The sequence below is a fragment of the Myodes glareolus genome, chromosome 17 (assembly GCF_982192425.1).
Source record: "Myodes glareolus chromosome 17, mMyoGla1.1, whole genome shotgun sequence".
In the NCBI taxonomy this organism is placed as follows: Eukaryota; Metazoa; Chordata; class Mammalia; order Rodentia; family Cricetidae; genus Myodes; species Myodes glareolus.
This window is the reverse complement of record NC_142042.1, coordinates 25,770,370-25,842,458: the sequence shown is the minus strand read 5'-3', so window position 1 is coordinate 25,842,458 and position 72,089 is coordinate 25,770,370.

Sequence of the window (72,089 nt, the reverse complement as noted above, 5' to 3'; positions counted from 1 at the left end):
TGCAAACTCTTTGCACAGGCTACCTATAAGATGTATCACTATTTTTACTACAAAATTCAGAGAAGACTGAGAGACCTGGAATGCCTGAAAGAGAGAGAGTATCCAAATATGAATGACAAACTTGTATCATTTGAAGGGTGACTTGAGCACTTCCTCACAGAAGGAACCAAAGTATTTGTGATTTGTGAGGAAATCCTGACAGAGTAAACAACACTGAAAAAAAATCTGAGAAATTTTTTGGCACTGGACAGTTAGCAGTGTAAGCCACCAATCACTGTGCGAGGGAAAGAAGACAAGATGTAACTTGCAGACCTCTTGCCTGTTGGTCTAGCCAGACATGCTCTAATGTGATGCAGAGGAATTTAAGGGCAGCACAGAGCATACACTAAATTGATACAGAGGGTCATGAAATCTAACACAACTAGAATTTGGGTTATAGTTTCAGAAAGGAGCTACAGAAGTCCAAAACGATGCCTGTCCAAAGTTCTACAGAGGTCTTCGAATGCTTCGGTAAACAAAAAGACACTCAACTATATGGTTAAATTCTGGGCGAAGGACAATGAGATACTGTAAGCAAACCATTTCTAAGGAGTTTTACCAGGCTGAGAGATATTCAAACTATTGTCACCTGTAGTGGCAACTCTCCATTGTTCACTATCTCTAGGAGTTTAAGGCCAACTCTTCATTGATCACACAAAACCTTCAGTGGGAACACTAGAAGAAGGTTGATGAGATGGGGCAGTGATTAATAGCAGTGGGTTTGGAATCATGAGGACTGGAATTCAGAGCCCACTGTGCACATAACAAACTGGACTGATGTGGAAAGTCCTTCTGTATATGTGTTGCTTTTATTGGTTAATGAATAAAGAATCTGCTTGGGCCTACATCAGGGCAGAATAGAATTAAGCGGGAAAACTAAACTAAATGATGGGAGAAAGTAGGTAGAGTCCAAGAGATGCCAGGTAGCCACCAGAGGAGAAAGACACACCAGGGAGCCCAACCAAATCCTGCTGGTAGACTATGGCCTTGGGGGTGGTACGCAGATTGGTGGAGATGGGTTAGTTTAAGATATAAGAGCTAGATAGCAATACACCAAAGTAAATGGCCCAGTAGTGTTTTAATTAATAATTCTGTGTGATTATTTTGGGTCTGGCCAGCCAGGAATGAAAGAGCAGTCTCTGCCAACAGAATGGCACCAATGTGATCAACTACATCCACATAAAACCTGAGAAAGTTTAGGAAGTAATTCTAGACTCTAAAGAACAGAGTAGAATTAAATGCAGCTTCTTGGTAGCCACATTGTTTTTCTCATATAAGCTCTGTTTTCTGGCAGTGAGCAGGGGTGCTGTGATTCCTTTAAGAGAGGTTTTCCGATTCAGCATTAGCAGCAAAAATAAAAACTAAAAAATAATGGAAAAATAAAAATTTCATGGCTTCTTAAAGAAACAATGGCTTACTGGTTTGTAGTAGTTGCAGGAAAAGTTCTGACTTTTTCAGGAGGCCAAGCACTTGAATGGGGTTTGTGGGCAGCATACTGCAAGTTAGTTGGTAGCAGCATGGGCCAACAGTTTACCAGAGTTGAGGTGGTGAGTGTGGTTCCCATCCAAGGTCCCAGAGGTGGCAGTAAGGTACCTCCATCATACTAAACGGCCAAGAGAGGCAGAATCATCCAGTGCTGCTGGAACCAAGCTGCTTACCATTTTAAAAGGGGTCCTCATCAAAAAATTATAGATACACAATAAAGACAGATTGAGAGAGAAACAAACCTCTAAGTGGGTCACAATGTGTTTAAAAATATGTATGTAGGTTTGGGAGAGAACAGAAAGGTCTCTGTGAACTACAAAATTACTTTGCCCAACAAAAAGCAGGAAGTAGTTAGGAGAGAACTACACCCAAATGCCCAAATACTGTTTATAAATGTTTATTTAAATTTAAAGGGGATATGCCATAGAGATGAATACTTTGCATTGGTACAAATCTTGGTTTATTGATACAAATTTAAGGCCAATTTTGTTAGATGTATATTTCTGCTCTTGGTTAAGGTATTGTGTTTGTGCAGCTCATTTAAAAATGTAATGTATACTTAAGAAACATAGGTTAATAGATAGTTCATAATAGTCAAGCTTATAGTCGTGTTAGGTTTTTGAGATGTACAGAGATATATTTCAGATTGAGAGTTATTCTTCAAACCTATCAAAGACTGACAAAATATGGCATTTAAAATGTGTAAGAACTTAGAACTTTTCGTGAAAATGAAACACATCTGCTCCTGGCAGCACCAATCTACTTCAAGAGGATGATGGGCATCAAAAAGACTCCTTATGGAGTTGTCTAGCCATTTGGGCAAGAAACTGCTCTTGTATGGACTGCCTGATGGTATGCTATATGAACTGGACATGCAGAACCCACAGAAAAATAACTGCCTAAGTTACCTAAAGAAGGTGAGACAGTCCTTCAAAATTCCTGCTTCATGAGAGAACTGCCAGACATTTTTCAGGACACAGAAGTAAGCATCTGATGAACTTTGCCAGTACAAGGCATAAGAGATCTTCAGATTTCCTACTTCATGGAAAAGTTTGCCAGATACTATGGGCCTGTAGGCTGAAGATAGATGCTGCAATGATACAGAACTTTGTGTGACTATTCAGAAAGCGAGATGTCTCTACCAATTCTAGAGTTTTGGAAGTAGTTTACAATGCACTTCACGTTAACTTAGGTTATATTATATCTTTCTGGGGTCTTTGATCGAGTTGAAGAATAGTTATAATTATAATTTTCCTTAGTTATAATAAAAGATAAAGCAGATATAAATATTGTAACTGTAATTCTTGCCTAATAACTGTTTGTCATATGTAATTTTACTCTGTTAAAGTTAAAACCTACTTTTTTAATTAGACAAAAACGGGGAAATGATGTTGGAAGTCCTTCTGTATATGTGTTGCTTTTATTGGTTATTGAAAAAAGAAGCTGCTTAGACATACAGCAGGGCAGAATAGAGCTAGGTGGGAAAACTGAACTGAATACTGGAAGAAAGTCAATGGAGTCAGAGAGATGCCATGTATCCGCAGGAGGAGTAGGTTGCCTATGGGAGCCTGCCGGAAACTTGCTGTTAGGTGACAACCTTGTGATGATGCACAGATTGCTGGAAATCAGTTAGTTTAAGATATAAGGGCTTGATAAAAATATGCCTAAGTGATTGGCCAAGCAGTGTTTTAATTAATACAGTTTCTGTGTGATTATTTTGGGTCTGGCCAGCCAGGCACGAACAAGCAGTCTCTGCCTACATTGGACATCCCACAAATGTTGAAACTGCAGCTCCTCAGATATGATACCCTCTTCTGGCCTTCTGGCTTACACCTTGCACCCATGTGAGCATACACACACACACACACACACACACACACACACACACAAACATACTCACACTTTAAATATTTAAAATAAAAACACTAGGAGACCACTCCTTAGCATAAGGAATAGTGGTCACTAATCTGATGTTTAAAATCTTTAAAAATAACTTCATTTTTAAACTAAACTCTAATTTTATTATTAATACCTAATATAATTTAAATAGCTAGATATTCATCAAGCTATTTCCATATTCAATATATTCCCTTATTAAATGAAGTATAATGATACATATCAATGAATCAGAAAATAAATATTAAAATATAAAATAACTTGAAAAATAAATTTGGAGAAAATGAATATGTAGAGATGGCATGTTTCAACTGTCATAAGAGTAAATGGGGTAAAACACTATAATTAAAAAATATTGTATGTTGAAACTAGTCTGGGTTACATAGCAATGTTAATTACTTTCTCATCATAAATAAATGTGTACAATTTATTAAATTAAAATACAACAATAAAAACACATATTATAAATATAAAAGGAAAATCAACTTATATAGAAGAAAAATTATTTTGACTCTTAATGCTTTCTGTGTGTGGTCATTTGTACCCTTGCTTTTAGGCTTACAATATGTATAAGATGAAGGATATACCTCATGGAAATCATGAACATAATGAATATTTCCCCCATAAGCTCATGGATTTGAAACCTTAGTCCATGGTTGATGGCACTGTTGGAGGTTATAGAACCCTTAAGATATAGAGCATTGCTAGAGAGAATACATCATAGAGGGCAGACTTAGGGGGTTTATACCGTTATCTTATTTTATGCTTGCTTTCTCTCTGTTTCCTATGTGTAGTTGGAATATGCCCTCTCAGCCTTCAGCTCCAGCATTCTTCTGCCTTGCCTTCCCCAGCGTTATAGACTCTGACTTTAGAATAGCAATCTAAAATAAGCTCCTTCTGTAAATTGCTTCTAGCCATAGTATTTTATCACAGCAACAGAAAAGTCACAAATACATTGTGATACAGAATACAAAATCAAAACAGAGGTTGCACTACAAAATTTGTGTTTCATCCTAGATATCCACTTAGTGTGGGATTCTGTATATATGATGCTTTTATTGGTTGATGAATAAAGCTGTTTTGGCCAATGGCTTAGCAGAATATAGCCAAGTGGGAAATTTGAATAGACATATAGAGAGAGAGTAGACAGAATCAGGGAGACACCAAGTGTGGGCAGTAGGGAAACAAAGGAGCAATCTCTGTTTACATCAACTCAATCATTGGGAGGCATTTAACAATTTTAACATGTTTTGTTACAGGAGCTATAATCCTCAAGAGTTTTCAGGAGATAGCGCTTGCTTGTTCATCTTTCTTGTGTCTCTGTATTGTGACCTATGTCTATTTTGGTTTGCATATCTCCTCTGGTTTTATTTGGGAATCTTCTTATTAAGCAGCTAACTCATGAAGGTCAACCTCCAGTACCACTCAGGAAGGACAAAAGGAACTCCCAGAGCAGCAGCAACTGTGAAGGTCAGTGGGGAGGAGGAAACACAGAAGATAAGAAAGAAATGAAGAGAAGAAATACCGTACCATATGAGGAAAATGTGCATAAGTAAAATTGCTTTTAGAGCTTCAGTTAGGCAGTTCATCATGGGGAAGGGTATGGTACAGCAATGCTACTCACCTTCTAGGGGCTATAGCAGTGACAAGTGTGGACATTAGAGAAAATGTATAATTTTCAAGAGTACAGTCCTAGTGGCCTGTCCTCCAATCACAGTCTACCCTTTCATACCCAATCAGTATGAACTTATCAGTGGATTAATGGATGACATTGACACCCTCATGATGTAGTCACCTCACATTAACTGTCTCAGGGTTTCTACTGGTGTAAAGAGATGCCATGACCGTGGAAACTCTTATAAAGGAAAACATTTAATTAGGGGTGGGTTACGTTTTCAAAGGTTTAGTCTGTTATCATGGAGCAACATGGCAACATGTTGGCAGACATGGTACTAGAGAGGTAGTCAAGTGCCCTACATCTTGACTTGCAGGCAATAGGAAGTGTTCTGAGACACTGGCAGTGTCTTGAGCATATATGAGATCTCAAAGTCGGCCTCCAAGGTGACATACTTACTCCAACAAGGCCACACCTACTCCAAGGAGGCCACACCTCCTAATAGTACCACTCCCTTTGGGAACATTTTGCTTCAAACCACCACACTGTCCACAGGGAGCATTTTATGACAAGAGTCCATCAGTTTAGTTCACAACTCAGGAAATACATCTAATCCACATCCATGCTTATGTGAGAAATTCTAATGAAATCACTCATAAGAAACATATAAGGATAGGAGATGACATTGTTAGAAAGAAAAGAGATTTGGCAGGAGTGGAAATGGGATAAGCAAAGATAATGGGGGGGGAGACTGAATCTCCTCAACATATATTACATACATATACAGTGATGAGAAAATATAAACTGACAATAGTAGAAACATTTATTATATAATTATCCATATTATAATTATAGATTATTCTTTTTAAGAACTATGTATTAAAAAGAGCAAAGTGAAAGAGAAAAGATTGTTTGAATTAGAAAAAAATTCAGTCATGGAACTTTGTTCACAATTTTCATCTTTCCTGCATTTTGCAGTGTTCTCATTTTCTGCTTGTGAGCTCTCCTCTGTCTGCTTCACAACCTTTCTCTGACAGTGGAAAAAGCTGTCAGTATTAATAATAAAACAGTAAGCGAGCCTGAAAAGGAAATGTAATCCAAAGACGTGAAAAATTAGTGTGCAGCTGTCAGTGAGGATTACAACCTAGAAGCACACAACTGGGCAGACAAAGGAGAAAGCCAACCAGAAGGCAGCAACCAAGGAGAAAACAGAAGCGAAGCTATCACAGGTGACATGTGCGATGAAGGCTTAAGACATGTGTCCTCATGCTTGCAGTGACCTTAGGAAAACTGGTTCCATTCTTGTTTAACATTAAAGAATAGTCTGATATGTCAGAGGGAGATATTACATGTGCTCCATGCTAACACAACAAAGCAAAACCCATTATTATTATTATTATTTTGGAAGAATACCTGTAATACATCCTTGTGGACTGATGGGTCATAGACTCACAGCGTAGAAGCATTTAATGAAGAGGAAAACATTGGAAAGTTGAGCTACACCACCAACCCCCTTTTCATTGTTTGCTTCAGAGTTACTGACATAATTAATTAGACAAGAATAAAATGCAAAGGAACTCCTACTGGCATGAGGCAATACACACATTATGTATGTCAGGATGTTACTTTGTTAGCGTTCTGCAATGCCCTGTTTTCAATTTCCTCTGTTCTTTTATATAACACAGTTTTGGTCATGCCTCTGGATACAGGGTAAACTAAGCAAAGTTTAAAGCCTTGTCTTGGTAATGACTCTTCTTGTAAAATATGCCATAAAGCCATGTAATTGGTTCCTTCAGGAGCTTAAATAAAAGGGCACTAACAAGTTTACTTGTGGGAAAATGTTTGACAATAGACTAGAAGTTGTGAAATTATACCATACCTGCCTGGTCTTAATTCAATTATTAACCCTTTTATCACTAAGTGCATGTATTTAGCTTTCCAGTTCTTTGTTGCTCTATAGTCCCAACATCCTACAAAAGGAGATATGTTTGTTTGATTTTATTTTTTTAACTTTTAGAAATTTTTTAACAGTCTTTTGGCATAATAGGGTTCAAATGGAGTGCTTTGCCACTAAGCTATGCCTGACACCTAAGACTCTTAAATTCTTAACTTCTGATTTTAAATATGGTTACAATTCAGGATGGATTTTAATCCTTTGCTTACATTTTAAACACTCTGTGAAAACTTACTGAAATATAAATTTTTAAAAAATATTTATTTATTTATTATGTATACAATATTCTGTCTGTGTGTATGTCTGCAGGCCAGAAGAGGGCACCAGACCACATTACAGATGGTTGTGAGCCACCATGTGGTTGCTGGGAATTGAACTCAGGACCTTTGGAAAAGCAGGCAATGCTCTTAACTACTGAGCCATCTCTCCAGCCCCATTAAAACATAAATTTTAAAAGATTTCTATAATGAATAAATAAAATTAATATATTGTACCATTAATCAGCTTTGAAAGGGAGGGAAATCCTGCTGAGTGTCACAACATGGATGGACCTTGAGGCATCATGATACATGATTTTTTTTTCTTTAATTAATTAATTTATTTATTTAAAATTTCCACATCCGCCCATCCTCCCATTTCCCTCCCACTCCCCTCACTCCCCCTCCTCCTCACTCTCCAGTCCTAAGAGAAGTCAGGGTGCCCTGCCTTGTGGGAAGTCCAAGCCCCTCCCCCTCCATCCTAGGAAGGTGTGCATCCAAACAGACTAGGCTCCCAAAAAGCCAGTCCATGCAGTAGAATCAAAATCCAGTGTCATTATCATTGGCTTCTCAGTCCGCCCTCATTGTCAGCCACATTCAGAGAGTTCGGTTTGATCACATGCTCGTTCAGACCCAGTCCAGCTGGCCTTGGTGAGCTCCCACTAGAAAACAAATACAATGTGCTTATCTTATATACCAAGAGTATTTCAATTCAGAGGCAGAATTAGAATGGTGCTTAGATTTGCGTGCCTCTGCCTCCCAAGTGCTGGGATTAAAGGTATGGGCTACCACCGCCCAGTTCATCTTATTTTTGATAGTATATGACATTTTCCTGAATATGTATTATTTAGGAACAGTTGTTATCTTTTATAATGCCAAGTCTCCATAAACATAAGCATGATGCAATTATTCTTTTTATCAAGGCTTACTTTAATCATTTTAGTAGCAATCTATAGCAACCTGCATAAAAATTTTTACATATTCTTCATTTGATTTATTTCTCTGATGTTAATGCTTTTTATTATGATGCGAAGCCTACTCATACAATCCATCATTAACTATTGATTTCTATCTAGTATACAAATACAGTTTGCATATAGTTTGTGTATTATTAATTCTATTGTTATATCACATTTTTATTTGAATATTTCAACATAGATACTTAATTTAGTGAGATGGGTTTGAGGGCTTTTATAATTTTTTAATTATAGTATAATTATATCATTACTCCACTTCTTTTTCCTTTCTCTGATTTTCTAATGTACCCACCCTTATTCTCTCTCAAATTCATGATCTCTTTTTTGTTTTACACACACACACACACACACACACACACACACACACACACACACTGCTAAATATATAAGTACTATGTGCTCAGTCTATATGACATGTATAAATATGTATAAATATGATTTGATGGTTCACTACTTATTATCAGATAACCATTTTGATGGCGATGTTGGGGGGGGCGGGCTTTTTCCCTGAGGAACACTATTGTACTCTCAACAATCTTGGTTGCCTAAAGTTCTTTTTAGAGATAAGGCCTTCAGGTATCACCACCTCCATCTATGTTAGCACGCCTGTCATTCTTGTTCAGCTTTTGTTTGGGCAGACACATAGATAGGACTTCATGGCTGTAACATCTCTGACATTTCTAAGAGACAGAGTCTCTCAGCAAACTCCCTGATTCTGTGGCTCTTTCCATCTTGCTGGAGCCATCCTTTTCAGCAATGAGTCCGTTTATTTCATGCTTAGGAGCAGTGCTCCTAGAATGCCTTGTTCTGAATGGCCAGCAGCTTTGCCATTCGTAGCATGTTCTCCTTCAAAGACTTTACTCATGAGATCTTCATTACCACTAGATTTTAGTTTGCTTCTCTAAAGTCTTTTGAAACAAGGAAATGAAAAAAAATAATACATAATAGCCAACTACTGACCCTTAATCAAGTACCACTCCTTACTTCTGCCTTTAAAAAAAAAAATCTCTTGTGATGCCTTAATCTGGGCTCCAGGGCTACACATTTTTTGCTGCCTTCCGGTTCCCGAGAGGCCAGTCCACACTCTGTGCACAGCACACTGCTTCTCCACATGACTCCTGAGCTTACTGCTCTGAGAATGGCCACCCAATACTTCCTTCTTTGGCTTCTCAAGACTGAACCTGACAGAGGGGCCCGGGAGCAGGGAAAGACCATGTAATGCTTTGATGTCCTTTTTTATGCACAAGTGACAGTGATCAGAATCTGTTCCTACAGAGTGACAGCTCCACCTGTAGTCTCGCCAGATGAATCATGGAGGTCTTTAGTATTGGAACAGTCATCTCCTGTTTATTTTCTGTTCTGCAGTTTCTATTTCTTCCTTGAGATCAACAGGAAAAAACTGCTGTTTTCTTGGGAGACTATTTTGGGTCTCCTTCCTTGACATCATATCAGTAACTCTTTAAAATATAAAAATATGATTGATAAAATGAATAAGCAAGTAAATATGAAAACATGTAGCAGGCTTTGAGTCCCTGACTAACTCCCAAATCAGCCTTATCTTAAGCTTGTCCTACTAGCTCTTATAACTTAATTTAACCTGTTTCTCTTCATCTACATTTTGCCATGGGGCTTTTACCTTTTTTAATCTTATAGGACCTACTCCATGACTGGCTGGCTGGCTTCTGCCTGACTGGCTCCAAGGTGTCTTCCTCTCTTTCTCCTTCGTTCTCGTCTCTCCTTCACTCTCAAGCCTAGATAATTCCTCCTACTTATGCTCTCTACCTGCCAGCCCAACCTATCACCTCTACTGTCTAGCTATTGGCTGTTCAGCTTTTTACTAGACCAATCAGATGCCTTGGGCAGACAGGCAACACATCTTCACATAGTTAAACGAATGCAGCATAAATAAATGCAATTTTCATCCTTAAATAGTTAAAGTAATATTCCATAACAAAAACACAAGTTTAAAAAAATAAATGGTAAAAGTGTCAGAACAGATCAGTAGCTGCCATTTATTTTTCCCCAGAAGGAAGCTCTGTCGATTGTTCCAGTTTATTTAATACAAAAGAATAACAAACATTAAAATAACAAAGAAAGTAGAAATTAAAACTGCCTGAAGCCATTCAGCACAAAACAAACCACATATCGAGAAGTTATCAGATTAGCATTGCATCACATTACGGCACACTAATTGATATTCAGGCCAGCTCTGATACAGTTATGTTCCATATGTCTAAGTAGCTCCAGAAAACATTTAAATGGCACCAAATAATCTTTCCTGAAAAAAAAATTCAAAATAAATGTGTAACATATTTTTTAAGACTCTTCAAAAAATAACTACATTTTCCAATGTAGCCCATTGGAAAACAACTGAATTTTAGCACTTAATCGATACACTCTAGCTCTAACAATATCTGACGTGAATCATTTCAGTCCTCGCACATCTAAAACAGAAAATGTCTATGTCTGCCATATGGAACATTTGGGTTTTTAATGAATCACTTAGTCTTTCTCAAAGATTCTAGAAGGTAACCCCTCTTGCCTTTGAGTACCTAAGGAAATCATCAGATTTTCTGTTCTGTTAAAAATGTACAACTAGCCAGCAGTGGTGGCACACATCTTTAATCCCAGGGAGGCAGTGGCAGGCAGAACTCTGTGAATTTGAGGCCAGCCTGGTCTACAAGAATTAGTTCCAGGACAGGCTCCAAAGCTACAGTGGAACCTTGTCTCAAAAAACAAAACAAAACAAGAAAGGCATAACTAAAGTGAGAAACTCCCATCTCCCTTTGCTCTTCACCCCACCTGTTGCCAACTGAAGTATCTGGGAAGCCTGGGAAGGCTGCTCTCTCTATATATATGCCTTTGTCTGTTGCCTCTAGCACTTCCCCAGTCTCTGAAATAAATATGAGAGAACTGGAAAGAAAAAAAAGTGATGAAGAACCCCATGATAACAATCACAAAACAAAAACACTCCACACTCAGTTAGATGAAGTTAATTCTTCCTCAGTCAGTACGTGAAGAAGGCAGTGTTGTCTTCTATGGAACCTTTATCTTCACCGTAAAGTTTCATATGAGAAGCCCTGGATTAGAATGAGGGCTTTCTAACTCAGGTGGCACAGCCGTACTTTCAGGTAGCTAGATACGGTTCTTGTTGCCAGTCTCCTCGTTGTACTACTTGGATCATCAGAGCCAAGGTAGAAGGCATACTCCCTCATCTACACTCAAATGCTTTCTATGTTGGGCCACTCTGTCTTCAGTCCTTCAAAACCTAGCCCTCCAAGTTTCTGCCAGACCATTTGCCTTTGCCTACAACATATGTTCTGAACAGGCACACAGGCCGAACTCCTGCCTAATGGGAAACCTTTTTATGACAATCATTTTTAAGGTATCCCTAAGTAAGATCATTGTGTACTTTTAACTTACACCTCTATTATCTCATTTATTCACCATTTGTGGAACAGTTTCTCAGTACCAAATATTTCACTAAGATTTGGGAACAACAGAACAGAGAAGGAACATCAAGGTCCAGATTTTTACCAAAGCATCATGCCTTGAGTATAAAAGCCATTCTATACCACTTGACAACTATGAACTGTATTTTGTTAAAGTCTTTTATAGAGTCTTTGACAAAGGGTGAATAGGTTCTTATGAACTGGTGACAGTGAATTATGTATATAGTTTGGACTAGACCATAGCCTTACCCAGGTCTGAAATAAATTAAATGAAGTATGGTAAATAGTAAACAGCATTAATACTATTTAAGTGTCTTATATATAAATGTTAAGCGTTTGAAAATTAAAAAAATTCCTAGCAGTACAAAGATGTTCCTGCAGACTATGCCTGTATAGAATACTAAAATTATATTTTTAAATTAAAATAATGAACACATACCATGCAAATGTGACTACCTACTATAGAGATGGAGTCCAGTATACACCCTAGAGAAATAATAGAACAGTCCTTGCACTACCCAAAGTGCACAGCATCATCAAGTTCTGAACTCATGCAATTCCTCTTTCTCAAACATGTGGCTCAGAGTGGTCCTCAAAGGCCATCGCTGTTTGCCAGCGCTAGAATGGATTGCTGCCCTGGGAAGAGAAAGGGAGATAGTGCCAAAGAAGGCAATGAGCAAAGAGGAAAGGAATGCACAAAAAGAAAAATGAAGTGTAGCTAGGACAACATGTTCCTGCGGAACACACAAGTGATTATCATTGCACAGAGTCTGTGTAGTTTCTGGCACAACTCTAAACAAGTCAATTAAATATAGGCAAATGCTCTCAGTATTGGAAAGTGATTGGTAAGGAGATAAAAGATGAAGTCGTATTCCAAATAAGGTAACTTTTTTGAGGGGTAGAACCTCCACCTATTGAAAATCCAATACTTTTGAAAAGCAGGTGCACTTACAGCAAGGATGTAATGATGCTTTGACAATAATGCTGAACTCCTCCAAAAGTCCTAGGAACTGACTTAGGTTCCAAGACAAAAAGAGGAAGTTCAACTTGGGTTGAACTTCTTGCTGTCCAATCCAGGCAAAATTAATCACTGAGTAATTCCTGACCTGTTAATAGATATTTCATGACCTTGAGGAAAGTTTGTCTTTGTATAATAGAGAAATAAACTCAGCTAAGTAAATACTATTATCCTGACAGAATAAACATTGGCGCTTTTGTGTTTAGGCTTTGCTTGGGTTTGAGAATCTAAGAATAAGACGTCATCGTCAAGAATCAGGTCCATTCTGGGTGTGGTAGCCATTCCATAGCACCTAACAGTGAGAGATTTCTGGTGTCTCTTAAAAGTCAAAAGACAAACAAACAAGAAAAGCTATGCAATGAAAATTAAACACTCCCAGCATGAGTAAGGATCAGGGAGGAGCTCACTACCCCCACCCTTATGCCTTAGCAGAAAAGTTATTGGCAGTTCATGACTGCTGAAAAATGGTTCATTTTCTTTTGAGAAATGGACCCTGGTAGACTACATCCCAGTGGATGACAACACACCCATGTGTATATAGGATTCACACTGACCCAGGCCTATTAAAGACAAGGAAATAATAAAGAGGGCATGAAACTGGAAGGAAGTAGTTGTAGATGGATTCGATTAATATACATTGTATGGATGGATGAAACTTTCAAGTAATAAAAATATCATTCTTTTAAAAAACTGGTTATATCTATTATGGAAACAAATATGAAAATTAAGGCATTTCTCCACCTCCCTGGGTTTAATTATAAAATATTGCAGATGTCCTTTATGACTCAGCCTTCCTAATGGTGAGGCTGAAAATAATCAGAATGTATTTCTTAATGGGGTAGCTTGCAATATTCATATGAATAACAACAAGTAAGTCCAGAGTTTGTGTCAATACATCATGTCTGTCCTTGGCATAGCCAGTCTTCCGCATCTCATTTTTTTTTCCATTTTGAAAGCCTTTTGTGAAGTCTTTCCCAAGATTTGGGTGTCCTTAACAATGACTGGACAAAGTACTAATCGCAAGTTTTATGACAAGAAAGTCACAGTTTATTGAAAAGGTACCAACAAGGAATTATCAGGGTACCACATGAGTCTACGCACTCCACAGTGAGTGACATAAAGCAGTACATCCTTGAGGATATGGAGTAGGAATCCTACAAGGAAATAAATATCATTTAGTGGTTGTTGGTTGTGGGCACTTCATACACTTACTCTCCCAAAACCCACATGGAAAATCTGACTTACAGTAATCCATTAAAATAATGACCCCATTTGTGCTAAACACTGCCAAAATTAACAAGACCCGGGCAATATAATACATCTATAAAATTCTTTTATTGTAATTGTCAATTTTACCTTCCCACAAATAACTAATGTCAGCCCTGCATACTAGATGCTAAAACACTCATTTTATAACATATGTTTACTGATTCCCTAAACACCCAAGATTCTAGTTCTTCTCCATTGGAGGTAAGAAGGAATTTGTTAAATTATTTTTTATCCCCACCCCTAAATTAATTATTTTAGCCAAAACCAAAAATTTCTCCCATAGATGTCACTAAAGGAATGATAATAAATTAAACTACAACGAAGAGAGAAAAATTAGATGAATTTCTAATAAAATTTTACAAATAAAAGCATCTTAAAGGTAAACTAATGAGGATCTTTCATAAAGAACTAATTAAAGCCATGCTTCCTGCCTGTCTGCCTTTCATCATGAACAGTGCATTGTTGGAGCAGCACAAGGCACTCTTGTCAAATGGAGAGAGGATGACCCCCAGTGCTTAGCCCTCACTAATAAATTTCCCACTTCAAAATCTTGAGTTCCTCCAACTTTGCGTAACTGAAGAATGAACACAGACAGATTAAAAATAAGATTATGAGCTAGCAGGGTATTAAGTAAATATTTGACAATAACTTTGACTATGAATAAAGAAAGCCCTAAATAGATTTAAACACTTCATTAGTCAGTGTTCTATTGCTGGAAAGAGATGTCATGATCACTGCAACTCTTATAAAGGAAAACATTTAACTAGGGACTTGCTTACAGCTGCAGCAATTCCGTCCATTACCAATATGGTGAGAAGCATGGCTGCCGGCATGCAGGCAGGAGCTGAGCAATAGCTGAGCGCTACATCCTGATCCATAAACAGAGAGAGAAAGAGATAGAGACTGTAGGCTTCACATGGGCTTTTGAACCCTCAAAACCCACCTCTAGTGACACACTTCCTTCAACAGAGCCACGCCTCCAAATCTTTTCAAATCTATGAGTCGATTGGGGGTTATTTTCATTCAAATAACAACAAATACTAAACATTTATTATCCGATGTCATAGAAATGTGGGGTAAATGGAGGTTTCAGGGCAGGTTGCTTGAGCTTTCCGACAATGGCGACAAAGTTCAGAGTTCTTGGCATCTGTCTGTAGGTCCTGTGGCTGACCCTAAATAGAATGCTCATTCACAGCCAGAAAAAGGGGCAGACTTTCCTCTCCTGTGGATATTTGTCAAAACTAAAAGAAACTGTACACCAGAAGCCGCACAGCCGTGATGGCTGCCGCTTAGAACAATTGGGTTCTCCCTTAGAGCTGAAACTGAAAGCGGACATCATAGGGGCTGCTTCAAACCGCCATAGATGCAGGTTCTCTTAGGGAGCAGAGAGATGTGAACGGTGGTTAATGAGCAGAGGTGTTGTCTCATAGAGAGTTGTAGCTGCATTACATCTCAAAGGGCTACTTTAGGAGCAGAGGTTCACATTGTTGCTGTGGAGGAGTGGCTTAGAGATTGAAAACTCAGAGTAAGCAAACGGGGAGATGTGCTTTAGTGCAAATTATCTGTAAAATGGGATTAGAGAGAACTGAAATGATAAATGTCTGGTAGATATTAAATAAAAGATAATGCACCATCTTTTAAATTGTTTTAATTTTTTTCATACAATATAGTTTGATCCTGTTTTCTCTCCTCCACCTATTCCCAGATTCCTCTTCTCCCTCATCTCCATACTTCCCTAACTTCATATTAGTTCTCTATTACTCTCAAAAAAATATATAAATAAAACACAACAAGATTGAGACTCAAAAAAAAAAACAAAAAATGAACAACAGAAAAAGAACAATAAGAAAAAATATACCCAAACAAAAAGCCCACCATAAAACAAAATAAAACATTGAGTCTATTTGGTATTAGCCAGTTATCCCTGGGCATGGGGCCTGCCCTGGAGTGTGGTTTGTAAACCCAGTTGCAATCAGGTATCATTACAGAAGAAGGAGCAAAAAGATTGTAAGAATCAAAGAAACAGGGAGTTTGCTATGAGATTTTTTTTCTCCTGGGAATGTCAGAAGCTACACCCATAAAGTCTCATCAACATGATTGCCCATGGACAACAACAATACACATGCTAGTGTGGATGGCTGAAATATCAGGAGGTCTCAACCTTACACAAAGAACTACAGGTCACTAGGGAGTACTGGGAGCAGGATAATTAGTTTCCAAAAGGGAAAGCATACCAATTAGCAAGTAGTTCTTATGTATTTGGGGTATGTGTTTGTGTGTGAGTGCGTGTGTGTGTGTACACATATCTGTACGTGCATACAATAACAATAAAAAAGAGGCTGTGTATTTGAAAAAAAGCAAGAAAGGGTGTATGGGAGAGTTCAGAAAGAGAAAAGGGAAGAAAGAAATGATGTAATTATATTATAACATCAAAGGAATAAAATAAACATTTTTTAAAAGAACCGAGGAAGGCCCATGCTATCATACACATTGGAAATGTATAAGATTGAGTACTTGGCAGTACTGTGAATGATGAGCAGATGGGTTCACCTTTACTGTTTCCTTTTACATATTAAAAAAAAATCTCTATTATACAAAAGATGAAGAAATATGCCGACGCTGCCTGAATGATGGAAACACTGCTAGAGAAACTGACAAATCTGAGCTCAAGTTACTTTCCAAAGCTATGTTCATAAAAACAGCATTGAACTGGCATAAAAACAGACACCTTAACCAATGTACTAGAGTTAAGAATCCAAAGACCTAACCACTATCATCCTGCTGAATGAACATAGCATTCAACTGTCTTCCAAATTGTGTGTCTTTCTATCCAGTAACTCAGCTCTCAGCCCCTTCAAAGATGTACCTCTGTGCAGTGGATGGCAGTTAATACAGAAACTCGCTAAGGCTCAAAGTGCCAAGAGTGTCATTGGCCATGTTCATGGGGGTCATCTGTTTCACACACATCTATTTCCCAAGGCTCAGGGATCGTGAAAGAATGGGGGACAGAAAACTTGTCCAAACCAGTGGTAAGGGAGAACTGGATTTAAATAATGTTTTCTGGGCAACTAGTGGGCATTGAACTCATAACCCAGGCACACACGTGGCCTGCCCAAGAAAAAGCCCATTGACCTTCTAACAGGTAGAAGGAAGGGTTCAAGAGTTTTCACCCTTAACGAAGGAGAAACAGCCATTCCATGGCTTCTTGAGAAAGAAAAGTCAGTTTTCTCCAAGGGTATGATCCATAGTTTGTCAACCACACTCCATTCTAATGGACCCACATGTAAGAGTAAGTGGGCAGCTCAAATTAGTCTTTTCTTTTTTGAAAGAACAACAAGTTGGGTGAAGAGGGAGCTAGGGATAGATCTTGTAGCAGTTACAGGGAGAAACGAGAGTGAAAATTACATTGTGTGAAAATCTGAAAGGTTTAATACAGTCATTTCTTTTCTAAAGAAAAATAAGTTGTGGACTGTAGCGTCCGTACTACTATGTGTACTACGGTTGTAGTGCCTGTACTATATGTACTACGGTACTATGCCTATAGCAGACCGCCTGCACTACCATACAGTTTGGAGTTGGGCAAGGGTCTCGAGATTCACACACACACACACACACACACACACACATGGGGGGGGGAGCAGAACAGGCGGATCTCTGTGAGTTCGAGGCCAGCCTGGTCTCCAAACAAGTGCCAGGACAGGCTCTAAAGCTACACAAAGAAACCCTGTCTCACAAAACCAAAAAGGAAAAAAAAGAAAAAGGAAAGAAAGAAGAGAACACGAGAACATACTTCAACTTGCAAGCACAGGAAAGGCCATCTGAACAGGCTCCTGCTCACACAAGCATCAAGAGCAACAACAGTTGACAAGCAGGACGTCAAAAATCTAAAAAGCATCTGTGGAAGACACAGCCAACACATTGGGCAAATATCTTCACCATCCTGCTCTACCGTTGCACTATGAACGTTCACAAGCTTTAGCTTCCCTGTTTCAGAGAAGACTATAAAAGATTGCTTGACTTTGTAGTTCTTTCCACTTACTAATATTTTGGAGCCTGGGATTTGCTCCAAAACATATTTTGTTGAGTTCTTTCCTTTCTCTTTGGTCCATGAAGAAAAGATCCCCAGAGTCAAATAAACAAGGGAAGTGCTGGGCTTTATATTCTTGCTCTGAGGTTAAAGAAGGATCCTGCAGTATTTCAAAATATGGGGAACTCTAATAAGCAGAAACATGCTCACCTCACCAAACCCAGAACTTGTTATTATTTAAAGGTTTCATCCCCTTTCCCCACACAATATGCATTATTATGAAAGAAGTAACTCGGCTGCATTCACTTTGAAAAGTTGCATTATGTTTTTTGATGTTTAAAAGTAACTGAAGTACGTTAAGCCAAATTACACTTGAATGGCAGTACTCTATAATTATGCCTATGCAATTAGTGTAAGAGTCTAAGCATGTAATGATTTTCCTGTTGTTTAATTACTGTTCTCAAATGTCAAATCCTGTTGTTTTTTTTTTTCACAGAGAATCAGGTTCTTTTACAATATCTTACTTAAGCCTCGTTTGTTGATGGCAATGATTTCCGCATTTAAAACTTAATTTTAGGAAACATAATAGGATCAATGAGACCAAAACAGGCTCTTTGGTAAAAATCAATCAAGTTGATAAGCAAGAGATGAATGGGGAGGAAAGGACAGGAATCATATTATCCTACACTCAGGATTAAAGACATAATATAATTAGAGAATAGGGTAACTGGGGAGATGGAAGTGGGCAAAAGCGCTCGCTGTGCATGCATGAGCATCTGAGTTTACATACCCAGCACCCATGTTAAAGAGGGAGATGTGCCCTATGCCTGCAAGCCAAGTGCCGTAATGTGCAGAGACAGTACTATTGAGTTGCTGAGGCTTGCTGGCTACCAGCAGAACTCCAGATTCAGTGTGTACCCTGACTAAAAATATAGATGGAAAGCGAGAGAGCAGGAATCCTGACATACATGTCAAATGTACCCACGCATCACAGAGAGGGGGATTATTAAAGTGGATTTATGTTATTTAACACAACAAATTCCATGAGATGGACAAATTCTTCAAAAGATGGGGTAGGTATTGTCTTTCTTCCCATCACTTGGGAGACTGAAGCAGGTGGGTCTCTGAGTTTGATGCCAAATTCCAGGAAGGAGGGAAGGGTGGATGGATGGACAGGTAGGTAGGTAGGTAGATAGATAGATAGATAGATAGATAGATAGATAGATAGATAGATAGATAGATAGATAGATGGATAGGTAGATAGGTAGATAGATGATAGATAGATAGATAGATAGATAGATAGATAGATAGATAGATAGATAGATAGATAGATAGGATAGATATGAGCAAATAAGGGAGGAATAAATGGCCCGGAATAGGGAAGGGGGGCAGATGGAATGAATAGAAGTGCTTGGGCATGGTAGTAGACATTGTGCAATTCCAATTCTTGCACTTGGGAAACAGGTAGGAGAGTTGGGAGTTCAAAGACATCCTTGTTCACATAGCAAGATCCTGCCTCAGAGAATATTTTTATTTTACCTCAGTGTGTGTGTGTGTGTGTGTGTGTGTGTGTGTGTGTGTGTGTACCTGCACATGAATGACAGAGAGGTCAGAACAGGGAATAAAATCACCAGGAACTGGAGTTACAAGTATTGTGAGTTGTAAAACCTGGGTGTTGGGAACCATATTTGGCCTGCTACAAGAGCAGTATGCATTCTCAATCACTCCAGCACCCATAAAGCATGGTGGCACATACCCTTATTTCCAGAGCTTGGACATTGGATGCATGGGGTTGGGAATTCAAGATCTTTCTTGACCACTTAGTGATTTTGAGACCAAGCTAGGCTAATTGAAACCTGTCAAACAATGTTGGTTGGAAATAGAAAAGAGAAAATTAAAATATAAGGCAAAATAAAAATCTCACTCAGCACACTACAAATAGATGAGAAATAGAAATACTTGCTTGATAAAAAACACCCATGAAAGTTCTTCAGCCAACATCACACTATTGTGAAAGACTAATGCTTGGACCCTAAGAACAATAGAAGGATATTAGTGCTCACCCTTTCTTCTTATTATACTGATATTCTAGGTACTATAAATTATATGAATAACAAAATATATTCTATCTACTACAGAATGAAATATAATCTAATGGATACAAATTGAAAAGCAATCATACACAAAATGATTGTTCAGGTGTAAAATCTGACAGAATATGAAAAGTAACTTTGGAACTAGGAAATGTGTTTGTCAGATTTAAGGAATAGAAATAAGACATAAAACTTAGCTATATATCTCTCATACAATTAATTTTTAATCATGTGTAATAGATAGATTTAAGAACTCATGAAAGACCCTTACACTGTTAACAACAAAACCTGATGGGAGAAAAATTAAAAGCATAAAACTATAAAGAAATATAGGACGGCTATTGAAGGAAAACTAGGTCATGTCAATTTTCCTTTAACTCTTACTTAATTCAATTCAATACTGTCCAAAATTCCAGTAGATGTTTTTAATAGGAATCTACAAATGAAAGGGGAAATAAATGTACAAGGCCTAGAAAAGCCAAAACAATGTTGAGAGAGAGGAGGAAGATGAGAGAATTCATGCTACTTGACATGAAGTATTACTGCGAAAGTATAATAATTAAAGCAATAAGGCACTGACATAAATGTGGGCAGAAAACAATGATTTGTAATCCATGACTGACTCTGGCAGACGATTCACAGAAAACACAGAGGAGAGAGAATAATTTTTTTTCAAGAATTTTTATTTGGGATTATTGGATATCCACAAGGAAGCCAAACCAAATCAAGACAAAACTATCTATATCTCCTGCCATATGAAATAATTAACCCTGAGAGATATAAGTATAAAACTTAATCTAGAAATCTAGAAAAAAAACACAGGAGAAAACTGTAATGACCTTGAATTAAATGAAAATTTTCCACTACAACACAGAAGAACCTTTAATACAAAAACAGTTGAAATTTTTAACTTTGAGAAAATTTAAGACTTCTGTTTATAAGAGATAGAAAAGAAAACTGAAAAAAGTCAGACTAGGGAAAATATAATTGTAAGTAGTATGTTGACTTGTATCTAGGATATATAGTTTTAAAATGCAATAAAAATCAGAAGATGGGGGCTGGAGAGATAGCTCAGCAGTTAAGAGTACAGGCTACTCTTGCAGAGGTCCTGAGTTCAATTCTCAGCAACCACATGATAGCTCACAACCATCTATAATGAGATCTGGCTCCCTTGCCTGGCCTGTAGGCAAACATCCAAACAGAATGCTGTATACATAATAAATAAATAAATCTTTTTAAAAAATCAGAAGATGTTTGAATAGACAACTTACCAAACAAGACAAAAACCAATAATAAATACACAAAAAGATACTCAAATTCATTGTTCATAAAGCCACAATGAATCAAAGCAGACACCACCAAGATAAGGAGATAAAGGAGCTTGAGTTCTCAATCCTAATGAAAGTATTTAGTAATAATTACTACGTTGAGAATCCAGCCATTTCTATCAGACATACGCCTACCCTATGATCCATAAATTTCATTGCATTATTCTCCATGAAGAATAAAAGCATCTTTACAAGACTTGTACATAACAATAGCTTTACTTGAATAGATAAAAATTAAAATGATTCTTTTAAATTAAGAAGTAGAAGGGTGTATTTTGGAGGATACAGGCAAGGAAATGCCACTCAACAGCAGGAAGTTGAAATAGAAACTGTTGCTAGAACAGAATGGATTTATCTACAAATAATCATGATGAATGAAAGAAGACAAATGAAAAAGTTTTAAGAATATACACAAGAATGATTTTACAAGTTATCTACGTATTTAGTACTAAACGTGGTAGTGATTTTTCAAGATATGCAGCTCAAATATAGGCAGGAAATAATGTGATTTTATGTAAATGAAAGCCTTAAAAGCAAAAAAAAAAAATCTCATGTGAAGCTTCAAACTTAAGTTTGGTGTTTTTTTAAAAAAAAAAAACCACTTCCTATCTTTTCTCCACATAGAGTCAGCGAGAAGTTCTGACAGAAGGAAACAGATGCTACTGAAGAGGAGTTTCTATTTCTGTCAACATGGAACAGGAGAAGTCACGGTTTTCTTCTAGGAATTTCCTCTTGTTTGCAGTTGGGAGGTATTTCTTCTCTACTGAGATGTCCTCTTTATTTAAGGCTTCTACAAAATAATATATCAATGCCTGACAACTTCACAGAGCAATGTCCTGACTTCACAGGCTGGGACAGCAAGAGAAGAAAGGGCCAGAATTACTCTCTAGGCATGCGACCAATCAATCACCTTCCTACTAGGTCTCGTTTCTTACAGATTTTGCTATCTCTTAATAGTGTCAACCTGAGACCCAACTTTAATGCACCAATCTTTAAAGAATATTCAAGATACAACAATACCAGGCCCTTAGACCTTATTCCTCCCAAGCAGGAGTAGAGACAGTTAATTAGTCCACATGCTATGCTCCTAAGTTTGCCCAAAGCTCTCACAAGAGTTCTCTTTGGCCATTGTGGATGTTCTGGAGTGTTTCAAAGCTCAGAAGTCACCTGCTAAGAGAAGATATCTCCGGCTCCATTCCCTAAATTGATTCTTAATTTTCACAGGTATTGTTCTTGAGTCTCCCTTTACTTAAGGTCAGAGAGGGAAAGAACAAGGAAGGAATCAGCATAGGAACCGAGATAGGCCCTTTGAATGTGGGTGATAGATGCATGACTGGGGCAGACTGCAGGGCCACTGTCAGTGGCACCAGGATTTGTCCCAGCTGCTTGTATTGGCTTTTCAGGAACCAATTCTCTTTGGATGGATACTGTGATCAACCTGGATATAGTATAGAGGGCCTTGGTCCTTCCTTGGAGCAATGTGCCTTGCACTCTCTGGGGAGTGGATGAGGGAGTGTTGACAGGGAGGAAGGTTCAGGGCATGGGAGGATAGGAAAGAGCGGGAACTGGAATTGATTTGTAGAAGGAAAATGTATAGCTTGTTTTCTTTTAAAAACATAAACTAAAGTGAAAAAAACAGAAGGGGAAAGGGAGAAGACATTTGCCCATAAATATTTTACTCCACAGTGGAAAATACCGCTAGATGATCACAAAAAAAAAAAAAAAACCTTTTAATGTGTCTTGGGCATACACCAGGAGTCTATTTCTCAAGACTTATAGACTCACATATGGCTATAAGAATGAATTCTACAGTGGCTCCACCCTGCTAGCACCCCCGCCAGCCATCCCAGCTTCCATCCAGAGGGCCATCGGAGGGGTGAGTTTGCTTCGGGCCCGCGGCAGGGCCCGGTGAGGAGGAACTTGGACTTTCCCCAACCCCATAGACTCCCAGGTCACCCTGCAGTGCTGGCTCCACCCTGCTAAGCTCTCCTACCTGCCATCCCAGCTTCCATCAAGGTACAAATTTCTATATTTCTCTCTTCCCACTGGGGCCATAAAATTTCCCCAGCTCAGCTGCCTTGCACACTGGGCCTGCTCTGTAGGCGCATCCCGGAAAGAGGGTGTGCCTGTGCTTCAATAACCTGCCTGAGGAAAGGTAGGCATTCTATCAGTGAACTCCCTGCTCAATAAGGGAACCTGACCCGCTACCAGAAGTTCCAATAGAGAGCATTTGAACGAAGAGATGGGCAGACGCCAAGACAAGAGCTCCTCCAACAATCTGAAAAACAACATGAAAACACCAGATCCCAACGACCCTACAACAGAAGGACTTGAACACTCTAACACAGATGAAGTGGGAAAAAATGCCATTATGAAAGCAATAGAGTCCCTTAAACAGGATATGAATAACTCCCTTAAAGAATTGGACGAGAAGTATAACAAAAAGTTTGAAGAAATGAGTATAGAAATGGATGAGAAATATAACAAAAAGTTTGAAGAAATAAGTAAATCCGTGAATGATACCCTGAGAAACCAAGAAAAAACAATCAAACAAGTAAAGGAAAAAGTCCAAGAATTGAAAACTGAAATGGAGGCAATGAAGAAAACACAAAACGAGAACCGGCTGGATATGGAAAACCTAGGTAAACGAACGGAGACTACAGAATCAAGCATAACCAATAGAATACAAGAGATAGAAGAACGAATCTCAGATTCTGAAGATACCATAGAGAAAATAAATGCTCTGATCAAAGAAAATGGCAAATCCAACAAATTCTCTTCACAAAACATTCAGGAAATCTGGGACACAATAAAAAAACCAAATCTAAGAATAATAGGGATTGAAGAAGGAGAAGAACTGCAGATCAAAGGCCCAGAAAAATATATTTAACAAAATTAGAAGAAAACTTTCCCAATCTAAAGAACGATATTCCTATGAAGGTTCAAGAAGCATACAGAACGCCGAATAGACTGGATCAAAAAAAAACCTCCTCTCGCCATATAATAATCAAAACACAAAACATCCAGATTAAAGAAAGAATATTAAAGCTGCAAAGGAAAAAGGTCAAGTGACTTATAAAGGTAAACCTATCAGGCTTACACCAGACTTCTCTATGGAAACCATGAAAGCCAGAAGATCCTGGATAGAGGTACTGCAGAAACTAAGAGACCATGGATGCAAACCCAGACTACTATATCCAGTCAAGCTATCGTTCACTATCAACGGAGAAAACAAATTATTCCAAGATAAAAATAAATTTAAACAATTCATAGCCACAAATCCAGCCCTACAGAAAGTAATAGAAGGAAAATCGCAACCCAAGGAATCCGACATTGTCTACTACACACACACACACACAAATAATAAACGGAATCAACAACCACTGGTCATTAATATCACTTAATATTAATGGACTCAACTCACCTATAAAAAGGCACAGACTTAGAGACTGGATAAGAAAACAGGATCCAACATTCTGCTGTTTACAAGACACACACCTCAACCATAGAGATAGACATCTACTCAGAGTAAAGGGTTGGGAAAAGGTTTTCCAAGCAAACGGACCTAAGAAACAAGCTGGTGTGGCCATTCTAATATCTAACAAAATTGACTTCAAACTAAAATCAATCAGAACAGATGGAGATGGACATTTCATACTCATAACAGGAACAAATAATCAGGAGAAAGTCTCAATCCTGAATATCTATGCCCCTAATATAAAAGCACCCACTTATGTAAAAGAAAAACTTTTAGAACTCAAGGCAATCATCAAACCACACACACTAATAGGAGACTTCAACACACCTCTCTCACCAATGGACAGATCAATCAAACAGAAACTCAACAGAGAAATAAGAGAATTGCTAGAGGTAATGAATCAAATGGACTTAACAGATATCTATAGAACATTCTACCCAAAAAGGAAAGAATATACCTTCTTCTCTGCAGCTCATGGAACCTTCTCGAAAATTGAACACATACTCGGTAACAAAGCAAACTTACAGAGATACAAAAAAATATTAGTAATCACCTGTGTCTTGTTGGATCACCACGGAATAAAGTTAGAATTCAATAACAATTCGAATTCCAGAAAGCCTACAAATGCATGAAAGTTGAACAGTCAACTACTGAATCATCCTTGGGTCAAGGAAGAAATAAAGAAAGAAATTAAAGTCTTCCTTGAATTTAATGAAAATAAGGACACAACATACTCAAACCTATGGGACACAATGAAAGCAGTTCTAAGAGGAAAGTTCATAGCACTAAGTGCCCAATTAAAGAAAACGGAGAAAGCATATATTGGAGACTTAACAGCACACCTAAAAGCTCTGTAAAAAAAGAAGCAGAATCTCCCAGGAGGAGTAGAAGTTTGGAAATAATCAAACTGAGAGCTGAAATCAACAAAATAGAAACACAGAAAACAATCCAAAAAATCAAGGAAACAAAAAGTTGGTTCTTGGAGAAAATCAACAAGATTGACAAACCCCTAGCCAAACTAATCAAACGGCAGAGAGAGAACACTCAAATTAATAAGATCAGAAATGAAAAGGGGGACATAACCACAGACACAGTGGAAATTCAGAGAATCATTGGATCTTACTACAAGAGTTTATATGCCACAAAGTTGGAAAATGTACAAGAAATGGATTAGTTTTTAGATAAATAACATTTACCAAAGTTAAATCAAGAGCAAGTGAACAATCTAAATAGACCTGTTAGTCGTGAAGAATTAGAAGCTGTTATAAAAAACCTCCCCACCAAAAAAAGCCCAGGTCCAGATGGTTTCAATGCAGAATTCTACCAGAACTTCCAGGAAGAGCTAATACCTATACTCCTTAATGTATTTCACAATATAGAAACAAAGAATCATTGCCAAACTCTTTTTATGAAGCTACAGTTACCCTGATACCAAAACCACACAAAGACACAACCAAGAGAGAGAAATACAGACCAATCTAACTCATAAACATTGACGCTAAAATACTCAATAAAATACTGGGAAACCGAATCCAAGAATACATTAGAAAAATTATCCATTATGATTAAGTGGGCTTCATCCCAGAGATGCAGGGCTGGTTCAACATACGCAAATCTATCAATGTAATCCATCATATAAATAAACTGAAAGAAAAAACCATATGATCATCTCATTGGATGCTGAAAAAGCATTTGACAAAATTCAACACCCCTTTATGATAAAGGTGTTGGAGAGATTGGGTATACGAGGATCATACCTAAATATAATAAAAGCAATACATAGTAAGACGACAGCTAACATCAAATTGAACGGAGAGAAACTCAAAGCCATTCCACTAAAATCAGGAACATGACAAGGCTGTCCACTCTCTCCATACCTCTTCAATATAGTGCTTGAAGTTCTAGCAATAGCAATAAGACAACATAAGGGGATCAAGGGTATTCAAATTGGAAAGGATGAAGTTAAACTTTTGTTATTTGCAGACGATATGATAGTATAATTAAGCGACCCCAAAAACTCTACCAAAGAACTCCTACAGCTGATAAACACCTTTAGTAATGTGGCAGGATACAAGATCAACTCCAAAAAATCGGTTGCCCTCCTATACACAAAGGATAAAGAAGCAGAGAGGGAAATCAGAGAAACATCACCTTTCATGATAGCCACAAAGAGCATAAAATATCTTGGGGTAACTCTAACCAAGGAAGTGAAAGACCTATTTGACAAGAACTTTAAGTCTTTGAAGAAAGAAATTGAGGAGGATACCAGAAAATGGAAAGACCTCCCCTGTTCTTGGATTGGGAGAATCAACATAGTAAAAATGGCAATTCTACCAAAAGCAATCTATAGATTCAACGCAATTCCCATCAAAATTCCATCAAACTTCTTCACAGACCTTGAGAGAACAATAATCAAGTTTATATGGAAAAATAAAACACCCAGGATAGCCAAAAAAATCTTATACAATAAAGGAACTTCTGGAGGCATTACCATCCCTGACTTCAAACTCTAATACAGAGCAACAGTATTGAAAACAGCTTGGTATTGGCATAACAACAGAGAAGTTGACCTATGGAATCGAATAGAAGACCCGGGTATTAACCCACAAACGTATGAACACCTGATATTTGACAAGGGAGCTAAAGGTATACAATGGAAGAAGGAAATCATCTTTAACAAATGGTGCTGGCATAACTGGATGTCAACCTGTAGAAGAATCAAAGTAGATCCATATCTATCACCATGCACAAAACTCAGGTCCAAATGGATTAAAGACATCAACATTAATCCGTCCACTTTGAACCTGATAGAAGAGAAAGTGGGAAGTAGTCTACAATATATAGGCACAGGAGACTAGTTCCTAAGCAGAACCCCAGGAGCTCAGACAATAAGAGAAGCAATGAATAAATGGGACCTCCTGAAACTGAGAAGCTTCTGTAAAGCAAAAGACACTGTCAGTAAGACCAAAAGGCTCCCTTCCGACTGGGAGAAGATCTTCACAAATCCCTCATCAGACAAAGGTCTGATCTCCAAAATATACAAAGAACTCAAGAAACTAGACACTAAAACTCTAATTAACCCAATTAAAAAATGGGGTACTGAACTGAACAGAGATTTCACAACAGATGAACTCCGAATGGCCAAAAGGCACTTAAGGTCATGCTCAACCTCCTTAGCGATCAGGGAAATGCAAATCAAAACAACTTTGAGATATCATCTTACACCTGTCAGAATAGCCAAACTCAAAAACACCAATGATAGCCTATGCTGGAGAGGATGTGGAATGAGGGGAACACTCATCCATTGTTGTTGGGAATGCAGACTTGTGCAGCCACTGTGGAAATCAGTGTGGCGCTTTCTCAGGAAACTGGGAGTCAACCTCCCTCAGGACCTAGCAATTCCACTCTTGGGAATATACTCAAGAGAAGCCCTATCATACTACAAAAGGACTTGTTCAACTATGTTCATAGCAGCACTATTTGTAATAGCCAGAACCTGGAAACAACCTAGGTGCCCCTCAATAGAAGAATGGTTAATAAAGGTGTGGAACATATACACATTAGAGTTCTACTCAGCGGTAAAAAACAATGACATCTTGAATTTTACATGCAAATGGATGGAAATAGAAAATGCTTTACTGAGTGAGGTAAGCCAGACCCAAAAAGAGGAATATGGTATGTATTCACTCATATGTGGATTCTAACCATAATTAAAGGTCTTTGAGCCTATTATTCGTGATCCTAAAGAAGCTAAATAAGAAGGTGAACCTGATGAAAATCATGTAGCTATCTGCCTGGAGATTGGAAATAGACAAGAGTCCCAGGTAACCTCGGGTGATGGGGGGGTGGGATGGTTGTTGGAAGGGGAGACGGTTAGAGAGAAGGGAGTAGGGGAGGAATGGGGAAAGCTAGGTAGACTGGGATGGGGGGAGGGAGAAAGGATGGATATGAGATCAGGGAAGAATATATTTCAACTAAGGGAGTCATCTTAGGGTTTCCAGAAGACTTGATTATAAATGGGATCACAGGTCCAAGGAGATCCCCAGATTGTTCTCTTGACAGAAGAGAGTGTGCCTGAAACGGCCTAGGCCCATAACCATACTGATGAATATTTTGCTTATCACCATAGAACCTTCATCTGGCGATGGATGGAGATAGAGACAGAGACCCACATCGGAACACTGGACTTAACTCCCTAGGTCCAAACGAGAAGCAGAAGGAAAGAGAACGTGAGCAAAGAAGGCAAGATCGGAGAGAACCTTCATCCCATGATGGATGGCGATATAGATGGAGACCCACATTGGAGCACCGGACTGAGCCCCCCAAGGTCCAAATGAGGAGCAGAAGGAGGAAGAAAATGAAAAAAGAAATAAGGACTGTGAGGGATGTGATCACCCACTGATACAAGGGGACGGATCTAATGAGAGTTTACCAAGGCCAGTTGGACTGGGACTGAACGAGGACGCAATCCAACCAGATTCTCTGAATGTGGCTTGCCGGAGTCTTTCTGAAAAGCCATTGACAATGGCATTGGGACTTGTTTCCTCTGCATATACTGGATTTTGCGGATCCAGTCCATCTGGACACTCACCTTCCTGGACCTGGAGGGAGGCGGGAGGAACTTGAACTTCCCACTGGGCAGGAAACCCTGACTGCTCTTAGGGATGGAGAGGGAGGAGGAGAGGGAGTGGGGGGAGTGGGAGGGTGGTGGGAGGAGGGGCGGAATTGGAAACTTTTATAATTTAATAAAATTACAAAAAAAAGAATGAATTCTACAGTATTAGCAAAATTAACATTCTCTACTATTGTCTTTGATCCATTGAAGTCTACAAGGAATAGATTCCAATGCTCTTTCTCATTTTCAGGTTGTATGTTGCAATACCCACAGAGCACACAGAAGGAGGCAGAACTCTCAAATGAATACATAGGCCCCAAACACTTTGTTCTAAAACTGGTTTATTTTAACAGTTATATAATCAGAAATAGATATTGATTCTTTCAGGTTAAAAATTTTTTTACTTTTTCTTATTACAATAGTTTATCACAACTAACACAAAATTGGTACTAAAATAATTACTTTTTACAAAGGCATTATCTAATTAGAAATAAATTTGGAAGTAGTAGTGGAGTTAAAAAGATAGGAAATTCATTATTCAGTGATAAAACCCACCTCTTGCTTGGAAGATAAACTTGTACTTGTAGGGAAACTGGGTGATAAGACTGCATCAAACATTTTACTTAGCATCTTTACTGGTGAAAATAGGTCAGGGAAGAACTTCATAGTTTGTTTGCATAAACAAAAGTGAACAGAAATAATCCAGAAACATTTGCTCTCAAAATTTATAAAAACCCAGTTCTCTCTAGATCCTGCACAAAAGGGATTGATAAGACCTTTGATCCACATATTTAGGCTCAGTATCATTTTATTGAGCAAGAAATTTAGTGTTCGACTTGAGACTGAAGAAAATGTAATGCATTCTGCCCCCCAATATGGCTTTAAATGGTTTCAGATAATTCATCTTAATCTGAGGAAAGAGCAGAGAAGAGGCCACAAAAGAATAAAGCTACCTTAGAGAGAAGACTTTCAACTGTACTTCTTGACACATAGACCTGATTGAAAGCAAGCAGACAAAAATCCTCCTCAAGTGTTTGTAGCATGAGGGTCAGCTTGTTGGGGTTTCTGTCCCGTCCGGTACCCCACAGTCGGCAACTCCCAAGGAAAATCAGTCACACAGAGATCTCTATAAGTTATAAAGCTGTTTGGCCCTTAGCTCTGGCTACTTATAAGTCCTTGTAACTTATATTAATCCATTATTGTTATCTATGTTAGCCACACGGCTCAGTACCTTTCTCAGCTGGGCAGCTTACATCTTTCCTCTCTGGTGGTCTGGGCAGAACTGCGGAGGGAGCTTCCTGCTTGCCAGAATACTCCCAGTCTCTTTGCTCCACCTCTACTTCCTGTCTGGCTTTCCCGCCTATACTGCCTACCTGGCCAATCAGCATTTTATTAAAATATGATTGACAGAATACAGATAATTCTCCCACACCTAGTGTTTAAGACATTGTGTTGTCAAGGAAATCAATATGCCTTTGAATTCCTGGTGCTTCAAGAAGCCACAAGTGTACAAACTCTGTAGTCAGATTTTCTTTGGACAACCAGTTCCCAAATAATGACACATAGACTTCTTATTCACTATGGAAACTTGGCCTTAGCTTAGGCTTGTTCCTGACTAGCTCTTATAACCTCAATTAACCCATTTATATTAATCTATATTCTGCAACGTACCTTGTTACCTTTTCTCCATACTGTACATCTGACTTCCCCCATGTCTCACTGACAAATCCCACCTCTCTTCTTCCAGAGTTTCAATCTCTTCCTGGAAGTCCTGTCTATCCTCGCCTGTCTTGCTATTGGCCATTCAGCTCTTTATTAAACCAATTAGAAGGTGCCTTGGCAGAGACACATCTTCAGAGTGTACAAAAAGATTATCCCAGAACAAAAACTCAGCTGAGTAGAAAGTTGTGACAAAATCTGAACAACCTAAAATGGGCATAGCTCCAAGTTCCACTGGAGATGGCGTCAAGGAGGAAATGGAGAGGCAGCAGCCTCCCAGACATACAGCCAGCAGCCCCACAGAGGTGTGATCAAGATTAGGAACCTCAAAAGTAAAGAACTCTTTAAGTCCCTCCCTGTTGTGAGCTAGGCTGATCCAAGGCCTTTTCAGAGACCCTGATAAAAGAATAAAAAGAACATAGTTCTGTGTTCTTGCCCAGAGACAGACTTGGTCAGACCAGTCTGAAACTGGGGCCAGAGCCTCAAAGGAATTAAAATTTCAGTTCCTGGAAATTTGGCTTTTCCCCCTTAAGTGACTGGTGCTAATCATTCCAAGGTCTTTATATGCTGTCTCTTACACCCTTGAGAAGTCCTGTATTCCCTTGTATGACATTGCTTGATTAACCTCCTGCTTATTTCATCCCATTATATGATATCTTTCCGCTGACCCTGTTCCATTTCTCCCCTGAAGAGAATACATAAGATGCTACATTTATTAATAAACTTATTTGGCATAAAATGTAACTTGTGTAAGCCTTCCCAACCCCAACTGTCTATTTTCTTTATCTTCTCATCCCCTGGCCCTACCACTAAGTACCCTGTACCTGAAGAGTAACCTGATGGTCTAGGTCACCTGGCCTATGGCTTCATCAGATCCAGTTACCAGACACTTCTTTGTTATCACCCATTCTTCTATATTCCGAAGATGGATTTTTACCTGGTTTGTCTTATGACCTTGCCTTATTTTTGTGTATTAAGTATGATGTAGATAACTTGTCTCTTTAGTTTTTAGTTGCTGAACCCTAGGAAGTAAGTCTGAACCTTGTAAAAGGGGAGAAAAAGACTTATCCTAAAGAAGACAACCTCCATCTGTGGGAAGAAGTGAGTAAAAGTGTGAGATGAATATTTGCTGACTTTTATGGAAGAGACTGCTTGCAAGTCAAACCCGCATCTCTTTATTTTCTTCTTCCTAGGAAACAAGTAGGTGTTTTCTAGATCACAGTACATGTAGGTGGAAGAGACTGTGTTAGGTGGAAGTAGCTTATAGCATTTTGAGAAGGCTCTCCTTTTATGGGCTGGACTCTATCCCCTCAAATTTGAAGGTTTAAGTGTTAAGAGGAGGCTCTTAAGGTGGGCTCTAATCCAATAGAACTGGTGCCAGAAAAGGGAGATTGTGAAGTAGAATAAGACACCAGGGATGTATCAGTATAGAGAAAAGAATATGGAAGAATTCAGATGAAAAGAGCTCATTTACAAGCCAAAGCAGAGAGGCCTCAGTTGAAACCAGACCTGCCAACACCTTGTTCTTAAGATTCTAGCCTCCAGAACTCTAAGGAAATAAATGTTTGTTACTTAAGCCACCCAGCCTGTGGTACTTTGTTATGGCAGTCCCAGCAAATGAATACAGCTTGTAAACCCTGGCATGTGTCCATCCATGCTTCCCTTTGTTACTGGAGGAATGGAGATGACTCTCAAGATTAGCTGTCATGTACTTCTAATGGCAAAGTTTCAAACAGAAGGAAATCTGTCCAAACCCAGAACAACCACGTTGTTAAATTACACAGGTGAATAATAATGCTTTATTGTACTAATCTACCAAAATACAAACATGTATTAGTTACAGTAGCTGGCAATACACTCAAACACTACATGTTAAAAGGCTCATAATTCCCTTTTCCTCTCCAATTCCCTTCTTTGTCACTGTTGTCAGGGTGTGTGTACACTTCTCACCTCTTAGCAAGCTCAGTGGGAATATGACTAGCCATTCTTACACACTGGTTTTTAAAGTAGGCTATTTAATTCTTCTTGTTGACCCTGAAGATTTTTAACTACAACTTTGGGATATAGTGAATCTTCTACTCAAAATTTTGACTAACATATTTCAAAAATAGATTCTTAAGGGAAAAGAAATAGAAAATTCACAAACATATTAATAAAAGTGCATGCCAGTATTGTATCAATCAAGTGAAAAATTTCTGTTGTTCGGGAAGAAATAAGGAGGTAATCTATTTAAAATGATACAGACCTTCAATCCCAACAGTCAGGAGGCAGAAGTAGGCAGATCTGTGAATTTGAAGGAAGCCTGGTCTACATAGAGAGTTTTAGGACAGCCAAGTCTACATAGAGAAGCCCTGTCTCAAAAATCAATTAAATAAAAAAATTAAGACAGTATTGCTGATATAAAAATCACAATTCAAGCCAGGTGGTAGTGGTGTATGCTATTAATCCCAGCACTTGGGAGGCAGAGGCAGGTGGATCTCTGTGATTTCAAGGCCAGCCTGGTCTACAAAGTGAATTACAGAACAGCTAGAGTCCTATCTCAAGAAACAATCAAAAATATATTTCACACAATTATTCTATATTCTTAGGACTGGAATATAAAACTACAATCTAGCTAAGTTAAGCTAAGGACTTTGAGCATGATCAATAAGATTCGTTCATCTTATTTTCTTCCCATGGCTCTTAACAGCTAATAGAGAAGATGAAATGGCAAGGATTATGCAAATAATACACTTAGTAAATTTACATAATGATCCTAGCATTATCATGGACAATGATGGCAATGGTGTAATTAATTATCAAATATCTTTTAAAATTTCTACAATGAATATTCAGGACATTTTTTTAAACTGTAGCTAGAGATTAGGATAAAAGCTTACCCTAATTTGAATGCAGCTAAGTACCAGTTTGTCACCAAAGAAAATTAAGAAAAAAAAACTGATCAGACAATAAAAGAAGGCAATGAAAATATTATCTGATAGTGTGATAATAGATTACACATATGGAAAAACATAAAACTCAGAATAGCCAAAACAATCCTCTACAATAAAGGAACTTTTGGATACATCACCATTCCTGACATCAAGCTCTATTATAGAGCTACAGTAATAAAAACAGCTTAGTATTGGCATTAGAACATACAAGTGGACCAATGGAATCAAATTGAAGACTCTGATATTAATCCACATACCTATGAACACCTGATTTTTGACAAAGAAGCTAAAATTATACAATGGAAAAAAGAAAGCATCTTCAACAAATGGTGCTGTCATAACTTGATGTCAGCATGTAGAAGAATGAAAATAGATCCATGTCTATCGCCATGCATAAAATATAAGTCCAAATTGCTCAAAGACCTCAACATAAATCCAGTCACATTGAACCTCAATGAAGAGAAAGTGGGAAATGCCCTTAATACATGGGCACAGGAGATCTCTTCCTAAATATAAAATCAGTAGCACAGACACTGAGAGCAACAATAAATAACTGGGACCTCCTGAAATTGAGAAGCTTCTTGTAAGGCAAAGGATTAGGTCACTAAATCAAAACAGCAGCCTACAAAATGGGAAAAGAGCTTCCCTAACCCCACATTGGACAGATCTTCAATATATATCGAATATATATATATATATATTCGATATATATATATATAATTCACAAAACTAGACATCAAAGTACAAAATAATCCAATAATAAATGGGGTACAGATATAAGGAAAGCAATCTCAACAGAAGAATTGCAAATGGTCAAAAGATACTTAAAGAATTGTTCAGCATCCTTCACTGTCAGGGAAATGCAAATTAAAATGATTCTGAGATACCATCTTACATCAGTCAGAATAACTAAGATCAAAAACACCAATGATAGCTTATCCTGGACAGAATGCAGAGTAAGAGGAACACTCTCCCATTGCTGGTGTGAGGGCAAACTTGTACTTGGAAATCAGTATGGTGGTTTCTCAGAAAATTGGGAATCAATCTACCTCAAGACCCAACAATACCGCTCTTGGGCATATACACAAAGGATACATATTCATACCACAAGGGCATTTGCTCAACTATTTTCACAACAGCATTATTTGTAATAGCCAGAACCTGGAAACAACCCAGGTGCCCCTTAACCAAAGAATGGGTAAAGAAAATGTGGTACATTTACTCAGCGGTAAAAATCAAAGGCGTCTTGAAATTTGCATGCAAATTGATGGTACTAGGAAAAAACCATCCTGAGTGAGGTAACCTAGACACAGATAGACAAACATGGTATGTACTCAATCATAAGTGGATATTAGGTGTAAAGCAAAGGATAACCAGCCCATAGTCCAGGATTCCAGAGAAGCTAGGTAACAGGGAGAAACTTAAGAGAGATATCTCTGGATCCGCCTGGGAAGGGGAAACAGAGAAGGTCTCCTTAGAAAACTGGGAGTAGGGGGAGTAGGAATAGTGGAAGGGGGAGGGGATCAAGTGAGAGAGGAAGAGAACATGAGCGAACTAGATACTCAGGAAGGGGGAAGGGCAGAGAGGGAGAACAAGGAAAGAGATATCTTCATTGAAAGAGCCATTATGGAGTTAGTGAGAAACATGGCACTAGGGAAATTCCCAGGAATCCATAAGGATGACCCCAGCTAAGACTCTAAGCAACAGTAGAGGGGACACCTAAACTGACCTTCCCCTCTAATTAGATTGACAGCTACCTGAATTGTCATCATAGAATCTTCATCCAGCAACTGGTGAAGCAGATACAGAGGCCTAAAGCAAAGCACTGGGGCGAGCTACCTGAGACCAGTCCAAGAGAGGGAGAATATGAGAAAATATGAACAACCATGATGGGGATACTCACAGAAACAGCTGAACTGAGCAAGTGAGAGCTTACTGACTCTGGACTGATAGTGGGGAATCTCGCATAGGACTAAACTAAGCCCACTGAATGTGGGGGACAGTTGTGAGGCTTGGGCGGTCTGTGGGGCCACTGGTAGTGGCACCAGAATTTATCCCTAAATAAATCTAGGAGCACATTCTCTTTGGGGAAATACATTGTTTATCCTAGATTTAGGGAGAAGAGCCTTGGTCTTGCCTCTAAGTGAAGTGCCAGACTTTGTTGACTCCCCACAGGCAGCCTTCCCCTTTCTGAGAAGTGAATTGAGAGGCAGTAGGGGGTAAAAACAGGGTGAGCAGAGTGGAGGGAGTGGGAACAAGGATAACTATGTAAAATAAGAAAAGATTGTATTTAAAAAATTAATTTAAAAAGAAAGGGAAGAATTACATTTTGAGATAAGTAATAAAGTAATTGGCCCTTTCTTTGTAAGTGCAAAATGCAGCCTGCCAGGAAAAGACCTGACAAGAACATCTTGCTTGCCCACATGGTTTATCTATAACAAGTTGCTTGAGTATGAATGTATATAGGTTCTTGGGATAATTATCACCTATAGTACCTAAAATGTTTAATCATGCTGTTTGTTACTGTAAAAAAGAAAGAAAAGAAAAATAGAAAAAAATCTTTGCTGGTAAAAACAAAACAAAACAAAACAAAAAACAATAAACTTCCTCCAACTATCATGTTGTTCACACCTTACCTTCCCAACCAGATTTAGATCAAATATTAAATGATGGGTCAATAATAGATGTCAAGAATTTTAATACAGTAACTGTAAATGGTCCCAGAGAGAAAGCAAAAGCAAGCAATGTATAAAGACGATTCTGCAATAAATATTCAAAGTAAATTTGTGAGTCACTAGGGTCCCCCAGGTCCCCCACTCCTTGTCAGTTCCCCCCATGCTCTCCTCAGCCATCACAAGAAACAGGAGGTTTAAGCCTGAATAACAGTTTTGATTGTTGCTGTTCAGCCCAAGTGTTCCAGTGCAGTGTATGGAAGGCAAGCCTCTAATGGAATGTGGCCAATGTGCCTGTTCAAAGTGTCCTGCCCTCCTCTCCCTCCTCTCTCGGAAGGTGTACACATCTGCACATGTGTGTGATATTTCTGGGCTTTTTTTTTTGTCTTAAACAGTTTTGCAGAAAAACACTTGAATCACAATGAAAGGCACTTACTTAGTAGACATTATTTGATAGTTTTGGACACCATTCCTGTTGTAACTTTCCAGTGACTTCCAAATACAACTGTGATAAAAATCCAAGGCACTTGCTTATTATATATATGTATAATGTGTATAATATAATATATGTATAATATGTACATATATATGTATATATATATATATATAATTTTTCTCTGGCCGTCCCTCACTTACTGTCATCAGAGATTTTCATCAGCTGCTGTCCCCAGAGACAATGCCCTTCCATACCATGTGCCTTCTCCGTGCATCCTTTCCTTACCATTCTCGGGTCAAGCATTCTTCAGGAATTATTTGCATGTCTACCCACCGCAGAATAATCACCTAAACCTTCTTTCCTGAAAAACAAAGAAATGGCTGAATTTACTGTTGTTAACCATGCTTTCTCCACTTGTTTGCAAATTAGTGTATTCTGCTCCATAGTACCTTATTATCTAGAAGACTAAAGTGCTTTTTTAAGACCAAAAATGTATTGATTCCTTCTAGAGTATATTCCTGATTTCAATTATTTTCTAATCATCAAAATCAGCTAGCTCTGATAGTGACAGAATATTATTATCTCTATTCTTTATATTCACCAAAGAATAGCTTGTTGACCTCTGCACCCAAAATACTGTGCAAGCTTCATGAGGTGGTTCTTGGAAAGATATGATCTAATTTCCCTCCCGAGGAATACCCATCATCTCCTGGATTTAGTTTCTGGGATATTTGGGATGCTGTGCTGAGTGAACCGGAAAATTGTTCCTTATGGATGTTACATTTTAGTAAGGGAAAATAAATTCTATCAAGGAAATGAAGAATAAATAGGTAAATACCAGATATAGGCAGGATGATCACCCTAATTTATTAACAAAAATCTTCAAATAGACTGAATACAAATAAAAATTGAATGCATTCCAATGACCAACACATCTTTGAGTGCCTGTTTCTCTACACATATTGCCTAATACACCAATGGGAAGTTTTCTTTACATGTACTCTAAATTGTTTCAAGCAATAGATATGCCTTTTATGAGATATCCAAATGGGTTATCATTAGCACAAATCAATACAGTATCTATGTTTGAAACAGAAAACAGTCTTTCCATAGACCTTAATAAATCTCCTCTCAGGGTTGGAGAGATTGCTCAGTGGGTAGTGCTTGCTGCGCAAGAGTAACAAACTGAGTTTGGACCCCATAACTCACATAAAGACTGACCCTGTAGCATGAAGCTTTTGCTAACCCATCACTCCTCCAGTTAGAAGGGAGACAGATAGGAGAATCCCAGGAAACTCTTGAGACAGCTAGCCTGCACACAGAGTGGCCACCAAGGAGAGAAACGGTCTCAAACAAGATGGAAAGTGAAGTCTGCCTCTTGAGGTTATCCTCTGACCTCTGCGTGTGTACTATAGACTGAATACACCCATTCACACACGGAAACACACATGCACATATACATAAGCACATCTGGTACACACAAAAATTTTAAATGTTCCTTTACAATATTAATCTTCCTTAATTATTTTATTAGCTAGTCATTTTTATCGTAAGTTTTCAACTCATTTTATTCACAGATGGGGCACAGTAACCTCAGCAACAACTGAAATACAGCTTTTACTTGGGAGATTTATGCAGTGATCCTCCAACCTCATTCAAGTTCTGAGGGAACTCAGTTCAGGGCACCTTTCATTGTCTGCAGTGTTTATTCTAGAAATTCCACCATCACAAGTAGCCCAGGGCAGACTAAGCCACGTTGACACAGCAGAACTCAATTTTTTAAGGGACTAAGAAAAGAAAACTCCACGTATTAGGATAGTTTTTAGGGGAGCATTTTAAATTATGAGCAGCAAAGCATCTAATGCAAGATATATTGGCAGAAATTCTAGGGAATGTATTTTAAGTTGTACAAATAACGTGTGATATTTCCTCTCCTTATATGTTTTTAAGCTCTATATCAAGAGCATATGGTCTCGAAGGGAAAAGGAATTTCATCATCTAGCAGAGGCCAAACCACCATCCGTAGAGCGCAGGATTCCACACAGCAGTCCTGCAGCGTGATCACTTTCAGCATAGCCAGATGATTAGAATTATAGTATAATAATAACGTTATTTACTTAAATAAGCTAGGCATATGCTGGCCTGTCTGGCACTTTGTGTATTCATAACTGCATACATCCTTAATGCCATCTTGACCAGCTAACTTTATCCTGAAGTATTCTTGATGGTAAATTTAAAAGGCCATGTCCTTTGGAAAGTAAATTTAAATTACAAGAGACAAAGGCAGTACTGCTGCTGTTAGAGACTTGTGAGCCCTTTAAACACATCTTATTAACACAGATAGCATTCTTGCTCCAAAGGCATTTCTCTCAGTTTCTTATAGAGCAACTGGATATAAATCGATTGGGATGCCGAGAAAGCATTCTTTACATTGCATGAACACCTTTTCCTTAGTCAATCATGAAAAGCTATCCATATTTGAATTAGGAACCAGATAAAAGTATAGCATTTGTAGCTAGAGTGACCCTTATACTCTGGAATCATGCTGACTGTCATTTTTTTAAAAAACTTGGATAATAAGCTGCCTCAGTCTCCATGCCTGCCAAATGAAACTGATAAAAATTATGTACATTGTAGGCCTGCTAGGAAGGTTAAATGAGAAAAGATTTGTGATGTGATTTTAATGATGCCTGGCATATAGTCAGCACTTCATAAATGTTGGCCATATAAAAGCCATGGATATAATTAGAAAGCCCAAGAAAGACCGATTCAATGATAGTGCTGGGGCAAGAAAAAAGCAGAAGAGTTCTTTCTAAAGGAGCAATAGTTTTTTGCACCCTGTTGCACTTTTAGCTCTCTTTTCAGTATTGACTGAGTTTTCTGTCCTACCTGGTTCCTGCAGTCATTAAGCCCGAAAGAAGTCACACAGAGGTCTACATTTTTTTTGCCTGTAGTTCTTTGTATAGGGCTAAGGACTAATTCCAAAGACCAAACAACACAAGACTTTCAAGCCAGCTGAAAAGAAAGAAAGAAAGAAAGAAAGAAAGAAAGAAAGAAAGAAAGAAAGAAAGGAAGGAAGGAAGGAAGGAAGGAAGGAAGGAAGGAAGGAAGGAAGGAAGGAAGAGAGAGAGAGAGAGAGGAGAGAGAGAGAGGAGAGAGAGAGAGAGAGAGAATAGGAAACCTGAGCCAGCCCCAACTGGAATACATTCTAAGACATTTATGATCTATTAAGTATGTTACGACACAGGGGAAAAAGGAAAAGAAGAGTCCAACATCCAGTTTTGATATAGCATGTTCACCTTTTGTTGTTTGTTTGTCTGCTTGGTTGGCTGGTTGGTTATAAAAGTAGGCAGGCTTAGGAAAAGTCTAGAAGTCACTAGCAACTCCTTTGGCAAAAAGGAGTTTCCCTCTTTTGGACAACAAGACCAATTAAAAGCAATATAGAGAATGAGTATAGTTGGAGAGAATCTGTCATGGGAAGGGGAAAAAGTCAATTACCATAGCATATACTTCCTGAATATCTGAGATGGGACATACAAAGGACTAACTTATGGGATGCATACCCAACCGTATCAGAGGGGTTGAAGCTCCGTACTAGCCCATATGCTAATTCTCCCTCAGGCATCAGCCCCTTCCTCCTTTTAAATTCAGAGAAGAAACACTAAAAAGAACTCAATGCTTTTCAGCCATGTACTTCCTGCCCAGCTACCATTCTGGGATATGTAGTTTATGCTTTTACTCTCCCTTATAATAAATCACTTTCACTACTACTACTTTTTCTTATCCAATTGATTGTTAGAAACACAGAGAATGTAGACATTTGTCATGAGGCACTCCAAAACTCCCTCCATAATCGTTTAGCCATAATCCTGGATAAAGATAAGAAAATACAATTGCCATACTAATGTTTCAATTGAGTTTGAACTTGACCTTTTAAGTTTCTTCTTCTAAGCTTCTTTCTGTGCAAAGCATTCCTCCAATACTTTACCTAAGTAGGTCTCCCCTAGTTAATGTCTATAATTTTTCACTGCTTGCTGGGTATCTGTGTAACTGGAAACATCAGGATAGGGGCCAGTCACTGAAGGGTTAAGGAGCTCATTCCCTCCCCCAACTTCTAAAGAAGAGGAGCTGAGGTAAGTTCCTCACCTGTGGAATCACCTGTGGTCAGTAAATTAATCAATCATGCCTAAGTAATAAAGCTGCCACATAAACTCCAATGGACAGAATTTGCAGAGTATACATTGGAGTTGTCAAGGGGGTGCTATGACTCAAAGGCGCTTAAACAAGTGAGTCTAAGTAAAATGTTTCATTTGGTGATGTTGTTAATATAGTTAGTAGATAGTGACAATATTAGAGGGTATTGGAGCTGGACCCCTCCATCATAATCAACAGATTGTGACTCTAAAGACTGGAACTACAGAACTCTAATTTCTGGTCTCTAGGAGTGGACCTGAGTCATACTTTTGGCCTTGGAAAGAGACGTGACATCCTAAATTTCCTTGAAGGTCATAATTCTGTTCAAGGAACCTCAGGCCTGATACAGTTATTGAAGAACAGGGGATTTTCTGAGAAAGAACAACAACTGACCATGGCCTTTTTCTGTAAAAGTCCACTCTAATAGGCCTGTTAATCCTCTAGACAGGAAAACACCTCTCCAAAAAACCCCATCTTTTCCATGGACTCTCAAATGATACAGGGCTGGAAAGATGGTTCACTGGTTAACAGCACAGCTACCAGAACCCATGTCAGGCAGATTGGAATTATGTAGGCCTAGAGATCTCAAAAAAAAAAAGATGTAAAATGAATGGAATAATAGGTAGATTAGTGTGAACTTAGTCACACTAATAATAATAGTAATAGAATGAATACTTATGATCTATTATTTATGGACAATTTACATTGGTATAGTTTCTTATGTATTGATACAAGTTCAAATTATATTTGTTACTTCTATTTACAGTATGTGTACACACATGCAAAGTTATTTTGTCATATTGTATGCATGCATATTTCTATCTCTGTTTAAGACATTTTGTATATTGATACAATTTTAGGATATATTTATCATACTGTATTATATATTTCTACCTCTGATCAAAGTATTTATACATTGTTTATATTTTGAAATCTTTATCCTCCTTTATTGCAGAGTTGTTTGATTGCTTAATATTCTGATATGAAGTCTTAGTATTTAAGTTATATAGGTATTAAGTATTATAGATCAATAGTCATTCATGTTTGTTATACTTTAGTCAGACTAATTAGATTCTTTAGGTACATAGAGACTGTATGCTGCATAGATAGGTAATCATCAATCAATTCAAAGGTTTGTAGAACATGGCATTTAAATAACTTAGGATTCTGATATGAGACACAATTGCTCCTGGCAGCACCATTCTATTTCCAAGAGAGTGTTGAGAACCAAAGACACTCTACTTGGAGTTTGTTTTCTTCTAGCAAAAACTGGCCTTTGGAAAAGGAACTGCCTATGCCTCAACCACTGACAAATTGCATGATGTCCAGACTGGACAAGCAGGATACAAGAAAAAAGACTGTCAGATCTTGCCAAGACAGGGTAAGATGATTTTGAAAATTTTTCTGCCTCTGAAAATGGTCTGTCAGTTACTCTAGGCATTAACCAAAGTTAGTAGCTTCAACATTGCAAATGAGACTTTGAGTGATTGCTCAGTCAGCCAGTTGTCTCTGTCATTTACAGCACATTTTGGAAGCTGCTTGATTGCACTTCCTGCCTACTCAAGTAATATTATTGACCTTCTCAGGTTTTCGATGGGGTTGAAGGTTAAATAGTCGTAGTTACCATCCTCTTATGATGTAGTCAATCCTTTTCCAATACAAGACATAGACTCCTTAGAATAAAATATTTACTAAAACATTAGGATATGTTCCTTGTTTAATATTGTTTGTGCTGGTTGTATTTCTAACTTTATATTTGATATCTGTTCCTAGTGTACATAGCTTTGTACAGGATTTAGAACTCTCTTATTTAAACAAAAGAGGGAGGTGCTGTGGGAGCTCCTTCAGCTCCTTCAGTCAATAGCCTTTAAGATACTAGCTCACTTGGGCGTAGTCTCTTATACTCTTAATGTAGCTTTAAGGCTTGTGCTTGCTCTCTTGCTTCAGCTCTGGGGAATCTGACAGCTCTGGCCCAGCAGGGCACCTACACTCACATGCACATAATTTAAAATAAAATAAATTGAAAAGATAAAATAATACAAAACTCATCTAAAATGCAGCTTAGCTCAACAGTCCCTTTGGGCCCTGTTACTCCTGATAGTACTTTAGATTACTCTGTAGTAAACCTGGTCTATCTTCTATAATGTGCTGTGTGTCTCATTTGAATTCTTCTCTTGACTTGGCATGTAATAATGGGCTTTGTTGTGGCATTGTATACGTGTGTGTGTGTGTGGTTGTGTGTGTGTGTGTGTGTGTGTGTTTTGATCATATGCATCTGCTGTCTTGATCCAAACACTGTAGGAATCAATCAAAGAAAACAATTTCTCTAGCCCAATGGAAACATAACATTCCAAACTACCCAAAACCTGAGAGTTAATCCAGTTGAGCCTTCTAATAATCTGGCCAAGTTACCTTCCCACAGGAAGGCAAGTTCTTCTTAAGCCATACCTCAAAGAGAGAAGGAATAATTACCCTTTAATTAGATAGCATACTTTTCCTCTCCAGATTCCCACTCCAGTACAGCAGCATAAGAGCTTTAACCTGTAGTTGTGTATAGCAGTTCCTAGTCTTTCAATCTCATTGTAAGCAAATGCTTCCTGTTACATTTTTGGTTGTGAGCCTAGCTCTAATGGCTGAGCCTACTCTCCAGCTACGCATTCTCTAATATCCACTTCCCACCATGTTGTGCTCGTTTAATTGAAAGGCTATGACTTTTTCTCTTTTTGTTCCTCATCTTCCCCCTCTGTTTTGCTGATGAAATTTACAGTTTTCCTGTACTGGGGGGGAAGGGGGGGAAGGGGGGGTTCTTCTTTCAAACTCTTTAAAAACTTGTCTTCAAGTTCCAGTTTAACTTTTTCCTTAAGTTATTTTAATAATGAGACTAAGACCCCAAGAGGTTACCCTAATTTCCCTGGAAATATGTGGTGACTCAGACAAGATTACCCCAAATTTGTGGTAACACCCCATTACCCTCTTTTGTCCCCTTCCCACTCCCACCAGTCTCCCTTTCCTTTTCCAACTACTCATTCATATTATTGTTGGTATGTTCCTGTTTTGTTTTATTGTTGTTGTTGTTGATATTTTGTGTGGGAGTGTATCCTAATAGTTTGACTAAAAGCGATTCTAATTAAATTCTCAGAGTCAAGATCCTTCTCAGTCAGGGGTTTTTGGCCAAATTTATAGTAGCAGGCATGAATTCACTCAAATCCAAGCAGAAAATGGTTGGTTGCCCATGTGGCAATCATGAGACACTTGCACCCTTGGACACATCATGCCTGGCAGGTTCATATTGTACCATGCACTCTGTGCTAGATAAGATCATAGATGATTTTCCTCCAACTTAGAAAACAAAAAAGCTTCCCAGTGGGTATGGCATTGATTTAATTATGTTCTATAGCCAAAGTGTGTTTTATCTTCAGCAATAGGGACATACTATGTAGTTGGTGCTGTTTTTCTTCAATCTTTGCATTTGTACCTCTCCACTGACCTTCTTTAAAGTGAAAGATTAAAGATTAACTCCAAGAGAACAAGGTACTGTTTCTGATGTCCTTCCTGATCACAGTTGAGTTTTTCAGGTACTGACAATTCGGCGAATCAATCCCACACCAGTTATGTTTTAAGGGGTTATTTATTTTGGGGGGTAAAACTTACATACACCATAAACCGTCAGGAAGGGAGCCTAGTCGCTGGAGCAGGAGCCGGGAGCAGGAGCCTGGAGCAGGAGCCAGGAGCAAGCACCGGAACCAAGAGCCGGAACCAAGAGGGCCTGATCCGGATCTGCTTCTCTTTTTAAAAGAGAAATATACCACGCCCCAGTGGGCTGGTATTTCAGCAGCTATTGGCTGACGGAGCAGAAGTCGTTCCCCGCTGCACTGTGGGCTCGTATTTCAGCAACTATTGGTTGAGGCAGCGGAAGTTACTCCCACAACAAAAATGCAAGTTACTGATTGAAGTACAAAAAGAATGTCTTAACTATTTCAAGATATAACAGCATAGTGGATTTGAATAGAGTCCTCCACACGTTAAGCAAGTTTTAATCCCCAACACTTGCTATTGTGAGCCTGTCTGAATATAGGACTTTGCATTAAGAATTTCAGGATACATAATAAGGCCAATGTCTTATACTCATGTAGATAGTCTGAAAACAAATACAGGGACATCTGGGGAAAAGCTGTATAACCAAAGAGGCAGAAATCATAAGGACACATCTACAGATCAAGTCAGGCCAGGGATTGTGCAGACACCAGAATCTAGGAGAGAGGCACAAATGAAATTCTGCTCCAGAGTTTCCAGAACAAGTTCAACTTGCTAAGAATTTGACCTCGGAATTGCAGCATCCAGAAAGAAGGAACAAAGCATTTCTACCGTTTGAAGGCATTATCAGCCCAAGGAAACTAATATAGGAACAAACTGAAACTATTATGACTTAATTTTTTTTTGTTAGTGGTGGGAAAGAAATGGACGAGATCCTAACAGGCTTTGTGATCAGTGGGTAAGGGAAAGAAACGACACCAGCTGCTTTCATCAGTCACACATTGCAATAGATGATGATGCAAAGACATAAAGCAGTGGAGGTGACTATTCAGTTAAATAATAGCCTAGAGTCAGTGGTGGGCAGAGGACACTCCATCGTCTCTCCCTCTTACTAACTATGGGACGTGAACAGGTTTGAACTCTTTGGAAAATGAAGGCAATCATAAAGTTCTCTCCTAAGGGGAATGATGCAAGCAGAACACTTCAGCTGTGCCTGGAAGCCGCATTCAGGAAGTGCTGTGGGTTCTTCATGGCCTTCTTAACCATGCTCTAGAGGAACGCAGAGTTGTGCAAATAGAGCATGGGATTACTATGGGTTGGAGAGAACATGAGGGGCACACCAAGGAAAATGTTCTCACTTTCAAAAGCTTTCCAAATTGAAACCACAGGCTTTAAAGTCCTGTAGGTTTGGATCTTTTCTTCTTTTCGTTTTCTCTAGCACATCTTTTTTGTCTCCAAAGAAATTCTTCCATGCAAGTCTCTCCTTTAGCATCTAATGTTCTCAGGGAAAAGAAGGAACAAGAGCAAGGGGAGTATAGAAACCCCAGTCTTCATCTCCCATCAGTGCCTGAAAGCATATTCCAAACCTTCTGGTTCAACTCCCCTATTTACAGATGGCCAGAGAGTGTGTGCAACTTGGCCAAGATTACTACGCCCTGTGAGGGCAAAGGCTTGGATATCTCATTCAATACTATATACTTCTGTGTTTCATATAATTGGCATAGAATAGATAAATGAATAATTAACAAGTTAGTCAATTCTGTCACTCTGGTAAAACATTAGTTCCACAGCTTGGTGTGAGATAGAACACAATGCATGGTGTATAATGAACAACAAGCATATTGACTTATATTTCAATGGAGCTAAAGTATTCAATGTTGTTATTTTTTAATTTTATTATTTTATATTTAAACAATGAGCTTTGATTTTACTGAAAATGGATACTACTCCACTATAATCAATGTATATAGTAAAAATGGCGTTAAAGACCTAAGGACATTTAGAGTAACAAATGTATTAAGAACTATGCAGCCTTATAAATATGCATCAATCAGAAATGTTTAAATAACATTATTTTTTCAAGTGACATGCAATTTTTATTTTCTAAGGTGCAAATGCATTAGTTAGAAGATGTCTTCTAGGAACAATGCACTGCCGGAACCCCAGTGACCTGAGCCTTTATGACTTCACTGACCTAAAAGAGCAGACTTTATCTAAAGAAGCTTAATGATTGTTGTCTAAAGAAGCTTAATGTCACAATGTCACAAATTGCTCTGAGCACTGTAGTGAAGGGTCCCTAAACATTGTATCATTCAACATCACTGTGCCTGCTACTTAGGGAATTTGCACCAAGCTTGAGACTTTTCCACATCTAGGCATTCTACAGCCCAGTCAAGTTGGTACATAATAATACCCTCACAGTATTATTTTAACATATGCCCAAAATATTCACCTCTGTAAACATCTACATTCTAGTAAATAGCAATCTATTTACTATACTTCATATATAATGACATTGAACCTGTGCTGCCAGAGAGACAAGCAGAGGTAAAATAACAGTTTTTTTTAATGTTTTAACTTAAAGTTAATCAATTTTTAACTTAAGGTTAATGTTTTAACTTAAAATTAATCAAAAGCAAAGGCTATTCCCCTTAATGTTTGCTTCTTCCTCAACTCTTGTTAAAGAAATGCTCAGTCTTGACGCTGGACCACCCTGCATGCAGAAACTGGCAGTATCACGGTATGACTCAGAGAGGAGCGCTCACCAAGATGCATAGAGGGGTCACACTACAGGACTTGTAAAGCTGAGGCTCTTTTCACGGTAGCACAGCTACTTCGTGACCCTCAGAAATTCCTCATACGGACAAAGAATTTCTTAGGCATCATGTGTTTGGGATCCAGGCACACAGCAGGCTGGGCAGGATGCTGGAGGCCAGCTGGAGCTACAGAGTGAATTCCAAACCATACTGTTGAGATACATTAAGTCTCATTAAGAATGCATAATGAATAAATAATATATGCAAATACATGATATCATAAAATATATAAATATTTTAAAATTTTTGAAAGATACGCCTTTTATTTGCTAAGATCTTATTTTTGTTCTGTTTTCTGAGAAACGCTAGTGCTAAATGTATGTAGTCATGAAAGGGGAGACCTATGGGAGGTAAGAGCTGACGTCATTACCTGCTCAGGTCATTTCAAGCGGTTTATTTCTGAGGTTCCTTCACACTTTACAAGTTTGCTGAATTGTGATCTTTCCCCTGTGATTCCCGAATTTTGCCAAACCATCCATAGGCATTACGATAGAATCTTAAACTGTACTTTTTAAAAAAAACATTTTTTTATTTTTTGAGATTATAATATAACAACATTATTTCTTCCTCTTTTCTCCATCTATACCCTTCCATACAAACCTTTTTTGCTCTTTTTCGAAATGATAGCCTCTTCTTCATTAATTGGTTACATACACACACACTCCTAAATTCATAAATATAACCTGCTCAGTACGTGTAATGTTATTTGTATGTATGTTTTCAGGACTGACCCTTGGTGCGTTCTTCCATGTGGATAGAGCTCTCACTGAATTGCTCACCGTCATCTAAGCTAGAATACATGGTTGGGCATATTTATAGCTCTAAGCCAAGTTGAAATATAAAATGTTATCCTCACTAAAGTAAACATTCCAAACATACTTCCACTTACTTGACCAAAGCTCCTATATCCTAAGATAACCACTAATCTGGAGATTAAAAAAGATGAAGAGAAGAAAATTCTGCAAAACCAGACCAACGAACTGTTGTATCTCAGCATAATCAATTTCTGAAAGTAAATCACAGACAGCAAAAGGAAAGAAAAAGCTACGGTTTAAGTATTGGCTCTGAAGTGTGGTCTGTGGAGTGAAACTAACTTGATCAATACTTTGGAAGCTGAAAAACACTCTCCACTAAAGACACAACTTCCTTTCTTGCTTGCAAAATTACAGAACTTTATGAAATAAAGACTTTGACCTATATGGCTGCACATTTAACAGAAAAAAAAAACATGATTTGTGCAAATGACAGGAGATTCAAAAGCATCCCAGCTGGTTGACTAATGCGATGTGAAGCAGAAGTGCCTCAGGACCACAGCAAGTCAGGAAATGTGGCTGGTTCATCATTTTTTACCGTATGTTTTCCAGTAATGTATTTAAAATATAACCTTTCTGTGGCTGCAGTTTCCCTCAACTCTTTTCATAGCTCATAAAACATTTAGGAAGTGTTTATAAAACTTTCTCAAAGAAATTGAGCCACAAAGAACACGAACTTCATGGTTCTCCGTGGCCCAGCTTTAATTTAGTTTTCAGAGAAGGAATTTTTTCATTGTAAATGTAACGGCAACATCTGTCTTTCAGGTTCTTTTGGAAGAACAGGCCGAGAAGCAGCTCTGCCCAATGTGTATTATTTGGCCATTACTCTGAAATATGTGATGCTCCAATTATTGTCCTCATGAAATCCTACCCCAAGATGTGCTTTCCCTCCTCTGCTAACCCCACCCTCCTGCGCTGGTTGTTTACAGTTATCTGGTCATGGTAGAAAAGCATCATCTTATGAGCATCATAAAAACGTCTGCACCCATTGCATGACATGTCAAAGTCAGAGTGGACTCTTGGATTTGATGTTCGATACTTGCAAGGGCTGACCATTGCTTCAGCCTTCAGGAACTTCACTGACTCTCTTTCCATATAGGCTGCTAGAAGTTAGACAGCCAGAGAAGTGTCTGAAGTAAGATCTCAGTTAACAGTTGCACTCACCGAGGAAGAGCAGCCATTGTGTAAGATTGCATTTCCTATTTTGTCCTGGTGCTCTACAGGACAAGAGGGGAGGTGGTCAACTTGAGTTAAATTCAATATATAATCTTCGTTCTGAAATGCTCATTTGGAGCCCTATCCTTTTGCACTATGCTGAGATTCATGGACTATATACAACTGTTAGTGTTGTATCCTATTAAATATACCATATACTAGGTGTATCTGTGCATGAGTATTTGTGTGTGTGTGTGTGTGTGTGTGTGTGTACACATATATCTCCTATTAATACTTCAACACTCCAGGTCAAGTTTAAGAAGAGAATTAAAGGAAACATGAAATTAACAAGAAAAGAGTTAAGAGGGCTGGAGAGATGGCTCAGCAATTAAGAGTATACTTGCTGTTCAGCCAGAGAATGCAAATTCAGCTCTCAGCACCCTCATTAGCTGCCTTTAAATCCAGCTCCAGGGGATCTGATACTTTTATGGCCTCCACAAATACCCATGCTGACACATATATTGTATAAATAAAAATAAAAACCTTTAAAAGGAAATAAAAGAATCTTCATGGTGCAAGATAAGACCATACTTTTGACTTGACAATGTAAAAGTCATGAATGGCCGGTACATGAACTTGTGTGGAGAAGCCACTCAGGATAGTCCTGTTCCACGTGTGTAGCTCAAGAGAGAATTTGACAGAGATCTGTGTCCCATTTATTTGTTTTAAGGGAAGAAATAGACCCTGTGGACATGTAGGAGGTTTCTCTATTTCAAAGTGATGTACTAAAAAACTAAACAGAGGAGGGCAAGACGTTAGAGCCAAGAGTCCCGAGTTCTAACTGCGTGCTGCCTATATGAGATTAACTGTGCTGTCCATAGTCAGTCATGGCTCATTACCACATGTCTGTTGGAATTTGCCCTTTGGGGAAACGTTTTCAAAATCTTGTCAAACACATGCTGTGTTTCCAGTCTCCCGAGGAAAGGCAAGCCTAGCCGGCCCTTCACTCCCATGCATTCACAACCGTCAAAATTGTTACACCATAAATTACCTTTAAAGCATTAAGGACAATGTAGGTAGTGGAACTAGAAAGCCCATGTGCAGCATGTGTGATTAAGAAGGCCTATTCATTAGCAGAAAAGGGAAGAATGGCTTCAACGTGTGATATGGGAAATGCTCTTTGACTTAGCAGATAGAGTTTTGATTAATTGTCCCAGCAATGAGCTCTATCATGACTTCTCCAGTAAGATATTTTGTGACTCTCTCCAAAAGTAAACAAGCAAAAGCGTGCCAAAAGTTACAAAGTATACTCTAAATTCATTCTGGAATAATAAAGGTTTGGAAAATATGAGGTAAAGTCCAACTCATCCTTTGAGGAGTCATTTCCATTGAGGCCCTGGCTATCAAGTATTGAATAAACCAGAGCAAAGAGACCCAAGCTGGTTACCAGGAGGAGCCATCCCTAGCACTTACTCTCAACTCACTTTGTCTCTGTGTTGGTACAATCTGATTGACCCTCAGAGATGTGATCTGCCAATCACATCGCTGCCCCCAAGTTAGGAGACAATTTTACCAAATGCTAAAGGCTGAATTCTCCTATTTTCCAGAGGAGAACAAAAGGTTGGGGGTAACTAATAGTGACCATATTAGGTTACAAAGTATTCTGAGCTTTAACAAATAGTGCCAATGGAATTAACGAGAAAAAAATGAGTGCAAGAGTGAAATGAAACTCTCTGGCGGCTTTAAGTAGGAAGGCCTGATTAACAGACTCCACTTTGTTTGATGTTCTGAGAATAGCTTTAATGACCTTGTCCTACACAGAAAAGAAAAGTAGCTAGGGAGATGGTCATTGTAAGAAAGCTAGGTCAGCCGATGCAGATTCTAAATGTGTCTCAAAGTTGTTCTAGTGAGTAAAGAGCAAGTAGTACCCCCAGGAACCCTCCAAGCTATGCTAATGGGACAGGGTCTGTATTTTTTTAGAAGAATGGTCAAAAGAGTGGTAGAGAGAAGGGGGGAAATATAAAGGGGAGTCAAGATTCAGGACAGAGAAAGAAACAGGCAAAATGCAGATGCCCCTACTCAAGGTGAGTTTCAGGGGAGAGGAGTCCTACAGAGAACCACAAATCGACATGGTAAGCACACAGACTGTGTGTGAAAGCGTCAAGACATAGACAGTCCTATCATGAGAAGGAGTACTGAAAGCAGAAACTGAATTGTCTCTTACATAAAATACGACACGGGTATGGTTACTAAATTTAAGAACCGCAATTTAAATTTTCTTCTTAGATTTATGGTTTATTTTCTCCCTCTCATACACACTCAAATCTCCCATTCATATTGATTTCCAATCTCATTATTTTTGTCTTCTATGGCCATTTTCCTTTTTTTCTACATAATCCTGATTCCAGTTAGTATTTTAATGCCATAATTCAAGATGTAGCTAGTACTATATATTTATCAATTCTAGTATTTTATTTCCAGCTAAAACAATGTAGGAAACATGGTGTAACACTTGACTGATTTTGTGATGCTTTGTCTTTCTTTGGTTGAATATAAAAAACAATGCTGTATCAATGAAACAACTTCAGCATTTCAGCCAACCATGTGATTTGTTACTCTTTCTTGATTTCTAAGAACATCTTTTCTATTCCTTGTGCTTCCAGGAAGAGCTGTCAGTCATATAATTACTCCCTGTGGTAACGGAGTGGTCACATAACCAAGTCTGTTCAATAAATGCTCAATATTCTCCCCTCAGCACAATGATACTTTAAGTCCTTGACCTCAGCTTGTCCAACTTGAACCTTCTCATGGATGTTTTCAGCACTGGCTGCTCTATTTGGCTCACAGATGCCAGTGATCTAGACCAGGAATTATTGTTCTGGTGCATAATGAGAGCCTATCCACGTAAAAATACCAACACACATGTGCACTCAGAGAGAAGCAGAACCAAGTAGAGACAGAACTCCGGTCTCAGACGCACCACTTGAGCCCAGATTCCATTCTTGACCTGCCTCCTACACCAGCCAGTAAATACTGTACTTAGCTTAAGCTAGTTTAAATTTGGTTTCAGTCACTTACAAGAGAGCCCTGGGGTATATAAATGTCAAAGACCATTAACAAGAACACAGCAGAAACTAATACAGGGCCTCTGTGGCCTAATGATAAATGACTAATGTATGTTGCTCATATTTTCCAGAAACCTGCATTGGTCCATGCCAGTATTTTTACACATGCTCAGTCTAGGTCATCAACATAAGAATTATCACAATTTCTAGGACAACAATGTCTTAATATTTCTGACTTGGATTTGTAGAGAGAGGATTCATATTATCTTGGCTCTGGAAGACTATGTAATATTAGTCATGGCATAACTAAATTATAAATAAAACAAATAAAGACAGAGACTAGATCTTATGCATAAAGAGTGTCTCCTTCTAGGTCTTCTACAATGCAAGGAAGATTTCCCGGAGTTCATAATTGCTTTGAAGCTATTCTCATTTTCGGTAACAAGTATAAAGGATAGAAAATGCTGTTTTCTCAATACTAAGTGTTGGTTGCTTACTCTGGGCCACATGATTCAGCATATGATATGGATACAGTTTGGCAGACACAGTAGACACCTAAGTGATGAAATTAGACAACAAACCTCTTAACAGATAGTTAATTTGGTATGTTAGTAAATGTTATACATAAAAAGACAGGTTGAGGGATAGGGAGAGGTGGGATTTTCTGAGAAAGTAGCATTGGAGACCATCTCAGAATCACTAGAAGAAATCACAAGGGGATGGCAGAGAATAAAAACTGTGAAGTCTTGATTAAAGAATGAGTTCAATGCATTGAAAGAATAAGAAGATTGAAACAGAAAAAGATGGAGGGGAAGTGAGCCTTTTCAGGTTTTGGTAAAACCTCTGGGTTTCTGTTCAAACATGACACTAAGTTATTAAAGTGTTTTGAGGAGAATGGTGTAGCATGGTGTCAGTGGAAGGCAGGCAGCAGCCACAGACACAGGGGATTAATAGATTTCTTGCTATGAGCTAGGTAAGACCATATGTTAGCTTCAGTTAGGATGAGAAAGAATAGCTTAGAAATAGAATAGAAAAGTTGAGCTGAGAAGACTGCTTAACTTCCAATGAAGATGTGAGAGAAAAAGAAGAAGCAAGAGAAAGTCCAAGCTTCCATTCCTAGTGCCATTGTGGGATGTATGGATAAGCTTGATGCCCTCACTTATGAGGGGGAGGGTGCCAACAAGGGAATATGTTTCATTATGGAAATCCAGAGGTAATTTCTGCTTTCTGATTCTGAATGGGGTGTAGGAGTATTCATGCCCAGCATGGCAATGAAAGAGAATGGTCTCCATTCTCTGAGCAGAGAATCCTGGAGTCATCAGTTCACAGGATCCCTCACCCCCGCGTGTGAGGTCGGAGCAGTAAAATCACTTACCTACACCCAACGATGATGATGGAGTGGCACAGACTGGGTCTCTCAAGCCTTGGTGATGCTGATGGGGATCAATGCATCAACAGTTGTTTGTGAGAGAATAGTAAAATATCTGGTGAAAAAGCCTTGCTAGAAGGCAGAATGAAGGGTACTGTTTCAGATAAAACAGGCCCGTTAACTTCCCTCCAATACTACTCAATTCCAGAGAGCAACAAAAGTACAAGTCTTATTCCAGGTGAATTTGCATGGATTTAGAGGAATAAGGGGGAAAATGGAGTAGATGAGGTTTGTGAGAATTGCAGACATAGTCCTTCGCAAGGACTATGGACCAAGGTTTCACTAATTTCTATGGATTTTGAGAGTTAGTGTCAATCTCTGGGATACAAACCTTTAGGCGCTGGCAGCACCTAAAATATTTGAAGATAACTTTTTAATGTTCACTCTAAAATGGACTGCACAGCAAACAGTATAACCGCAGATCCTTAATAGAGGTTTGCTTACTTCTAAATAATGTATTTGTCTCTTGAGATTACAAATTTTCAGACTCATTATTTTTTTTCTTTTTTTTTCATTAAAAATACATACCAGTCCCAGTTCCTACTCCTTCCCCTCCTCCCACTGCTCATTTCCCCACCCCACCACTATGCATCCCTCAGAGAGGGTAAGGTACAGGGAGTCAACAACGTCTGACACATCACTTTGAGACAGGATCAATACCCTCCCCTCTGTATCTAGGCTGAGCAAGGTATCTAGGCTGAGCAGATAATCTGGTCTCGTCTGTGCCAGGTAGCATTATTACTGGCATTACTAGCAGTGGTTCTCAACCTGTGGGTCAAGACCCCTTTGGCAAATCTCTATCTCCCCAAAAATATTTTAATTGTGATTTATAACAGTAGTAAAATTACAATTCTAAAGTAGCAATGAAATAATTTTATGGTTTGGGGTCACTGCAACATGAGGAACTATATTCAAAGGTCTAAACATCAAGAAGTTTGAGAACCACCGCCCTATAAGATCTTTCTCATAACTGCCCTTTCTATCACCATGGTTCCCAAAACTTATCTGAATGGTGCCTGAAGATGCTGAAGACTGACCTTTGAAACTTGATTGACGGCAGCAGAGTTCCTTACAAAGTTGCTGTAGTAATATTTACATTTGTTCCTCAGGGCAGGGTGTATCCAGAGTCACAAACACAGATAGTCCAGCCCAAAGAAGCTGGGGATGGACCCAGGGGCCCCCTGAGTGCTAGGCAAGGCCTCTGCTGAGGATCTCACTTCCCTGCCCTAGAATTTGTCTCTGTTCTATTTGTTTACAATGCTAGGCATTTTTACCATACTTAGATGTTCTTTTCTGATTCTACGACTGCAATGTTTTACAGTGTCATTGGATGGTTCCTGAGAATGTGTACTCAGCACCCTGCACAATGAACAGTATGTAAACGTTTCTAGTCCTCCTGGCCAGTGTCATTCTGGCCATGTATCTGTGAGCCATCTTTGTACTTTCTCTAAATTGGTACTTGCTCTCGTGGGACATGAAAGAATGTGCTGGAAGTTGTCAGGCTGGGTTATAGCTTCAGCTTGACTTGTGAGATCTTGACAGGGCTATAGGAAGTGGCTAGTACAAAGCTTTTAGTGAACCTTAACAGTTTGTAAGCTTGATTTGTAATTCAAAATTCTCCCTACCAAAAAAAGCCCAGGACCAGATGGTTTCAATGCAGAATTCTACCAGAACTTCCAGGAAGAGCTAATACCTATACTCCTTAATGTATTCCACAATATAGAAACAGAAGAGTCACTGCCAAACTCCTTTTATGCCTACAGTTACCCTGATACCAAAACCACACAAAGACACAACCAAGAAAGAGAATTACAGACCAATCTCACTCATGAACATTGACGCGAAAATTCTCAATAAAATACTGGGAAACCGAATCCAAGAACACACTAGAAAAATTATCCATTATGATCAAGTAGGCTTCATCCCAGAGATGCAGGGCTGGTTCAACATACGCAAATCTATCAATGTAATCCATCATATAAATAAACTGAAAGAAAAAAATCATATGATCCTTTCATTGGATGCTGAAAAAGCATTTCACAAAATTCAACACCCCTTTATGATAAAGGTGCTGGAGAGACTGGGGATCATACCTAAATATAATAAAAGCAATATACAGCAAGCCGACAACTAACATCAAATTGAATAGAGAGAAACTCAAAGCCTTTCCACTAAAATCAGGAACACTACAAGGCTGTCCACTCTCTCCATACCTCTTCAATATAGTGGTTGAAGTTCTAGCAATAGCAATAAGACAACATAAAAGGATCAAGGGGATTCTAATTGGAAAGGAAGAAGTTAAACTCTCGTTATTTGCAGACGATATGATAGTATACATGAGCGACCCCAAAAACTCTACCAAAGAACTCCTACAGCTGATAAACACCTTTAGTAATGTGGCAGGATACAAGATCAACTCCAAAAAGTCGGTTGCCCTCATACACAAAGGATAAAGAAGTAAAGAGGGAAATCAGAGAAACAACACCTTTCACGATAGCCACAAACAGCATAAAATATCTTGGGGTAACTCTAACCAAGGAAGTGAAAGACCTATTTGACAAGAACTTTAAGTCTTTGAAGAAAGTAATTGAGGAGGATACCAGAAAATGGAAAGACCTCCCCAGCTCTTGAATTGGGAGAATCAACATAGTAAAAATGGCAATTCTACCAAAACAATCTATAAATTCAATGCAATCCCCATCAAAATCCCATCAAACTTCTTCACAGACCTTGAGAGAACAATAATCAAGTTTATATGGAAAAACAAAAAAACCCAGGATAGCTAAACAATCTTATACAATAAAGGAACTTCTGGAGGCATTACCATCCCTGACTTCAAACTCTATTACAGAGCTACAGTATTGAAAACAGCTTGGCAATGGCATAAGAACAGAGAAGTCAACCTATGGAATCGAATAGAAGACCTGGATATTAACCCACAAACCTATGAACACCTAATTTTCCACAAGGGAGCTAAAGGTATACAATGGAGGAAGGAAAGCATCTTTAACAAATGGTGCTGGCATAACTGGATGTCAACCTGTAGAAGAATGAAAGTAGATCCATATCTATCACCATGCACAAAACTCAAGTCCAAATGGATTAAAGACATCAATATTAATCTGTCCACTTTGAACCTGATAGAAGAGAAAGTGGGAAGTAGTCTACAAGATATAGGCACAGGAGACCACTTCCTAAGTAGAACCCCAGTAGCACAGACAATAAGAGAATCAATGAGTAAATGGGACCTCCTGAAACTGAGAAGCTTCTGTAAAGCAAAGGACACTGTCAGTAAGACAAAAAGGCTACCTTCCGACTGGGAGAAGATCTTCACCGATCCCTCATCAGACAAAGGTCTGACCTCCAAAATATACAAAGAATTCAAGAAACTAGACACTAAAACTCTAATTAACCCAATTAAAAAATGGGGTACTGAACTGAACAGAGAATTCACAACAGATGAACTTCGAATGGCCAAAAGACACTTAATGTCATGCTCAACATCCTTAGCGATCAGGGAAATGCAAATCAAAACCACTTTGAGATACCATCTTACACCTGTCAGAATAGCCAAACTCAAAAACACCAATGATAGCCTATGCTGGAGAGGATGTGGAGTGAGGGGAACACTCATCCATTGTTGGTGGGAATGCAAACTTGTGCAGCCACTGTGGAAATCAGTGTGGCGGTTTCTCAGGAAACTGGGAGTCAACCTCCCTCAGGACTCAGCAATTCCACTCTTGGGAATATACCCAAGAGATGCCCTATCATACTACAAAAGCATTTGTTCAACTATGTTCACAGTAGCACTATTTGTAATAGCCAGAACCTGGAAACAACCTAGGTGCCCCTCAATAGAAGAATGGTTAATAAAGGTGTGGAACATATACACATTAGAGTTTTACTCAGCGGTAAAAAACAATGACATCTTGAATTTTGCATGTAAATGGATGGAAATAGAAAACGCTTTACTGAGTGAGGTAATCCAGACCCAAAAAGAGGAATATGGTATGTACTCACTCACAAGTGGATTCTAGCCATAGTTAAAGGTCTTTGAGTCTATAATTCGTGATCCTAGAGAAGCTAAATAAGAAGGTGAACCTGAAGAAAATCATATAGTTCTCCTCCTGGATATTAGAAGTAGACAAGATTGCCAGGCAAACTTGGGTGCACGGGGGGTGGGGGGGGAGTGGAAGTAAGGGGAGATGGTTAGGGAGAGGGGAGAGGGGGAGGATTGGGGATGGCTTGGGGGAATGGGAGGGGGGAGGGAGGAAGGATGGTTATGGGAGCAGGGAAGTTTTTATCTCAACTAAGGGAGCCATTTTAGGGTTTGCAAGAGACTTGATTCTGAAGGGGTTCCCAGGCCCAAGGAGTGGTCCCAAGATTGTTCCCTGGGCAGCAGAGGAGAGGGTGCCTGAACTGGTCTTGGCCCATAACCATACTGATGAATATTTTGCATGTCACCACAGAACCTTCATATGGCGAAGGATGGAGATAGAGACAGAGACACATATTGGAACACTGGACTTAACTCCCTAGGTCCAAATGAGAAACAGAGGGAGGGAGATCGTGAGCAAGGAAAGCAGAACCAGAGGGAAACTTCATCCGACGATGGATGGAGATAGAGACGGAGACCCACATTGGAGCACTGGACTGAGCTCCCAAGGTCCAAATGAAGAGCAGAAGGAAGGAGAACATGAAAAAGGAAGTCAGGACCACGAAGGGTGCGTTCACCCACTGATACATGGGGACTGATTGAATGAGAGCTCACCAAGGCCAGCTGGACGGGGACTGAAGGAACATGTGATTAAACCGGATTCTCTGAATGTGGCTGACATGGGGGCTGACTGAGAAGCCATTGACAATGGCACTGGGTCTTGTTTCGTCTGCATGGACTGGCTTTTTGGGATCCTGGTCTATTTGGATGCTCACCTTCCTGGACCTGGAGGGAGGGGGGAGGAACTTGAACTACCCACAGGGCAGGAAACCCTGACTGCTCTTGGGAATGGTGAGGGAGGAGGAGAGGGAGTGGGAGGAGTGGGAGGGTATTGGGAGGAGGGGGGGAAGTGGAAATTCTTTAAATAAATAAATAAATAAGGGGGAAAAAAAGACAGCCACAATCAAACAATAGAGAAACAAGGAAGAAAAAAAATTTAAAAATTCAAATGCCAATTATATCCCTTTAATATACTCTTACTTCAGTTGTCCAATATTATAAATTATAGCCTTGTAATATTTAGTCTAAAATACACAAAGTTTTGAATTGTTCAAATAATAAAAGTGCCTACAGTGAAGACAATTATAAGGTCAGCTCTCTTGGCTCTCTTCTTCCAATTATGTTCTGGTTCCAAATGCTAGGGCTTATCCAAAGTCAATTTGTGAATTTTTTATTATCCTGTGAGCTTCCCTGTGTTGGTACCATTACCCACTTCTATTCTAATAAACATAAAATTAAATATGAAATCTTTGTTTTAAAAAAGTGATTTCAAAAGATTCAAGAATTTCAAGGACAGTAGACCTTTCAAAATGAAGATGTTTTCACGTAAAAATGGTTCCAATTATCATCTGTAATTCTATAGAATATCAGTGGTCATCCATGCGAAACTGAGCAATGATAAGTATTTCAAAGGCTTTCTATCATAAAGAAAAGTAAAATGGGGCCAGGAAGATGGATCCTTGGGTGAAAGCACTTATTCTACCAAGCTTGACAACCTGGGTTCTCTCTCTAGAACCCATATGCTCTAGAAAGAGATAATTGATTCATGCAAGTTGTCCTGTGACCTCCTCATACAGGCACAGGCATCTGTATGCACACAAATACACTATAACTTAATATTAAATTTAACACGAAAGGAAAGCAAAAATCTAAATTTTCAGGAACTTGTCCAGCTCTGGTGTTATTCACAGTGCTTCTCTAGACTATACAATTGCTTACTACAATAGTAGGACAATTCCAAAATATACAGTGAATGAAGACTCATTTATCTGTTTAAGCTGTAAATCTTTTAGATACAGACAATGTGTATTACAGATGAACTACACATCCGCTTGTTTCAACACTTTGTTCAAGTAATAGTCATTAGAAATTAGGAGAGTACTTATTAAAATATAGGTGGACAGTATAGCTCAGAAATCTGCCTTTCAGAACAAGACTCATAAATGAAATCCAACTTAATTTCTGTTACTACATACTGTGCCTGCTGGAGTTTAATGTGTATGTGATTTAGAGTTCCCATTACAAATAAGTTACCCCATTTACTCCACAAAGCAACTTTGGAGAATCTAGTACCAATTTGTGCAATTCTGGAAACAAATGTGACATATGACTTAAATAACTTTGATGAATGCCTCATAAGAAAACATTTAAAAAGTTATTCTTACTTCATTTTTAAAAAATTGTGTGTGCATACATGTTTATGTGTCGCAGCATGTCCATGCCCAAGTGTGCACGCCCACAAAGACATTCAGATCCCCTAGAGCTGGAGTTACAGGCAGGTCTGAGCCACCTAACTTGGATGCTGGAAGCCCATATCTGGTCCTCTGTGATAACAGCAAATGTCTGTAACTGCTGAGCCATCTTTCCAGTCCCTAAAACCAATCTAATTAATCATGGAAGACATAGAGCAAACGCTTTGGTTTGTTATCCTCCTTTTATTTCTGGTTGAAATAATACTCTCACTTATCTTTGTTAATCTATACTTTTAATAAATATATTAATAATTCATATTCCTCCTTTGTCTTCCCATTGTTGCTCCAGTGAGAGGTACCTGGATTCTACACATTCATTCCCTGAACTACCCTGTATGTTCTTTTCATTTTCTTAAGCTCCGAACAACTCCAGGAGACACAATACATGATAATGGAAATCAGCAGTTGGGTTTCATTTAAGAGTCTTACTCTACAGACCACAGACCCATGAACCATACTGCCCATCTACATTTGAATAGTCAGTTCTCCTCAGTCCTCACGACGACTGCTTGAACAAAGTGTTGAAACATAGGAGGCGATGTGCCGTTCATCTGGAATATACATTTCCTCTATCTGCTTTTTTATATTTTGCACTACAAACAACTTTTATATTGGAAATTCTCTTCTCATTTTTCTTGTATGTGTTGATACAGTCTCACTTGCAAAGGCATTTTCATAGGCTATGTGAAATATTACATTTTCTTCAGTTCGTGGGAATTGTAACAATACCTATAATAATGTATTTTATAATGCTTGCCATTATGCAGCACGTTTTTTTCAGTACATAATGGATTCTGTAGTCAATATTACTACAGTTTGTAGAGAAAATTACTGAGTGTTCTAATCATGCAGTTGGTAAATCTGGAAAGTAGAATCAGAAGCCACATTTTTAAATTCAAACTCATAATTATGACCTTTATGTTGTAACATGCTTTAATGCTTCATTGCTTTTTATAAATGGTCTTCTTGGCATATTATTTAATAGATATATAAATCTGAAGAGTTGACATGTGTCTCTGAGGTGTGTAACATAAGCAGCAAATTAGTCTATGTCTAATTTTGTGTGTGGAGTATAATTTCGGTTTGAAAGTCTAAATTTCTTAACAATGATTAAAGGTGTGGATCAGACATATGCCAATAATAACTTTACAGAATCTTGTTGGAACACTGTCTGCTTTATTTCTCTTATTCTACTAGGATGAAATACAAACCCGGAAGCCTGCACACATCTTAAATGGTCACATGGCCACACATGTTCACATGTCTCACCCTGTGCCACTGAGGACTCCCCATAAACTCAAAAGTCTGTGAGGCTTATATTGAGGACCAGTTAGAAAAAGGCTTTGGTGCTGCAGCAAATAAATAAAAATTAAGTCAAGCCATGGGCTTGTGGCGCTTGTATCCTGATGAACAGACCTAGGCTGTGTCAGGGGCTATTGTGGGTACCCGCCCTCCAGATTAGTTTTTATAAGATATGCTGCGTTTTGCCTAGAGGTGCAGGAGAGGTTGAAAATAGGCAACGTTCTAACAAACTCTTTATCTGCTCAAGCCAAAACTAATTTGAGTTAACTTTGCTAAAACTGGGGGGGGGGGGAGGAACCACTTCAGGATTTTTTTAAGCGTCCAGCAGCACTAATAGCAGACCTCAACATGCATTCACATACATACATATCAATGTTGGCTCCATTTTCAAAACGGTAAGTTACAGTTCATAATACATGGCTTGTTTGGGTGAATATTAATGATTTAAATCCTCTCAAAATAATCTCACAAGAAGCATAGTCCTAGAACAATAATCAGACATGCACTCCACCACACCTCCAGGCTATCTGTTTTTACATTTACCTGTGGGACTAACACATGTCACCCTTCCATGTAGCCTGCCAGTCTGGAACCTGATTTCGGACGCTGATACACTCTAGTGTTCGGGTTCACCTACACCTCTCACTTCCTCTGACTTCCATTATCTCCCCACCTTAAAGAAACAACAGTTCCTGCAGAACCATTCGACAGTCCAGTCCAGAATGAAACAGGGTGACATTTAAGCCAAAACCACCAAGCACGGATGAAACCATGGTAGCTAAAGAACAGATGTGCTGGCCAAGAGAGGAGTCCTAGGGAAAAGTCTGGGCAAGAGCTTTGATCTCTGTAGGATGTTCCCATCATGGTTACACCCAGACACTTTTTGCTTTGCCTGGAAAAAAGATTCAAGACAACTCCCCACTGTAGTGCCGCAGAACTGGGGAGATTCACTGGGAAATGTGAGCTAAGCACATTGTATTATTTTTTCGTCTGTTTTCCCAAGTCCTTGAAGCACTGCACTTTTCCCCAGCAAGTTCCTAGCCTCATGAAACAAGCTTCCTGAATTATGGTCACACATCTACACCCTGCTGCTCTATAAAGATAATAAAGAAACATTGTAACGTGTTAGGTTTGGACAGCCTCTCCGAGACGCAACACAGATGGCAGGAGAGAAAGACTATCAATCTAAAACTAAAGCGAGAGGGGAAAATTAAAATAAAATCTTCAGGATAAATCACTTGCCAAGGCGTGGGTAGATGACGGCGTGTGACAGAGTGGAGTAACGGCTCCAGGGAGGAGGCTCAGGATCCTGTTTCAGAACCCTGGTGCACAGCGTCATGTGTGCCTTGGGTTAAATTAGAGCATCTGTGGGGCTGAGAAGCAACTGCAGGGCTCGGGAATTCCGACAAACCCAAGCAGCGGTCCTTTCAAGAACACTGATCCAAAAGCCAGTTATAAATCTGTAATCAGCAAAGCTTCGCATGCAGGATCCTTCAGCCCACCAGCTCCAGCTCAGAGCCCTCCACACCTGTGTGCAATTGTACAAGGAGAGAGGAGAGAGAAGGGAGAGGGACAAGGAGGGATGGGGAGGAGAAGGGAAAAGGGAGAGAGAGAAAGAAGGAGTGGGGAGAGAGGAGAGGAAAAGGAAGAAAGATAATTCTCTTGCTGCTTTGGTGGTAGTTGTCATCAACATGGTTGGTGGGGGGGCTGGACAGTCTCGGAGATTCCTGGAGGCAGGATCACCATTTTGGACTGAGATTGAGGTAAAAGCCAGGGACTGGCTGCTTTGCTTTTTGGATCTTCAGGTTGAACCCCAATGTCTGTCTCTGAGTGTAAAATTTGTGCTTCATGGGGCTGGGGATTGAACACAGGCCTATGCGAGCCAGGTGAACAGTCTCCACCTACAAACATTCAATCCTTAGCCTCCTGGTTTTGTTTTTATTTTTATTTTTCAGTAAAATAAGATTTAAGCTCCACGGTTTGGGGAAACAGGAACAGCATCTACCCATCTGCATATAACCTCAGGTACACAGTGCATGTGTAGCGGTTAAGAAATACTTCTCTATTATCAAATTAAATAACTCAAGAGTTTTAAAACTCTTTGACTAACAACGGAAAGTATGTATGTAGCAAAATATACACAAAAATAAGGAAAGACCTTTGAGTATTTTCAGAAGAAAAAAAACAAAATTGCCCACCCTCACAAACTCTGCTTGGCAAAGACATCTGCCTTTATTTTGTCTCAGTACAGCTTCTGCAGACACATGACGGGCCAAAATTCAGTATTTTGAAAGTTCTTGGAATCAGCTGTTTACTTCTGGTTTTTTGTAAGTGCTACATTTTCGTGCTGGGAAACATTTACCGGGGCAAGTTGATCACCCTGCTCTTGATTCTGTGGCAAGTAACTGGGCGATTTCACAGCAACCTCCTGACTCGGTTGAAATTCAGAAGGCCCTGGTTAAGCAAGCTGTTGATCTTGCCTAAGTGAAGTTGCGAGAAGCTCACCAGAGAATGGGCAGAGAACAGCTGTGCTAGAGCCCATGAGAATGCCCAGTTCTAAGGAGGTGCTATTCCGGGAAGAGGGTTCCTCGAGTTTCCAGCTCCATTATGATGCTTGTCTCTAAAGGAGATAAAAAGAGGGAGCAAGATCAAAGGCCTCTTCTTGAGTGGCTTATAAGGCTTTACCTCAGCTCGACCCTTGGGGGCTCTGGGCCTTGGAAAGACCTTGCATTTGTTAAGCAAACATTTCTTATGGGGTTTTATAACTCCAGCCCCTTTTATATCTTAACTCACTCAGAGACCACTGCCTCTTCTTCCTCACATCAACCCAAAGCATCATCTTCACTATCATTCTCACCAGCTACTGAAAAGAAAGCCTCCATCCTTGTATCACAAGATCACCCTTTCTAGCCTTTTTCTTCTACTGCTACCATGTTCTGGCCACATGTGACTAGTTAAAGTGTCAGCCCTTTCACTTTTGCACACTGAAATAGAATTACATGCTAACACCTGACTATACCAAATGCATTTAAGGAAGGGCTAGTGTGACCTCTTTTAAGTATGAGTGACCCAATAAGACTATGTATGGTCTCAAGAAGTTAAAGCAGAAGAATAACCAAGCTATTTGAGGCTAGCCTGTGCTACATAGTAAGAACCAGGCTAGCCTGTGCTACATAGTAAGAACCAGGTTAGCCTGAGCTACAGTAGAGACCTCACCTCTAAATACAGAAATAAATCTACAACAACAACAGCAAAACACAAAGAAAAAAAAAAGAAGCCAGTAAAATTTTTTTAGATGTCTGAAGTATATGGGCCAAAGAAACATGTTTTTCTTGTAGTTTTAGACAATAAAGTAACTTATTTATGCATGCTTTCTTTCCATATTGATGGGGTCCCAAGAGATGCTAGAATGTCTTTCTGGATAGTTGTGGAACTTTGAGTTTAATGAACATCACAGGGACAACGGGACTTGCACTTCCACACACCAGGTAATGTAAAACAGTTACTTCATCCCCAGGCCCGTTTAGAGGATGTCAAGTCACTGCCTTGCATTTGCTTTCACTTCTGGGCCTCAAGATGGTAGTTGTAAAACTGCAAGTGTTTGGATGAGCACTTCGCAGGTCTTGTGGAGGAGAGCTTTGTGCAGAAAACAATGAGTCCCATAGCTTTTACAAGGGTATCTGCCTCAGGAAGAAAGCCTAAAGACCTGGAATGAAATGTCTGCCTGTGCCAGAAGGGCGTCAGGAGGCAGGCTGAAGGACAGCACATGAAGCAGAGGAAGTTACACCGCGTAAATCAAAGTTTCATTTTTGCTGTTTCGAAAACGGCCCTTGGCAGCGTGCTTGCTCTGCTCGCAACCGTGCAACCCGTAGTAAGCAGTAGGAGATTGCTCTGACGCTCAGACGGTTTTCATAACCCTGTGTTTCTCGGCACGTTCCTCTACACTGAGTGTCATTGTGGTGTCGCTTTTTCATGACCAAAAATGATGGAAATGTTTCCATCATCATATTACACGGGCTGTAGGAATGGCTCCGTGGTTAGGAGCCCTCCTTGCCTTCAGGGGACCAAAATTCAATTTCCAGCACCCACATCGGGTGGCTGGTAACTACTCGTAACTCCAGCTCCAAGAGATCTAATACTCACTTCTGACATTCATAGTCACCCCTCACACACTTGACACAAGCATTCACAAAAACTAAAAAATTAATTGCAGCTAAATACTACATAGTCCCTATGCCATGCTGAACTGAGCCTTAAGTCCATGTAGGAATGTGTTCTGAAGTGTTGTTTATGTATTTCCCAAGTACCAACTCAAAAATTAAACTAATTTCTACATCCTAACCAGTATAGGTGTATTTCATATAATTTATAAAATTATGCCACTTTTGTAGGCTTACTAAAACAATTATAAATGAGCTGGATAAGCATTTTATTTCTAGACAGAAGTGATCAATGTTTTGGGGAATTGACTAAAACTAAACAGACCCTCTCCCAAATGTGTTTTCAACACCTTTTTAGTTATTGTTTAGTATCTGAATTTTATGACTAAACTTTTCTCAACGGCAAAGTATTTAGCTTTATTTGGAAATTTTTCTGTTATAATGTTGCATTTTTAAATGAACATAATTAGGATTTCCATGGGTGAAATGCAAGGAGCCTACACCATGGTTAATATTTTTACTGTTGTTGCTTTTCCACATTACTCTCTATACAGATGTCTCCTATTTATCCAGAGTCAAATATATTTCTGTTGAGAAAGGCCAACTAAACATAGAAGCCCATCTCTTAGAGTTAAAAAAAATGCCAATATTAATGTTCTAAAAGTAACTTTTTGACAAAATGTTCATTATGCTTTCTCTGATTTTGTTCCCGTTTTAATCTAGATCTTTTCAATCAGAACGGACAACAATAAAAGGGCACTGAAAATAAAGTGCCTCTCTTTTTATTAGAGAATGCAATTTAAATGTCAATCAAGAAAAGCTGTCAGAATGCTAATCAATGAAAATCCTACTCCATTTCTATTTTGTATGTTTGATTTTAATTGAAGGAAAATATTATCACAGGACTGTGTTAGCTGGGGTTTCTATTGCTGAGAAGAGATAGCATGACCATGGCAACTCTTATAAAGGAAAAACATGTGATTGTGGTGGCTTGCGGTTTCAGAGGTTTGGTCCATCATCATCATGGTGGGACAAAGTAGCATGCAGACAGACATGGGGCTTGAGATGGACCTGAGAGTCTTTACATCTTGACTTGCGGGCAGCAGAAAGTGATCTGAGACACTGGTCATGGCTAGAGCATATGTGAGACCTCAAAGCCCACCTCCGCAGTTATAGTTATACGCTTCCTTCAGGAAGAACACACAAACTCCAATAAGGACACCTCCTAATAAAAGTGGCCACTCTCTTTATGGGCCATTTTCTTTCAAACCACCACAATCACTTCCTGCTTTCTCTTTCCTTCCTCTAACCCCATTCATGTTATCTCCCCCACACATACCCTCTCTTAAATTCATGACATTTTTTAATTATTCTTGTTACCTATATTATATAAATAAATCTTAATGCACAAATATAACCTGATGAGTCATTTAGTATCCCTCATGTGTATATAACTTCAGGACTGACCATTTTCTAACACATAATGAAGTCAAGGGCTCATCCCTAGAATAGACTAATTCTCCCTACCTCAGCAGTCATTAGTGACCTATAGCTCTGTGATTAGAGGGAGAATCCTGTGAGATCTTCCATTTCCATATTAGTATATCTATTGGTATTGCATTTGTTTGTGTCTTGTTTTATAAGCCATATTGTTGGGGAATCAGGGCTGTAGCCAGCATGTCAAGATATAAGCTAAACTGTTTGGCCGGTAAGGCTCAGGGATCCTGTCTCTACTCCTCAGACTGGTATTACAGGAGTGTACCACCTGATTTTTATATGGATGCTTAGGATCCAAACTCGATCCTCAAGTTTTCGAAGAAAACACTATCTTGACTTAGCCATCTCCCCAGCCCCCCAAAACTGGTTTTTATATAAAATGCATGACTGATGTGATATCAGGACCTATGAAGGAAAAAGTCAGACCAATAAAAAGCATTAGCCAGAGAACACAGAGAGGCACAAAAGTGACCGATTCACACAGTGAAAATATAACAACTGAATTCATTTTCTAAATCATAAGCATTTGACCCAAAAGTGCCTTTTCCCAGACCACTAAACCATGTCAGAACATTTACTCTTATCCTTAAATGTGGTTAGAACACGTTGAGGTTCTATTGCCCCTAAACATATCCTAATGCTTCCCATATCTTACAAGTAAATAGTTCTAATTCTTAATTTCTTCAGTAAAATGCCAATAACTTCTGGCAAGCAAAAAGTCAAGAATTAAAGCATGTCTCAAGTGACACAAGTCACTGAGAATTTTCTAGAACTGTATAAATAAAAATATGCCCAGAGAAAAAATACATGTAAAACTAATGACGAGGATAAATTCCATGAAGAGATGGGGGGACGTGGTATTTCCATTTGAAATCAGATTATATTATAACATTTTCCACTCCTGAAACTAAAACACCTTTGGGATCTCTTTAAAGAGCCAGGTTGGATTCAGCCCCTTCTCTTCTGGGGATGTGCCATTTTCTCTTCTGAAAGCCGTTAGTAAGTATCTCCTTCTTTCTTGAGGTTTCTTTCTTGGAAAAGTCTCAGTTCAACCTCAGGCTTACCTTGTGTATGTCACATTCCAAGGAAGATTGCAATGCTAACCACATCAACTTGTGGTATGCATGCAAAGGCTTGCATGCCGTTCGTCCCCAGACCTCCGTCTTAAAAATCAATACCTTGGGGATATTTTGAAGGGAAAGCTTGTCAAACACATGGCAAAGTCTTCATTTTCCATCCAGGGACCACAAATGTGGGAATGAATTTACATGAATTTGAAAAGAAAATATTGTCGTGCAAACACAGACACTGACATTTCAAACTGGAAAAATGAAGAGAGATGAAGTTAGTGCTGCTGACATCATTTGAGCGGGAATGGGAACCACACAATCTTTTCCATTTATCCTTCAGTGGAATCTATCTATCTTCTTTATCTCACCCCACAGGATGAAGTTCATCCTTCCTGTGTTAATCAGATTTTCTTTTTGTTGCTGTGATGAAACACTTGGAAGAAGCAACATGAAGGGTTTATTAGGGCTCCGAAGTAGAGTTCATGGCTGGCTGGTGCTCTTGCTTTGGGCCTGAGGTGAGGTGGAATAGCATATAGAGGTAGAATAGGTCCTATGGAAGAGGGGTCTTCTCACCTCATTTCATCTAGCAAACAAGAGATACGGAGAGGAAGTTAGAAAAGGGACAGGGACAAGAGAGTCCCTTCCTGGCAGGCCTTCAGTTAACTACTTTCTCCAACCAGGAAAAGTTCCTCCATCATTTACTGGAGAAATTCCAGATACAAACAGCTCTACTTCCAAACCTCTGCTACTTCCAGTCCTAGAATGGTCACATGCTCAGTCACTGATTTTCCTCTTGCTAAGTACAATGCTGGACTGCACTTTCTACATTTCTTGTGCTTTTGTACTTTCGGGTTTTCGTGGTGGTGGTGTAGTTTTTATTTTTACATAGAGGTTGTTAGAATAGGTGCCTACTTTCTTTGGCCCTTTTCTTCTCTTTAAGTTCAAATCGATGAGGCCAACTTACCCAGCCACAGTCTACAAGGATTAGAGTCCCTGTCCCTCTGGATCTTTCCTGTGTTGTTTCTCTGTTTGTTACAGTACATATGTAATACTGATAAACTGTGTGTCAAACAGGGCTTGGATCTCTAATGTGTTTCCTGTGTTTTTTAACCACCAAAGGATGGTAGCAGATTGCTCCCAATTTTTCCTTCTTTCCTTTTGCCTCAAATTTCTCTTTGCTTCACCAGACACAAAGTTTCTGTCCAACACCTGACTAGAAAGCATAGGTAGGAATTAGACTTTGAGTAAAATGACATGAAAACACTGCCCTGTGGTGTTGAGAAACTGTCCTTAGCGGTCATCTGTTGCTCCAATACCCAAGGTATTGTTACCATCAAGCCGTGCCACAGCCAGGTAGTCTGCTACCCTTTGAACATCTAAGACATATTTTCATTGTAAAAGTGTCAGCCCCGGCCAAGCCAGTAGGAACTTTACAAAGTGTCTCTCAGCTGGAGTTTCTCTTTGCATTTTTCTTATGCATGACTCATTCGATGACCATCCTCATGCCATTTCCTCCCTTGCTACTATAATTCACTTGTAAGAACAGAGACATTCTTCTAGTAGGATTCTGACCTTGAAGCTCCACAGAGAGCTTGTGGGATGAAAGAGAGATGAGATCATTTTATGGGGAACTTGCATAGCTATGATTTCAGAAACACCGAAGTGTTAAATCATGTTAGGCCACTGCTTTGGGTCTTGATAGAAGTGTAAAGCATGGTTCGGGATAGTGGTCAACTCCACAAACCAGAGATAAGTGGGGGAAAGAAGGAAACCCAAGTAGCCAAGTGGAATTAGTCTTATCTTGTAACTATTACAGAGTTTCCCACGTGTAACCTTTGGGAGCAATCTGCTACAATTCTTTGGTGATTAAAAAACACAGGGAACTCATTAGAAATCCAAGCCCGGTTTGACACATTGGAATTTCCAGCCATTGTTTCTAGCTGCAAGAGCATAAAATAATAAACTTAGATGTTCTGAATGTGGCCTTTGGAACTTTCTGTGTTGATGCTATCATGAGCATACTTATTAAAAGTGAAATGGAAGATGAATAGTTTGCAGGGTAAAGAAATATTTTCCATCTTCACAATCTATGGTTTCAAGACTCCCTTAAGACCTTAAAATGAAGTCTACTTGGTGGTCTCAACTCTAACCCCTCGGAGAATGTATTCCATATCTCCAACACAGAACACCTGATTCTGCAGAATTTGACACTTTTTTTGCAGCCTCCACACAGAAGAACTGGAGGATCTGACATGCCTGGAAATTAAATTATCTTCTACCCCAGAGATACGCTGTCCTCCCAGGTCAGGGTTACATGGAGGTCAAAGGAAGGAGCTCACATTTCAACCAAGTCTATCCTAGATGTGAATCAGTGGAAAACATAACCTTCCGGGGGTTTAACACGATGCTACTTCTTCTATGATCCACTGTGGTATGAATGAATAAAATCATCGAATCAGTCAACTCCAAAAATATTTTGTGCTGTCAAGTGAGGCAACTATCTCCAAAATCTGGAGTTACATTTGAATGTGACTTTTTCAGGCGTTTACAGAGACATAAAGAAGTCAGAGACTGTCATGGAGTCAGCCGGTGTTGGAGTCCGACCCTGATTATTTCAAAACCTTCCCGGAAACTTGGAAGTCTTGCACTTGGTTTTGTTTATTTGTAGTTCACAATCTCACATAATGCCAAGTAGCTTAGACATAGTTAAAACAGAAATAGATGGCACTCATCCTCAGGGTATTCATAAAACAGAGGAACATTGAGAGTGGCATATACATTTTTACAGAAGGATTAATCACTGGTGTTCATGAATACCTTTTCAGTGAATTATTGCAACAGACTTACTCAAATGCTGTCCATAGTCTAAGAGGACACCCTATACTAAGAGTGTAAGATAGTTTACATATTCTTTGTTCCTGGGCTCAGTTCCTTCTCAACTGGCATATTCTACTACCCAAAACACAATAGAGATATATTCTCAGCCAAATCAAGAAAGTAAGAAACCTATGCAACCCTCAGCCCAACAGAATGCATATCATTTAGGATATGTACCAGTTCCCACACTCAGATAAACATTCATACATTTAATGAATTTTATGCAGTTTCTGGAAATGGAAATGTGTGTTTGTTTCAGAGCCTCCTAAGATACCCAAATTGTGGAGTGCAGAAAATATGAAAGCCTTTTAGGTTCTTCTCTCCTTTGTGCCTCATACCACACAGTGCAGCACTTCACCTTATACAAAAGAGCAAGCATTTCTTCATTTCTGTCACTTAGAGATACACATTTCTGTGGACCCGCGGCTTGATGGAAGATCCCTCGGA